A 72,089-nucleotide genomic window follows, 5' to 3' on the forward strand; every position below is an offset into this window, starting at 1 on the left:
CACCTGAGCGTGTTGAGTCAACACCAGAGTTACCCAAATTACGTTTTGTCATTAAATTATATTACTTGTTACTGTACCTAATACTGATAAAATGTTCCTTGCCTTGCGACTAGAAATCTAAAAACCCATTACCCCACTTGTGAAAACGTTTTTCTTTCGTCTCATCCTGCATTTAATAAATCCTCTTTTGAACGGTATATCCTGACCAGTGAAGACGACTATATTGTTCGCAGTATCCGGTGGTACAACCCGCTCCAGGGTTACTACCCCGCTCTGAGAAATTCTCTTCGATTCTATGGCACCCTTACACAGTCAGAAATGCCTTCTAGCTTTATTGTATCAATCCTTGAATTAGGAATCGCTGGTCAGTTCGTAACTTTTCGACACAAGTGAGACAACAACTCGTTTCATCAACATGACGTATTTTCGGGAAACCCTGGCAACGTCAAATTGTGAGAGCTTAGGATGAAGTAGCTTCTGCAGACGAGAGCTTTTATCTCTGGCCTCCGCGAGACACAAAAACAAAACTCATGTCACGAGCAGATTCAATAGAGCTTTGGCACGAGCCTCCTTACCTTAGGAGTAAAAGAGTCCCTTCCCTCTTGTAACAGTCTCCTGTTTTGTGTGTCTGTGTGCGTGTGTGTGTGTGTGTGTGCCTTGTGTGTGTTTTAAATTAGAGAATCATTGTGTGTCCGAGTTCTCGCACTCGAGCCATTGTACGTTTCCACTCAAAAAATTTACGGTCTTCAAGATGTGTCCATCCATGAGTCAATTTTTTTTCAATCTTTAGCCAAAACTCTATATTTTATTTTTGTAAAAAGAAAAGAAAAATAAGAAGTCTCCTTTTAGTTTTGAAGGTGCACAAAACATGTCCGGCACTAAAAAAGCTTATTGAAGAAATATAACGAAAAATCACGGTCACAAGACATGTAGTTCCGCTAGTTGGTAATGCACACTTGTTAGGCACGACTAGAGTCACTAAATAAAGCTACGCTTTCAGAGTACCGAAACTCCCAAACTACGCGTCCGAAGCGCGTCAGGCGCCGCCATCTTGGGTCCACGCACAGATGGAGGAGTGACTCTAGCTGAGCCTAGCCGGGCTGTATAGCCGTCGCCGTCGCCTGCGCCAGCTGGTGCAGCCGCAGTTGTGGCTGCGAATCAAGGTCGTGTTGTTGGAATCTCGACGTAACACGGAAAACGCGCGTGCTGAGCGACGGATTTCATCGTACGCGCGCAGTGAACAGTAAACAGCAGGAGGTAGAGGATCGCTGGACCCAAGATGGTTGCGTTGAAACAACGCGCTGATGATGACAGCGACTGACGTGACTGCCGCTGTCCAATCAGGGTTGGGCACAAATACTCAAAAATGTATTTGGAAATACGAATACTGGGATACATCAAAATAGTAGCTAAAATACTGATACTAAGATACATCTGTAAAAATGTATCGCGATACGTATCGGAAATACATTTTAAAAAGAGGCAGAAAGTATTTGGAAATACAAATACAGGAATACATTTTAGGGAGGGCAGCAATACAAATACAGAAATACTGATAGTGCAATACATTTTCCAAATTTTTTGAGACGCCAACTGAGATGAAGTTTGAAGTGCATGTTTTCGATCCCGAAATTACTTTCCTGTAGGCGTGGCACTTTGCCTTGAAGGTAGTGGTTTCGGACGACAAGGAGTCTTCAATGGACTCCAAAAAACGTTTCATCAAGGGCCGGCCGCGGTTCCTTCCATGACATCCTGTCTGTCTGACGAGGGAATCCCGTCAACATTGATCGCATGATGTCACGGTGAAATGGACTAGTATTCTTTATCTGTAGGTGTGGCTTTGAACATGAAACTTTACCACACTGCTGTATGAAAGAACAATACGTACTTTTGTTGTAGGTTACCTCATCGAAGATCGTGCATGCAGTGTCATTTGGAATTTTTGAGAATAGTGGACCACCTGAAGCATCTTGGAATACATGTCTCACCTTCTGTTACGGTTGAAAAAACGGTACGGTAGCATCCCTGTTCTTGAGGTCCTTACTACCGACCCTCCGCCACCGACGCACGAATAGTCCAAGTTTTGCCTAGCATTATCCAAACAGAGACCTCGTGGATTGCGAGCTGATATTGCCGGCACAGGTGCGAGCTGTCCGAGAAACAGCGGTCTCGAGACGAGTCGCGGGAGTACGTAGTCTGGGATGGCACAGCGAGGCCACTTCTGGCCTCCTTCTGGGTTTCGGATCACCAGAGCAGCGGGTCACGTTCACGTCGGCTGATGACGCACTCTTGAGCCGTGCAATACTACGGGCGCAGCCGCAGATGCATTCGAATGTGTGTTGAACTTCACAGCGTGAGTCTTTCTACTATTTCAAGTCAACCACCGCCAGGCTCGTGCTGCAACGGAATGTGACTCAGCTTTGCCGGCTGGGTGTACTCTGTACGATAAGGCGAGAGAGACGGTTAGTAGCGGGCATTGGATGCCTGCAAACAATGACTCAAGAAATCCCTACCTAAGGACCTGCGGCAGAAGATGATCTGACTCCACTCCTGGCACGCCACCTGGTTCGAGTCACCGACTACGGAACACTTCTCAGAAGAGAGAAGAGGACGCATAGAAAAATAGTATGGAGAATCGGAAGGAACCTTGGTCAGCATAGTAACAATGCCCCAGCACCTCCTTAACTCTGGTGCCCTAAAAAAAAAAAAAAAAAAAAAAAAGAAAATGCGTTCGCACTTCTTTTTTTTTTTTTTTTCGGGGGGGGGGGGGGGGGGAGTATTTCTCAAGAAATGTAACGAAATACATTTCATCCTGGCTGTATCGCGATACAAAGAAACATTCCAAATGTATTTCGATACAGGAATACAGATACTGGTGAAAAAAAAGTATCGCGATACAGAAATACAGATACGAAATGTATTTCTGAAATACTATCGCGATACATTTGTATCGCGATACTGCCCAACCCTGTGTCCAATGATGCCGCAACGAACTAGAATACTGTTGAATAGAACGACTGTACTGTCGGCAAAATGTCAAAGAAAAGGAATGCGGTACTCTGAAAGCGTAGCTTATTTAGTGACTCTAGGCACGACAAACTAGCCAGAATTCTTGCAATTGGTGGTATTATGCACCACCAATTGTGAGAAACACACAGCGCCTAGTCTATGTGTTTTCTTCGTCCTTGTCCTACGTCTTTTACTTATTAATTACATTACTAAACTGCCCAATTTAGAAAGTAATGTCTTAAGGTTACCAATTACTGACAAAAGTACTAAATTGCTGCAGTTACATTACAGTAGCCACATTACTGCCAGCTCCGGACTCAACATCACCTAGGAAAATAGAGACACGCGAACCACTTCCGCTTCCTCCATGGAATGTCGCTACAATAGGATGCCGCCAACTGACCAATTGGACCCGAGCCCGACGCCGAGCGTCCTGCGACGCCGTGATTGGACACGACGTCCAGCCGAACGCTGACGTAGCACTCGTGTATCCAATCTGCGTCTTCGCTCGACCTCGCTGTGAGGACGTCAGATTTCTAGTGCGCCGGCCTTGATTATTCCAGGTGGCGTTGGTTCAATCGAGCCCACGCGACGCTTCGTCGCCTCAGTTCGCGCATTCTGAGGCGATCACTTCGAAAAGACGCGGCGGCGCGTCCCAGAAATTCGGCTGATACTGAATGCGTCGGCTGCGTTTCTTGTAAAATTTCATACGGCTCTTTTGTAGATAGATTGATATACAGCTGTAATTTTTTTTCTCCTGATATCGAAAATGTTTCACTATTTCTGATCAATCAGAATTCTAAAAAAAAAGAAAAACTACCGGCAAGTATTTATTTTTTATTTTTTTGGCTTTTATCCTAAAACACTAAATTCTAGATATATTGCGTCCAATGGACCTTTTCCGAGAAGCGTTCTGCGCACGCGCGAGCGCCCGATGCCAAGTGGCGGAAGTCGGAACGAAAAATTGAGGAAATTCGGAATGAGCCTGTGGATAAGCGAGTAGAACAGGTAATTGCAGCATATATATAATTGGGTTACACAAAGAAAGAAAGTCGACGGAAAGGAAAACACGACGTTTGGGTGGACGCCACGGATTCCGCTCTTTAAAGTCGCGTAGGGCGCGCGCAGCTGCTCAGAAAGCGAAGAAACTGGTAGTGTGGCCCCCATTATCGATTGGTAGCGCAGGTAGGTCACTTCCTCGATTTTTAGTACGTGCAGCCACCGCCTGGTGCCGTCGGTATGTTGAAAAGGTCCATTGGGAAAATAAAACCATGTTTTCCAGCCCTCATAACTAAACTAAGCACCGCAAGACTTCGAAACACCCTGATAATTTGGCTTTAATGGGGGTTAGAGAATGCGAATGTTTAAGATCTTGACGGTTCCTTGATAAAAATATACAGAAAAAAAAATCTTTATGAGGCTATCTCAACCTGACCCTAATATTCATAAAAAAAAAGAATGACGTAAGTGCGAGTAGCATTTGTTTCATTGAAAAAAAAAAAATCAGCAAGATAGAAAACTTCTTTTTTCTTTGCTGACAAGAAATTTTCACTGACATAAGCGCTACATGCACCCACAATGTATTTTTTGTTTAATTAATACTACGCGTATGTGATCGTCAGCTCAAAGATGTCTTTTTTAATTTTTTGATCGAGGTATCCTCATCATCTCACAACTTTTCATTCGGTCACCACCGCTAGCGTCACATTCTCACACTCCCAACTTTCTCCGATGCGTAGTCCGCTTATGCAGACCGAAAGTTTCGTTTGATTTTCTCAGGCGGACCCGGTGGAAGTAAGAAGAGTTTACATCACCTGACCAATGGCGGATACAAGCGGACGGTTTCCAGGACCACCTGCTCCACGTATCGGTTCCTGAGGATGACATCATTGTCGATGGATCCCTGAAACCGAATTCAAATTGAAGATGGACGAAAACGTCTTCACCTCACTTTTCTTTCACGTTTCTAGGGTAAAGAGTTACGCAAATATTTACGTCTGCGTTCATTGCTGAGGCGACCTCACTCCTGAAGCGTTCCTGTACATCCGGGTGCTTCGCCAGAAGAAAAGCCATGCATGCCATCACGGCAGACAAGGTGTCATAACTGCACGCAAAAGACACATCTCATCAATTTTAGAAGAAACCCTTGTGTCATCCCTGTTACGAGACTTTAGCTCGAGGCTTACGAGCTACTTTTGTTATGAATATGGTTCCGTGTTTTGAGTAAATACAGGTTAACCTCTAAACATAACCCTCGAGCCGGGTTATAAAATCAGAGACAAAAAAAAGTGAAAGCCGTTTACAACTTCCTGTAACGCCGAATTGGAGCGCAGCTCTTGAGGAGGAGGAGTGGAGGGTATATTCCTCCTCCTCCCTCGTGATCATGCCTGCTAGTCCTCCTCGCCTCCCGCTCCCACTCCCTCTCCTTTACCACCTCCTCGTCCTTCAAGCTGCTCCCCCCCCTCGCCTCCGGCTCCTCGTCTCTCCTCCCCCCTCCTCCACCTTCGCACTGCTTTCCTCCTTGCCGCTCAAGCCGGACAATGAGGGGAGGAGGAGGAGAAGGAGGGGGAGGAGGGGGAGGAGGAAGAGGGGGAGGAGGAGGAGGGGAGGGGAGAAGGGGGAGGAGGAGGAGGGGAGGAGGAGGGGGAGAAGGAGAGGGAGGAGGAGGAGAGGGAGGGGCGCGGTTACGCCGACGCCGACGCCGACGGCGACGGCGACGCCGACGCCGACGGCGACGGCGACGCCGACGCCAACGGCGACGCCGCTCAGGCTGGAAACGGGCCCCTAAGAGCTGCGCTCTAAAAAAAAAAAAAAGGATTGGAGCTGCTCTTGATTGAGAGAAATACTAGCTTTAATTTAAGGGAAGAAAATCTTGATCTAATGCTTGTTTATGTGTTGGCCTCTAACACAGTCCTGAATGAACTGTCTGCAAGGATGCATTTTCTTCGGAACCACACTCCTGAGCTCGTTTCCCTTCCCTATCGGCACGCAAAAGTTCCCTGGAGGCTGAAAGTACCATGCCCATTTCATATTTGTTTCAACACAAGTTCCGATAAACCACATTTTTTTCTCCGACACTAAGAAATTTATACCAAAAACCAAAAGCACCGATTGTTGAGGAAAACATAAACTCTGACTAAACACTCCCGACTTCGAAGAAAACTATAGTCCAGAAAAAATTCGAATGATAATTATATACCTCTGGATACCATAACTCAGGGGTAGCAAGACTAGGGGAGTTTTAGGGAACCGTCTTCGCACATCCGGTACGGTACAATGGGCCTTCCGGTACGAACTGCGCATGCGCAAGTCTTCTGCGGCAGCACATGCGTAGTTCGTACCGAAGGGCGCATCGTACCGTACCGGATGTGCCTAAACGGTGCCCTCATACTGTTTCCACCCGATATACGCCTTTGCACGGCTTCCCACCCAGGCCAAAAACGTCGAGTCACAGGCTCTGGACATGCGCGGCGTCTAATATTGAGCACGAGAAAGCTACGGAGCATGTTTAGGACGCGTTCCACAAACGAAAAGATGAGTGTGGGCGGTGAGTGAAGAGTGCTCATTGGAATAGTCCGGTGAATACTCAAGCACGTATACTTTGGTCAAGACTCGCGATGTTTCCAACGTCCGTTGCTCACCTCATTGAATCAATTGAGTTGAGGTGTGAAGTCCTACGAGCCTATAATTGAGGTTTTCAATGACAGGGTAGTTTACGGACGGGGAAAATTATATTATGAATTTTATGGATATCATGGACTAAGGTGCGGAACTTTTAATATATATTGCGTTCCAATGGAGTCATTCGAACATCTTTGCGCTTCTACGAAATTATTTTGGGCAGCGGTAATTTGTTGCCCAAAAATTTTCCAGATACTACTAAATTATTTATACTTGTTTTCGACAAAAAACTTGGTATCGATCTTCGTCATGTTTTGCATTCATTCGGCACAATTATGGCTGCAGTGCAGTAGCGCAGATGAGTGCGGCTCTCGGGGCCGGAAAACATGTTGTCTTGTCCGTTATGTTAATTCCACGTGTCTCAGAGTTTAGAGTATGATGTTTTCTTGTTTGTCTAATTATGTACTAAACACACATGCTTAAGAACTCAATTAAAAAAAAATAAGACCATTTTTGTTTCGGAAGAAAGTTTGCAGGCTTATTTTTTAACTTAATTAAGGTGGACCTGCAAGTTCATGTTTTGTTGTTCAGTCCACAAAAGGCTCTCGTTCTCGCTACAGCTTTTGTAACAGTTAGTTACTCACTATATAACTATATACACACATCTCTGCCCCACAGCGTGAGAACTAACAGTGACTTTATTTTTCAACTTGCTGACAGCTGCAGATCGGGGATATACGAAATACCTTTAGTCTCAAACATGCGAAAGCCGCGCCGAGTGTTCCAACGCCCTTGCTAACGGAAACGAAGAAATTTTTTACGCCACGATGTTTCCGTGAGCCACTTCAGTATACATGGCAAAATAGAAGCGTAAATACTATGTCCAAGCAAACGAAAAGAGGTAGAAGGCAAACAACCATACCAATGACTTCGTTGCGAGGTGCCCAAACGAGCATTAAGAACAAAGGCTTGCGAGGTTCGTTGTTTGATCGAACTAGCATCAAATAAAGCCGACCACGTTTTGAGCTGAGCGCTTTATTAAAATATAAAAAAAACGAAAAAAAACAAACAACTTAGGTACTAAATTAATATAGAAGAACAGAAAAGGACAGCCCTTTTATATTGAAATATTTCATAAGTTTCTAAAACTGTCCCGTGATCAAATATTTTAATTGATAAAAGAGGTTTAGTTACACAAAAAGGGCACTATACACTTCTAATTCGTGAAACGCTAGGTAACTGTTTCGTAGTTTCCAGTATGACACCACTCGCAAGAGTGTTTGGGTGGTTCTTTACACGCGGTTCTGCCTTTGACATCATCGGAAGACGCCACTTTGCCGAGGCCAGGAAAAGAAACATACAAAGTGCGACTAAGGAAAACACAGTGAGCATATATAAACCTATGTGCAAAACTCTTCTTTCTGCGGAACGACATTTAAAACTTGTAGTGCTCAAATTGTATACACCAAGGCGCTGCTAACAAACAGGCCAGCAGTTCGCCCACACCTGGTGTGGGCACCACGCGTGAGCAGAAGCCCCTTGGGGTGAAGCGTCTACGCATGCGCCGTAGAAAGCCTGTATTCCCGAGAGTTTCCAACTGCCCGGTGATCAGGGTCACGAGGTTTATTTGCAATACGAGCTGCGAGCAGTTGACGAAAGCGTTGATCGTCTGCAAACGACTCCGCCTTTCCTCCTGCGTTCCACCTTTCCCCGCGAAAATCCAGCGCATTCGCACTTCCGACCGGTCGCCGCAGGAGGTGTCCGTCATTAAATGGGAAATAATCTACATGGTTTGAGAGAGGCTCTCTCTTTAATCTAGGCTCTATGATGCGCCGCCCCGACGGCAGCGCCATTGCAGCAGCGCGGAGTCGGAGCTGAGAGTTGGTCTAAAGTGGGGGTCTCCAAACGTTTTGGCTAGGTGGCCGTATTGGGAATTTTTTCTAAAGCGGCGTTTCGGGCGTGCGCCCGAAACGTCGCTTTCCTTTCCCCTTCTTTTTGCACGTCCTATCTTTCACGCTTTTAGTTTTGTTCCCATTTTTACGTGCCCGCACCCTTGAATAGAAATTTTTATGATGACAATGTACAATAAATAATATGGCGAGAGGACCGGCGTTTTGATGCAGTTCTCTAGACATGTGCTAATAGTGGATTTTGAGTTCGAACCGAATAGTGATTTTGGCTGAATATTTTTGAATCGAATATCGAATAGTTCCTCCAAGCTTTTCATTATTGCACCACGCCTAAACGAAAACCCATCTGAACTCGTAAAGGTTGTTCTTAAGCTTGTCCATATCTAAGCTATGTTCATTTTAATCCAGCTATATTTATGGACTGAGTTTTCAAAGTATATGGCCTACATGTGAATGGCAGTAAACGATGCATTTGACGCAAAATTAAACCTACAAAGAAATCCAGCAATACCTTATAAGATGATGATTTACAAATCTTGCTGCATGCAAATATCCTTTATTAAATTTAGAACTTGAGTAAGAAATACTCATGAGTAATGACTGCAGGTTGTCAGGAGATCTCTGCATAAACAAGTTCTTGCATAATAGCCAGTTTAATTTTAAAATTTGACTGTGCTGTAGATTTCAACGATCGCAAAGTTTCTGTGTTTTCTTACGTACACTGCGCGCACGCGTGCACCATCCTGCTTTGAAAGTGGGCTTTCTTCTTAAGGAATGACTGCAATGTGTTCTCTTCGAAGTGTTTATCGCAGCGGGTTAGCCCATTTGAGCGCGATTCTTGCCGAGCACCGGTGCCCTGCGAAGAAGCAACACCCGCGTGAACGAGCTCCGCAGGTGTTGCCTCTCAGGAGTGTACGGATACATGGTAGGAAGCGCGCTCAACGGGGCTAACCCGCCGCAGTCAACACTTCGAGAAATACGAATATCAGAGTGCACATAGAAGCGAATATCGAATAGCGTATCATTCGAAACTACTATTCGAAAATTCTAATATTCGGACAACACTACAGTTTTCTCTCATTTTTTTTTATATCTTCGTTGCGCTTTTGGTGCATACATTTTTTTTTGCTAGAGCTTATTTTTGCGGTCATTAGAAGGCCACGGCCGTCCGCGGGCCGGCCGGAACGAATCCGCGGGTCGGATCTGGGCTGCGGGCCGGGGATTGGAGACCTCTGGTCTAAAGCATGGAGCAAATGAGCGGTGAAACTGGGCCCCGCCCGGCGTTCGCCGCTCGCCGCTAGGCGCACCACAGGTGGACCGCGTGGCGTTATCTGTATAGACCAGATCCAAGCAATGCCTCGCCCAGCGGAAGCGACGTAAGGACGCCAGCAGCGGTTTTTATGATACTGCAGCGCGACGCCCGTCTTCATCGTGATGTGTCACCTATTCTAGAAGTTTCGTCGCGCTGTCAAGGCGCGGACGTTTAGTGGAAATATTAGTCACTAAACCACTCGGAAGTCGCAGAAATGACGAGCACACATAAAACAGCCTGCTTACCTATCGACTAGCTCGCTGTGGACGTTTGCTTGGACTTCGGAAACACTGAGGGTTCCCCGTCTTTCTCCACCCCGATTAAGTTGAGCATCTGTAAAAAAAGTGGTTTAAAATATATCGGGATTCCCGTTGACTCTATTGCCACACTTTTCATCACTGTTATGCAAACTAGCGTTAAAACTCTGTGAAAACAATAAAGACTTAAGTCCCATACCATAGCCTCCTCTATACTCACAAAGCCCGGCAGTTCGACGACGGAGCCATAGAGTGCCCAGTTGCAGATTTGGAGCGCGAGGATCTGGTAACACAGAGCATCAAATAGTTTCTCGTGGGACCTGGACGTCAGCGCACAGCTTTTGCAGCGGCGAAGACCCGAAACTTAAGAGATTAGTGTTTGGGCGTATCGCCGCAGCGGGGCGCCAGTCACGTGGCTCTCCTCTCATCCGTTGTCTGCCGCTCCACCTTTTCCATTTAGGCGGCCGCTTGTCGTGGCGATCTGCCAGGCTTTGTTAGTATATAGGAGGCTATGCCCGTACACAGACTTGTGTTTGACAGCGATGCGTTCCGCCGAGGAGAGCTGCAGCTGAACCTTGCGAAGAGCGTTCGCCCCAATCTTGTACACAGCTTTGCGTTAACACGCCGTCGACCGCAGTCAAGTGCCTATGAGAACGCGCTATCGTCGCATGCGGCTCACTAATAACTAGCGAAATCGAAGGCAACGCCCGGCGACAACGCCGAGGTTGGTCGAGACGGCCAATATTGGGACGATTCCACTGGCTTCGCGATTTCTGTACAGACTGAACCATCGCAGCCTTCGGAAACATGCTGCTCCGCTTCGATAGGGGAACCGGATGCGGAACGCTGACGGGGGCTTGCAATCACCTGCGCTCTCTTTTGTCTTCTCTGCTTCTGACTGGTCTAGCGCAACGCAACGTTTTGGAAAGTTGAGCCAGGTTCTACTCTTTTGCGTTGCTCCACGGAAAGCTGCGCGAACATGGGGTTCGTACCGCAAGCAGCCGTTTCCTCCCGCAAGGACGTCGTACCGCAAAACGCGTTCAAACGAAAATGTGCGAATGGGCGTTTACCTCGTGTACATGTTTAGAAATTGAAAATTTAAGAAGTGCGGACACTATACGCGCGAGGAGTATATACAAGGATTTACCTTTCGAATATCGTTCGTTATGACGAGACGTGACGAATTTCGCAAATGACAAAGTAGGATTTATGATTGATACGAGTTTCTTTGTTGGCATATGTCAAGGGTGTGCAGTGTATGAGATGGAGTGTTTTTAACGGGCGGAATATAAGCGTTATTTACAAACTATGCACCGGGTCTGAAATATGCTCTAAGTATCGGACTAAGTGAAACTTTTTTTTTTCAACTGAAATATTTACTTCGTGGACTAACACAGGGGGGTGACTACAGTCCAAAAAAATGAGGCATATTTTTTTTTTCTAACGACACCACTTATAGAAGCGTTTCACTTCAAGTTTGACAATATACTCACGATCCGAACGTTCGGTGCCGTTGCTCATTGCAAGCCGTTGGTTGGTAGCGGCAGCTCCAACGTCAGTCTGAGCCGTTATCAACAGCTGCAAAAGGTCATCCTGACCCCCCTAAACTCGCACAAGCGTGTGAAATAAATAAAAAAAAAATTAGTTTAGTTTTGTGAGTTAAAAAAGTCACGAACAGTGTGAAACACTGACGTCTACTGTAGTATGCTGAATCGCGGATCGGGAGACCGACGGTGGCACCACTTGCGCCCGTTGCTTTACGCCAGGCGATACGTGCCAGTCTACGAGAGGAATTAATAAAAATAAACTTTTTAAATGTCGTGTAAAGTGTCTTGTAAAGAAACTTTTATGAGGTTTCGCAGGAATAGTAAGACAAATAACTAGGACAAATGAGAGAAAGCTCACTTTCCACCGTTCAGGGCCAGAAATGTGCGACAAACGCATATATATTTGTCTCCACGTGGCGTATTCACCTTTAGCTTTTACGCTGTGTGCCAATTCCCGCCAAAACGGAACGTGTGCCGGGTGAAAAAAAACAAAACAAAAAAACAACTGCAACTTTGAAGATGCAGATGTATGAGATAATGAGTGTCTTGAGGTTCCCACATACTACTAACTTTATCATTCTCCGTTACCATTTCATGGCGATACCGCGATCCAAGAAACAACATCCGAACTTCGGAAGGACATCGTTCATCCCGTACACTTTTTATTTGGTCTTTGTGTTTTTTTCGCGCTGTATTTTTGACATTGATTGTCAGCTTACACATTTCAGGCACATGTTGTTTTACGCGTTGATTTATATCCACTTTCCGCCTGGTGCAATGCCATTACCAATGAAGAAAGAGGACGAGTTTAGAACGAAAAATAAACGTTTAATCGGGTGAAATTGTGCCTAACATAAAGCGAAATTTGCTGCCACGCATCTTGCGTCGGCGACGGTAGGGTGATTGACGCGGAGTAGGGCGTTATCAATAGTTTTATACACGTGGCACGTCCAGGAATGCACTGAAAAAGAACACTCGACTACAGCCGAGAATGGGCCGGGATTTCTTATAATTATTATAATAAGTATTCGGGCCGAGTGAGATTCGAACCCCCTTCTTCTGTGTGACAGCCGCATGCCTTGCCAACTCCATCACGCATGCGGCAATATCGCCTTAAGATGTTACGAGCTGATGGGACCAATCAGAGAGCGCCATAAGCGCACCGTCATGGTGCTCGTTGCGTTTCTTTCTGTGTGTGTTCTATCATCGCTGAACTAATCATAAACAGGAAAGGCCTAGTGACTTGCGCTTTTGACGCTGATTGATTGCTCGTTGCGTCGGCTGCGTTCATAAGATGAAACGAAATATGAAAGCTATCGCTAATGCAACATTCACACCACGCCCGAATGTACTACAATATTACATTTATTACAATTATATCACACATACAGGGTGTTTATTTAGGCTTTTCACATCGTTTTTAAAATATTTGATAGGGCTACACTAATGCATTATAATCACGCAACATATGACCAGAAGGACATTATATTGTGGACTAATCGTCACGATAAGTTAAGTAATTACCTAAGCTTTGTTGAACAGTTTTAATTAATAAAAATTAACATATTGTTTAAATTAAAAACTTGCTGAGCGTCATCTAAAACCATTAATTCAGTAAACTATACAAAAAATCGCAGGCCATGGGAAACGTGGCGGTGCGCTAAAGTTGCCACTCGCGCAACAGGAGCAAGGCTGGCGGCGCGAAGACGCGGATGATAATTTCGTCCTCCGCGTCCATTATGCGAAATCATCAAATATGCACGAATACCGAATAGCATCGTCTCAAAGTGGAGATGGTTCGGCCGTTTTTACGCACTCGTTCTTTATTTATTTTTTATTTTTTTTTTTTTTAAATTTGGGAGTTAGCACTTTGTTAGGGAACTTTTTGAGGATAACCCAGTTCCAAAATAAAGGCGGAATGTGAACTGTAGACTCCTCAAGCCCGTCGTGGTACTATGGCAAGTACTCCAAAATGAATGCTTTTTCAGGAAATCGGTCTCAAAGTGTGGATGGTTCAGCGGTTTTTACGCAGTCGTTCATCTTTTGAAATTTGGGCAACCGCGTCTCGCCAACGAATTTCTTTTAGCACAACCCAGGTCAAAACTAACGGCGGAATATAAAATGTAGAGTCCTTGAGCACGTCCCGGTATAAATGAGGATGGTTTGGCAATGTTGACGCATTTTTTCATCGTTTGAAATTTGGGCAACCGCGCCTTGTCCAGAAACGTTTTGAGGCCGACCGAAAGCTTGACCGGTTACGAAATACAAACATTTAGGACCTTCGACTATAGGCTGCTGCTATATCAAATCGTCTAGTCATGTTTAAGTACATTTATCTCAAACTAGACATGGTTCGACTATTTCCAGGCATTCCTTCATCATTTCACATTCGGGCACCAGCGTCTCATCCAGGAACTTTTTGACATCGGTAGGGTTCTTAACTGGTGACGAAATAGAAACTTTAGGGCCCTTGACTACAAGTTTCTGTTATGGTAAATCCTCTGCAATGCGTCCCCTTAAAGAAAACTTGTCTTAAAGTGGACATGCTTCGACTTTTTCAGGCATTTGTTCATTATTTCATATTTGGGAACCCGCGCCTTGTCTAGGGACGTTTTGAGATCGACATAATTTTCAAATGGCGACAAAATATAAAATTTAAGACTGCCGAGTACAAGCCGGTGCTATTTTAAACTCTCGGGCTTCCGCCCTCTTCGAGGAATGTGATATCATGTCGGATATTTCAATACGCTCCTCTCCCGAATCTCTCTCTTTTGCTGTTTGTGTGCAGGGCGATTGGGATAATTGATTTAATGTAAACATTTGGTACGCTGTACGTGATTAATTTATTTTTTGACATGTGAATGTCAAGCTCACAAGAACAATCGTACTCTCATAAATTGGGTACTCGCCGCAGTGCGCCAACTTTTTACAATAAAAATCACGTTGTTATAGTCACATATCACTAATCATTAACTTGAATATCTAGAAAACGTAGTTTTAAATTTTAGATTATCGTATTATAAAGTAGCTGTTTTTGTTTTCATATACGTTCATTTTCATGATTGTAAGCGTCTAAACGAGAGCGAATCCACCTTACATGGCAAATTGGTCTCAGAAACTCAAGAAAATAATTTTGAGAAAAAGCAGAAGGTGCCCAGCAGATTATCGACTCTCCTGGTCTACTGCTGTCACATGGCACATTTTGTACCTTGTTGTATTTTTAAATTGTGCTCGTTTGAACTTTGCTGTTTCTCGAAGCTTTGCCTGAGGTGCCTCAGAAATATATTTTTCTACAAATGTAATACACATCCTGGACACTACAGAATTTGCCATAATATTGTGGAGGATTTCTATTTCGTCTATTCAGTCATAACAAGTTCTTTATTCCCAAGAAGAAACTGTTCACATTGATTAACTTCGATACTAGCCGTTGTGGCAATACAACAACAAAAAAAATTATTCGACCGAGGAACCTGCAGTTTAAACGTCATAATTTTGAAATTTCGGCACACGATTGGTGGTATCTGATATAATGGAGTAGTACCATAGCAAATTGTTGAAAGCGTAACGTTTCGGTGTTATGATCATATTTGTACATTAAATACACGGGCTTGTATGGGAGCGCCGCCGTAAGCCGCCAAGAGATGGAGCAAGCATACGATGGCACACATTTCTGGGGATGTTTCCCCATAGGGTTCAAGGCATTTGCTGGTATCAAGCAATGTCCGCCGGTGGTGCCACTCGACAACAACAAAAACAAGCCTCGATCCGCGGTCCAGCCTATACTATAATATACATCAGTGGGGTGAGAACGGCAGGGAGGAGTTTCAGTTGCCCCGCGTCCAGCGCGAGTAAGCTTCGATAACGCTTCTGCGTCTCGCTTGCCTTGAGCGTGCACGCACTGCCAAAGGACCGTGGAAGGCAACCAGCGCCTGCTGGAGGCCGGGCATTCAAAAGACGCGCCCTGCCGTTGTCATCTCTTCGGTGACTATCACGTTCAAACGAAGTGCAACTTCTTAACACCCCAGAACTATCCAGTCATCTAAATCGTTATCTCGTATCTTAAACAATCTTCTCGAAGAACATGCAGAGAAAGAGTACGCTTTTCCATCAGACTATGCACTGGCGAAAGCTACAGTGTTCTCTCATTGATTTTAAATAAATAAATTTGCGTTCCCTAAGGATTGATCATCAATTTTAATGATTGTGAAGATTGGTACAACTCTACGGATATCCTTGTTTTCGAATGTATATTTGGCGAACAAAAATACGAAATTCAGTTTGTTTACAAGATTTTTTGTTTATATATACAGGATGTTTCTTTCTTATAAAATGAAAATAGCAAAAGAAATAAAAAAACATGAAATGATTTTTTTATTATTGTTATCGAAAGCGATAGACGTCGGGTTAGGAGTGTAAAGTGACCATTAGCAAATTATTTACCTAAATTTCACTGAGTGGTTAGGTTAGGTTAGGTTAGGTTTTTCCCCTCGTCAAAATATGTCATAGCGGCTGTTCCAATGTAGAGCACTAAATCCTGGTCTGAGTTATTTTCTGGCTCATATAAGCCTAGAGCTTTCAAGATACTGAACCTAGACGCGGAAACGGGGGCAGAAGTCCCACCCGGAAGTGACGTCGGCCTCCGCAGCGAGCGCCGGCAGCGATCTTTTTTTCTTAAATGCGATAAGATATCTTTCGAAAACTCCCCCTGGATATTTCGCTTTGTAACATAAAGTGAATACGCATGCGCGGGAAAGTGGTACATAGATAAATTGACAAGTGAACAAAACGCCGAAAGTCCTCCAATGGAAATTGAAACTAGGACCTTAAGATTGTGGGCACGACACTCAGCCACTGCGCCGACGGTGAAGGATAGCTTGTGAAGGGGTAGTTATAAAATTTGATTACATTTCGTTGGCCATCCGACCACGCGGAACTTGAAACTGGTGCCAGCGGGTAGCTCTGACATGTGCTCCCACTGCGCGAGGGCTCCTCGGCCAAAGCGCAATCGAACTCAAAGAGCGCGCGCGTGTATCCACAATTCTGCAGAGATTAGACAACAGATGGTCCATCTTTTGAAATTCGTCACAGTACGTAGTACTCAGGGCAATTATCCAAAATACATCGCATTAATTAAATAGAATATGTGGAAAGAAGGGGACGTCTTGGGACTGAGTTGTTACAAGTGACAAGTCTAGTAAAGGTGTTTAACGACAAAAAGAGGGAGCGGAGCCCTGAAAACACAAGACATTGACAGGGACCATGTAGAAAAATACAAATGTATGAATGTATGGCTCTGTAAGTGAAGGACATATCAAGAGGGACACGAAGAAACCATACAATCAAGAAAGGGAAAGTAAATTAGGCTTTTATGAAACTCGAGGCAGGACAATTATACTTGACATGAAGTGGTCAGGATATATGAAACGCAGTGCTGGTGCCCGGACTATCTTTTCGAAATTGGGCAGTTTGCATGAGGTGGAACGTTCATGAAAGATTAGAAATTCGGCAAGGTACCGTGGGCAGATTGACGCTGAGACCGTATGGGAGCGCTCCAAAGGAGGTGGACATGGGGGACATGGGCTGGTCGTTCATTGAGAGCAGAAGGACAATTATTAAGCTACAATTTTAATATAGCTTAAAATAAATGGAGGTACGCGGTAGGAATTGACAGTATAAAAGCAATTATACATAAAAGCTTAAACGCAAAATGAACAAACCGAACCCGAAAGGTGATATGTAGAGGCCTGCCCCGATAGCAATTTGATCATCCGTATCCGAACCGCATCCTCAAGATTCGGAATCGCACACGACCCCCAATTCGCGCATTAATTTTGCACCAATTACATGAAGCCTAAAAAAAAATCTTAACCTAGAAGTTGTTTGTTAATCTTTATACAAATAACTCTTCGATTTAGAATATGGCAGAACTAATTTTATAGCATTCTGTATTATTGAATTTATATTATAAACGATCATCCTCAAAACACTTCGCGTCGCTGAAAAGATGATCACAGTCATGAGATCGTCCTGAGAGCCTGCGACATCCCGCCCCGAAAATGCGTTTGAAAGGAAGAATTTGTTTTCGTTTTGTAATACTAATTTCATGCAGACGCGTGTTTTCTAAACATAAAAATTAACAAAGCACAGGGAAACCAGTAACATTGTTTCATTCTATGTATTTAGGTCAAACGATAAAAAAGCGGGAGGGGAAAGGCGACCACTCACCGCAGCGAAGTACTCCTATATGGGTGGTAAGATGCGAGTACACCACTAGGAAGCTATCACAACATTCAATAATAGCAACACCTTTTGGTTTCAGGTTAGAGCACGAACCCTCACCTGCGCGCTCCGAACCAAAATACTTAGCCGCACCTTGCTATTTTTCGATAAAGAAAAATAACGCGCACACGTCCAGGTTTCACTCATCGAGATCGCTGCTTGGAAGCAGAATATCGTCACAACGTTGGACGGATTCAGACTGGTTCCCCTCTCTTGAATTACAAGACCCGCTAATGAGAAGTTTCTTTCTGCTGGTGCACTTGATTCTGAGATAGTATGCACGAATATCGCTACAAGAGTGAGGTACTGAGACTCGTACCTCGCTTTTGTGGTAGGAGGCTTTTACTGTTTTTTTTGTGGCTTGTATGTTTTGGGTTTTCTTTGCCCAAAGAACGTTTTCCGCTATTTCTTTGCCACAAAAAGAATTCTCTTTCACGGGACGATTGATGCCCCTATTCTTTACTCTTTTTAGGGACAGATTTTCTGGTGAGACAGAGCACTCTAAATCGAGCTTTGGTAGAATAAGGTCTCTCTTGGCGCAAAGAGCAATTTTCTTTGTGATTGTAACCATTTTTTAAGAAAGTAATTTGCTCCCGCAAAACCATTCGATCCTACACTTCATAATATCACTCACTCATTCACTCTACACTGTGCGGTCTCACACGATTATGGGCCCCTCGGCGAAAATTTAAATACTGACCCGCAATAATCTTCATACGATCCGCAATCCGCCAAATCTGATTGGTTTTTATCCGCATCAGCCAGGTGATGGCGGATATCTCCGGATAATCCGCAGGTAATCCGCGGATATGCAGGGCCGTACTGATATGTAAATACCTAGATACGTCTGAGCAGGCTAGTTCGGTTAAAAAGATACGAAAATAAGCAGGAAAAAAAATGTGATAGCGAAGAGTGCTAGAGAAATCGACTAAAGCAATGTACTGGTCACAAAAACGATGACATATGTAACAGGTGTTTGATAATTCGCGTAAAAGCTTTTTACTGTTTCAGGCGAGAACGTGAGTCTTAACGACGATGACACAAATGGCTAAATTTTAAGATAGAGACATATATGTTCCGTGTGCCATCGTGATATCAAGACTCTGGAGCATGCGATTTTGAAGTGCATGGGGCTTCATCCTGCCTTCCTTAGAGGGGTAAACGATTTCGCCGAAGCGCTGGGTTTTGCTGGTTAGGAAGGAGGAACGGAGGAACAGAAGATTACAATCACAAACGTAGCTTAGAAGATTGGTGGGGAAGGTATAAAGAAGCGTGATGATACACAAAATTGATGGGTAGATTATACTCCATGACAACTTTTCTTCGCAATGCAGTGGAAGGCACAGGCCCGCGTCCCCTCTCCCATTTTGAGTGTGCGCGGGCTCTCCTCCTCTCCCCGGAAATGGGGAAAGGAGGAGAGCCTGCGTACACTCAAAATGGGAGAGGGGACGCGGGCCTGTACCTTCCACTGCATTGCCAAGAAAAGTTGTCGCGGAGTATAGTTACCGAAAGGCGTAATTTAAAGTAAAATCAAGGCGAGGTGGCGCAAGCTTCCGTCCGATCCAAAGGGTAAAGTGAATTCCATCCATGCGTTCAAATATCTTACGATGGACGACCGCTTGCTAGAAATGTTCTGGTAGTTTCGACCATGCATCGGAACAAAAGGTCGTCTTCACAACGCCTCGCAAAAGAACAGCATTTGGCTAGGAACAGAGAAGCCAGGTGGACTCCTTCTGGTGCAATATTACATCTATGCACCGAAAAAGGGAACGAGGTTGCTCTCATTTAAATCAGCAAAATATGGCCTTCATAAAAAACAAAAAGATAAAAATTTAAAATACTTCAGGTTTGACATAGCCTGCAGCAAATCACTGCAGGAAAAGCGCCGTTTTTATAGCCTATACATCGAGCCAATGAGGGTCAAGTGGTCGTAAAAAAGGCGCACCCTACTCTGCTGTCTCCTCTGTAGCTCAACTTTCGGCGCTTTCTGTTTCTGTAGTTTTTGGCAATGCGGACACCAAACAAACTAAATAAGGCAAAAAAAAACAAGGAAAAACCGCGCGGAGAAGGATTTAATTGTCTGAATACTAACTGCAATTGCATATTTCGACGACGGGCAGCACATCCTTAAATTGAATGTGGCAACTAACCGTATTATTTGAAATAAGTTAATTAGCGTACTTTAAATTATTACGTCGCTAATTATAAATTTACATTCGTAATCTAATCCAATGTTTATTTGTCTTCGGTGAAGTTTTTTCAATTGTTTTTGTTTTAGAAAATACATTTTACATTTAGGCTCCATTAACATTGATGCGACCGTAGCGCATCGTATCGACATTTGCATATATTGATTTGTACTAGACAGGTAGAGGAGAAAAAAAAATAAGAGGAGAGGGTGCATGTGATTGGTCGCTGTTTCATTCGATACGCTACAATCGCCTGCATGCAATCCAAGCCATATACTAAAACTTGTGCATCACTGGCGTAATGGGCGGCGACGCATAGGAGTTCGGAACCTGGAATAGCGCAGAATTTAAACGCGTCGCAAATGTTGGCAGCGCCGAGAAGCTTACCGTCGAGCTGGACAATCGTTGACTAATCATTTTCGACATTTCATCTTGTATCTTGTCGACTGCATATTTCATGAAGTACCCTCTCAAGAATAGCAGGCCCCTCATCAAAAGAGAAAATTCTGGAAAGCAGTCTGGACGAAGGAACATTTACAGATTTATTAACAACCTTATTTTATCTAGCGTCTGACGCTGAGAACAGTCACGTCAGCTAACGTTTGAGTCATTAAGATGTAAAAGTGTGCTTAAAATACCAGTAAACCTAATTATTTATGTGTTTTTTTTCGATATCTTCAATTATTTGACCCTTGCAGAGACCTAGTCAGCTTTTCCGCTTCAAGACAAACACTTTTTAAACTCTTTAGTCAGTTCCTCAAAGTCTGCACGCACCATATTCAAGGCAATCGTCATACCATGGAAAACTATTCTTATAATTCCTTTCTTTTTCTAACTTTACAAATCACAACATTTTTGTTTCTATGCGTCCGTAAGTATCTTGAAGAGAGTTTTTCTTTGAAGCGCTTCGACGCTAAAGAATTGTTTAGAAAATAGGAAAAAAAAGTTCAGAAGTAAGACCAAGCTATGAGACGTTCAATATTTTAAGGTCAATGTTCTGATAATATGCAATGATTTCACATTTTAGTAGCGAAACAAAGGCCTCAAATCTTTGGATCTTGAAAATAGTGAGAAAAAGGATGAGACAAAACTAAATCCCGAAGGCAAAAAAAAAAAAAAAAAAAAAAAAAACATAAAATAAAAGAGCAATAAATCCTTCCCACTATTCAAAAAAGAAAAAAAATACAAAACGAAATGAAGATGGAAAGAGAAAGAAAAAGAAAGAGAGCATTGCGAGTGTTATAAAAATTTATCTCCAGACTCGATATTTTGAGCCATATCTATAAGAAACTTCTTTTTACACAAACCAAATACAATTTAGTTTGATACTACACTCCTCTCTTTTCCCCCAATGTTAATTTGTGTGTTATGTTTGACATTAATAAGTTCTAATTAATACGTGTTTTTGTTCTACTGTTCTACCAAGACGCACCTATGATGAATCGCTGCCATCCGTTTCCGAGGGAAGCCATAAAGTTTTTTAGTTCTCTTTTTATGATTTCCGGTCCAGCCTCCTCTCGGCCGATGGCGGTGCGACCCTCGCCACCGAAAAGCGAGAGTAACATCACGTCCAACGAGAGTCTCTGAAACGCTGAGTGAACTTCAATGGCCTCATCCTGGGCATGGAGCGACTCGAGGACTTCCATGAACTCGCTGCAGCACTGGTCCATCAAGGTTGCTTGCTGACAAGAAAAACGAGAATATTGAGAGACCATCACCGGTGAAATTGAAATAGTTACAATGAATGAATGAATGAATGAATCAATCAATCAATCAATCAATCAATCAATCAATTAATCATTCTTTCATTCATTCAATCAATCAATCAATTATTCAATCAGTCTTTATTTTCATTGTGCAAACCGGAATCTCTGAAGTGGCCGCGGTAATGCACACAAACATGTATTTACAACTGAATCAACACAAACGCCTAAGTTTTGGTTTCTAAAAGCTCAGATCTGCAGGAAAATATTGATATATAAAAAAACTGCGTTTGGAAAACACGAAAAATTTGCAAAATCGATGGTAAATCATGATACAATTATAAATCGGATCTTGCCGAATTTCGGTAAAAAAAATAATGACCTGGACAAAAAAGTGGACAACACGCCTGTGTGCGTATTGCTTACTTTTTTTTTCATCCTAACTCTCGGGTGTTCAAAATGTTGTAAACGCTATATCAACTTTTTTGGGTGCTAGACTACTCTGTGTTCACATATTTGTCACCCCAACTTGCAAGTTAACAGTCATAAACGCCGTGTTTTTTTGTTTATTTTTTTTTGGTGAAATTTTTTTTTAAACTTTCTGAGGCTTTCAATCATTGGCTTTGTTTTGAAGTTTAAAGGTGCCTCAGCTTTTTTGTGTAATTATCTAACTGTTTTCCTACGGAAAATTTTGCGTACGCTTTAAAACTCTCGCTAGTATATACGCCGCAATTTCGCCTTTAGTCTCTACCTGCCCTTATGATATTGCACACAAGTTCAATTGTGCATGTCATAATGTGGCTGAAACAAACCAACACCATTGTGTTTCTTGTATCTTCCAAAACGACCGTCGTTTTTCTACGGGGCACGCAAGCTCCAGACAGATTTGGTACTTGTCAAAAGATTTGATCGTCGCGCGTGCGACTTGAAAATAGAAGAAACATCACTCAAAGGCGTCTTGAATCTTGCGCCAACCAGTTTATTACAGCTGTAGTCAAGTCGTACGCCAGTAGCCAAATCTGTTAAAAAATGCCGGTGCGAAAGAAGATAGTTTCAAATATAGTCAGGGACTCCTAAACCGGGGGGGGGGGGGGGGGGGGGGGGGGAGGCCAGAGTTCCCCCAAGATTTTTCAGGATGGGGCTGAGCCCCCCACTCCGACTTTGAAGAAACGCAAAGCTGTTTATTTATCTATTTTAATTCCTCCAGTACGCTAGGCGGCGGAAGAGGCCGGATCAACGCCAAATCACCTTTCCCTTTGGCCAACAAGGTGGACTGCCAGAGTGAAGTCAATGAAAAGGTTTGCTGATAACTATGCTAGAGTTCAGGAGATACTAAACGAGCTGCTACTAGGAGAATATTCGATGGCAGACAACAGCAGGGCCATTTTGAAGGGTTATAAGAGGCTTTCGAAAAGGTTTGAAACTCTGCTAGGAATAAACATTTCTATAGCTTTGTTCGGCCCATGCAAAGAACTCTCAAGGGGACTCCAACGTTCAACGTTTCGCGCCGCAGGTATCAAAGAGGTTGCAGAGACTCTCTGCGAGGCAATGTTCCGTCTGCGGTCTAAAGTCGAGTTTGAAGAGTTTTGGGGCTGCACGAGCTCATCTGGAATGCCGCTAGGTTTGAGGGACCCTCGCAGCGCAGAGCCGACAAAACCGCCAAAAAGGTTTGAAATGAGCAACACACCTTCTCCGCCAGTTGTTGATTGCGAGGCAGCGTTACGGAAGGACTACTTTGCGCCTGTAGACTGCATTATGAGTGAAACTCAATGGCGGTGTGAACAGCCTGGTATGAAACAGCTAGTAAAACTAGAGAGCACCTTGAATAACGCAGCCGTGCGAAGACAGTTCACAACAGATGACTTGAAAGAGGCCCTAGGAGTGCGTGCACTTGATTTTGATCTGGCCCGATTCTCTGCGCAGCTTTTAATATTGCCGGCTCTTTTATGCAGCCTTGATTCCCTCACAATTGACACCATATTGAGGACACTACAGGCAAAATCCGAGGAAATTCGTGAACTGCTGAACCAAGTCGTAAAATATACGAAACTTCTTCATTCTGTGCCTGCATCTGTCGCCTCGGGGGAGCGCTCGTTTAGTGCCTTACGCCGAATTAGAACATATCTACGCAGTCTTATGAGTCAGGGGAGGCTAATACACCTCCTTATTTTGCACATTCAAAAAGAAAGAACCGCCGAGCTCAACCTGGACGACATCATCAAGAAATTTTTCTTCAGGACGGCTGAGCGAACGGCGACCTTTGGTCTTCCTTGAGACAATCAACAGATGTGGCCTTGGGGCCTATATATGGATCTGCTTCCTTAATCACGCTTTTGTGCACATTTCCTAAATATATATTAATATGTCACTGTATATAATTAATCCTCGTTGCTTTCTGGTTTATTTCATAGCGTGGATGTCTTTTTGGATGAACATTTAAAGAATAATTAACGGGCTACTCCGCAAACTCAATTTTGCAATGCTGTGTATCCTTGCAGGGATCTTGAAATTGCCTGAAGCTATGAGGGTCGGAAGGTGCACGCGCAAAACGCAGTATTGCGTTCTACGTGTATGCATTTCCGACCCGAAATTGTATTGCGTACGCAAGGGTTCGAGCCACTAAAACTTCCTACTGTTGTTATAAAGTCTAGAAGTTTTTTGCGCGACAAACAGCAATTCGAAACAGCGTGAACAGTTGTTTTAAAGCAGGAAGGAAAAGTGATTGTACATAATGTTGAATAAACCTGAGACTGGGGCAGAAATAAACATATAAGTCGAAGGAACACAAAGGGACAGGACGACGTCTCAAACTCGATTCTGTTCTTTCGACTTAAATGTTCATTTCTTCCCCAGCCACAGATTTTTTCAACATGGTTAACATTCGCCAGCTCGCCTGCACCTTTACTATATTATCTCTGGTTTTACTTGCAAAGTAAGAAACTTCAGGAAAATAATATTTTATTTTTTAATAAACAATAAGTAAAAATAAAACGACAGAAATTCGGCTCCAGCCCTTGTTGTCTATATTAAAATATATAAAAACATTTTGTTCGACTTCTGCCCCCCCTCCCCCCCCCCCCCCCCCCCCCCCACACACACACACACTCAAAATCTACTTCCGGAGTCCCTGTAAAAGTCCAAAATGACGATCTGCCGAGATTCGTAATGGCAGTAGTGACGAGAACGTAAAACAAATATTTCACAACTGTCAATTGGTATAGTTTTTTTGGATGCTTCCGTTCTGGGTTACCAGTTTTTATGTTTGGCAGCCATTTCTGATGTACGGGTTGAGCCTGATGACACTTCCGCTACGATGTTACGCTTTGTTTCACGTACCAGCTTCGTATCGTTCGCCACGTTGATAAATGTGTACACGTACCTGAAACTGGGGTTGTTGTTTTATTTTCTTCCTAAAATATGTGTTCTGAGTTTGAATCAAATATTTTTTTTGCTGCTTTTTAAGTCAATTTTATTGTGTTGTGGGGATTTCGTGAAATTGTGATGTTTTCGTGTTTTCGTGCGACTACTTTCCCATCTGGCAACTTAGTTAAGAATATTCCTGAACATGTCTCCACATCAAGTGCCGATCCCTCTCTACCAAAAGACGAAAGAAGAGCTCCAGAGAATGAAAATAATGGGAATAATATCTCTCGTGAAGAAACCAACTTCCTGTTCTTTCCAAAGCCAAGCGGTGCAGTGAGAATATGTGTAGATTTCACTGATCTCAATCGCAACGTACTCCGAGAGTGGCACCCTACACCGTCGTTTCAGCATATCTTGGGACTCTTTCAGGGTGCAAGCTACTTTTCCAAGCTCGATGCAAACTCCGGCTTTTGGCGGATAGCACTAAGCGGAGGCAGCAAGCTGCTCACAACGTTCATTTCGCCGTTTGGGCGTTTCTTCTTCAACCGCCTACCTTTCGGAATCTCTTCAGCTCCCGAGCACTTCCAGAAACAACTCTCGAGTATTCTAAAAGAAGAAAGTTGTGTCATCTGCCACATAGACGATGTTCTCATTTGGGGATCCACTTTTGAAGACCACAACACCCGAGTCTCCGCTGTCTTGCAAAGACAAAGGCTGGTATGACGCTCAACGAGGACAAATGCTCCTTCGAAATCCAAGAACTTATGTTCCTGGGCAACAGAATCAACGAGCACGGTATCCGTCAGTACGATACAAAGGTTGAAGCTGTCAAGGCCATGTTCCCACCTACATCTAAAGCAGAGCTGCAAAGGTTTCTGGGAATGGCAACGTACTTAGCTAGATTTGTTCACGACTTAGCAACCGATCTGTAACCACTCAGCTCCAGGCTCAGTACAAAGCAGGAGTTCGTTTGGGGACCAGCTCAACAAGATACGTTTGACAAGTGGAAGGCAATTTTGTCGTCACAACCGGTTTTTGGAGTCTACGACCCTCGAAAAGAGACTGTAGTGACGGCGGATGCATCTTCTTACGGAGTCGGCTCCGTTTTGAGACAAAAAACAATTGAAGAGAGCAAATATGAAGTCATCACTTATGCTTTAAGACTGCTGAGCGACACCAAAAAACGGTACGTGCAAATTAAAAAAGAGGGTCTAGCGCTCGTCTGGGCTTGTGAGAAGTTTAGTGATTACCTAGTGGGCAAGTTCATCAACCTAAAGACACACCACAAGCCCCTGGTGCCTCTTTTCTCAAGCAAGGCTCTAGACAACCTCACCCTGAGAATGCAACGGTTTCGCATGCGTATGATGAGGTACTATCGTGGACACTGTTAGCTATAACACGGCAGCGGCGGCCATCCCGTGCCCCCAGCGCCTCATAGCAGGCGCCGTCCGAAACCCCGCGCATGCGCCGTGTGGCGGACTCGCTCTTCCCGCCTGCGAGCACACCCTCGCTTTGTCGTCTGCTAGGCACGGAGCAGACGACGCCACAGCGCTTGCCAATTTTCCCTGAACACGGTTCAGCAAACCACCGCGTAAGTGGTGTCCACGGTTGATTCCCTGACTCCGCTGGCTAAGGATAATCATCGCCACTAATTGTAATATCACGGTAAACTACTTTTATCTTTTTTTTTTTATGGGACAAACTTGCAGTTATACTCCGTTTCACTTTAGGTCTAAGCGCAGCGGATGCTACGACACGATAGGGCCAACCAAAAGCGACAAAAGCTCACTTTTTGCACCTTATTGTGTCGCCCGGTGATGCACTCCGTGACATTGCACCTCCTTTGCCGCTATTTGATTGGCTATGTCGTTTTGTAGCGTGCGCTGCATTCGGACTTTAGGTGAAACGGAGTATAAGTCTATTTCTGTATCACACCTGCTGCGCTCATACTGGTTTGCGAGCGCATATTGTAGAAGATGCATTGCGGAATCCTGTTTCTAAAAAAGCAAAAAAAAAAAAAAAAAAAACGTAGACAGGGTTAATGCCTTAATGACTCTGCAATCTCCCCCAATCAAAATCGCCGGTTTAAAATGAGTTTGAGACCAGTTCGCTAGGGCCAGGGTACCAGACGAGCAGCACTGTGGCATCGCCTGCTCTGCGCCTAGCAGACGACAAAGCGAGGGTGTGCTCGCAAACGGGAAGAGCGAGTCCGCCACACGGCGCATGCGCGGAATTTCGGACGGCGCCTGCTATGAGGCGCTGGGGGTACGGGACGGCCGCCGCTGCGGTGTTATAGCTAACAGTGTCCACAATAGTACGCTTACAGCATCACATAGGTGCCAGGGAAAGAACTTCTCGCCCCAGACATGCTATCAAGGGCACCTTTAAAGCATATCTTTCCTCTAGGCCTAGAGAGAAACGTTGGAGCTTTCGTTCACCACATCAGGTCTACATAGTTTTTGAAAGATACATGTCTTCAGTGGATTATTGAATGCCAAAAGACAGACAGCGTCTGCCAATCCCCGAGCAAGTATTCACAACGATCCTAGCCCAGGCGGCGAGACCTCAACAACGACGTGAAGCCCTACTACCAGTTCCGGCATCAATTCACTGTTAGTTTCTCTACGCTGCAAGGGTAGTGGTGCCAGTCAAGTGCTGACCGGAATTCCTACGACTTCTACGGGATGGTCACATCGGCTTTGTAAAGACTCACGCCAGAGCTACAGGATCAGTATGGCGTCCGGGAGTACAAAAGGACGTGGAAGAGGCAGAAACATGTCACCCCTGCATTGAGAAGTCAACAAACAGGAAAATCCCACTGCTTTCTACGGAACGTCCTGACAGACCATGGCAGAAGGTGGCAATGAATCTCTTTTGCAATGATGGCAACTGGTAGTTAATTGTGACCAATTAGTTTTTCAATATTCAGAAATTGCACGATTACAAAGCCTGATTACGCAAGCGGTTGTTCTCCACTACAAGTCCATTTTTGTTCGTCACGGTATACCAGAGGTCGTTGTTTCTGATGACCGCCCTCAGTCTTCTGACGTAGCGAAGTCCGCATCTGCTACATTTGCTGCGGAGTAGAGTTACATGTATCATATCCAGTCCTCGTTATCCCCAGAGCAATGGGTCAACGGAGGCCGCCATAAAACTTATCAAAACATCGATGTCAGTAACAGGAGACCTGTACAAACATTTCCATCGTATCGTACGACACCTTTAAAAACGAGTACAGCCCTGCGGAACTCCTAAGAGGAAGACGCCTCCGGTCAAACTTACCTACAGCAAGCAAGATGCTGCTTCCAATGACCCCCAACCTAGACCGGCTGACGACCCTCAAGAAACAAAGTCGGGAACAACAACAAAGAACATACAATCGCCGCCACGGTGTTCTTGACCTGACGGACATCATGCATCATACAGATGTCTGGGTTGCGGTCCTCAAAAAAGAGAGGTACTGTACCGCAGTCAGCACATGAGCCGAGGTCCTACATTGTGGATACCGATGCAGGCACCGTTCGGAGGAATTGAAGTCATTGTAGAAACCATTGAGCCGATGTGCCGATGACTACAAAAAGAAAAAAAAAACTACTTTAATCACAGGTAACTGCGTTAATCACACTTTCCCGTTCCAAGCGAAAATCCCCGATAGAAAATGTAGCTCGCGCTCGGGCCCAGTCCCCCAACGTCCTCGTCTTCTTCTTGCTCCGCTGAAGGGTTCCTTCATGCACACCCCAGAGAGCACACAAAGTTCATTTTTAACCACTATTTAGCCAGTACACAAGCTGTATTGGTCGTTTTATAACCGCACCAGCGGGAAGTCTGATATCGCAGACTCGTATTCGTCCGTCTCTTCCGAAAAATAATATTTTCAAAACTCCCATCTTCCAGAGCCGGCGGGGTTGCTACCTTTCGTGTAGAATAACAAGGTCCCCAACTTTGAGATGTAGGTTTAATTTCCTTGTCTTTAACAGTGATAAGAGTTCCATTAGGTATTCCTTTGACCATCGTTGCCAGAACGCTTTCAGGAAGTCTCCTCTGAGTTTCCAGAGCCTTCGGAGCGATTCTGCGTCTCCGTTTTGCAAGTCGGAGCCGGACGGTTTTGGTAACGACGTAAGTCTTTTCCCTGTCGTGAAGTGCGGCGGTGATAATGGCTGAGGTTCTTGCGCTTCACTGTGCGCGTAGGTTTATGGTCGATAACTGATTATTGCTTTCACCTCAGGGAAGAGAGTCGCTAACTCTTCTTCATAATGACTCGTCGTCCGATGGCTTTCTTCGAAGAGTTCTTGACTGACCTGATCAATAGCTCCTAAAATCCGCTCCACCACGGCGCACGTTCTGCAATGAACTTCCATTGTATCCTGCCGTTTGCAAAGTATTTCAGCACTTCGTCATCACGTAGAATATTCCAAAGCTCGCTTAAGTATTTCTTGCTTCTCTTAAATGCCAACGTATTGTCAGAGTAGATCACCCTTGGCACGCCTCTTCTTGACACAAATCGTCGGAACGCACGCAGGAATGTTTGTGCCATCATGTCAGGTCCCGATTCGAAGTCCACTGCCCTGGTAACTGCACACGCAAACAACGTGAGATATGCCCTCCTCTTTGTTTTTCTCGCTATGACCCATACGGGTCCCGCAAAGTCAACACCCACGACCTCAAAGGTTTCCGCTTCTGTTACACGATCTGCGGGCAAGGGCGCCGTCACTTCTGACATTGGTCTGGCGTTCAGCAGTTGACATGCGTTGCATTTCTTGATTTCTTTTTTTATCGTCTGCCGAGCTCTCACGATCCAGTAATTATCGCTCCCGCAATTGCACGAGTGTGTCACGCACTCTCGCGTGCAATAGTCTACGGTGTGCTTCAGTTATCAGCAACTTCGAAAAGCGCTCGTCTTTTGATAGCACAATGGAATGCCTTTCTTCAAAAGATTTATCGGAGAACTGAAGTCTTCCTTCTACTCGAAGTATTCCATCGTTATATATATATAGAAAAAGAGGAATGTATTTTATAGGAGAATCTGGCAGTAGTTTCTTGGCCACTTGAAGATACTTTATCTCCTGTTCGAAGGCTCTACGTTGCATATTCATTATTATATATATTTCGGCTCTGTTCAATTCTTCCGCGGTTAGGGGTCCAGTTGAGCGCTAATTCTTTAAGACTTCATTAAGAAGCGGAGTACCCACGCCATTTGCCGAAGTCGCATGGGGTTGCTAAACCGCTCAATTTCTGGAACCATCGTTTGGTCTGCTGTTGCCGTGGGCAACGCTGCCACCTTTTTCTTCTCAGTTTTTTCTATATTGAATTCTTGCGGTCCAAACTTCTCTGGCCACCGCTCTCGTACTGTTAACCAGCTCGGTCATTTCCACCATATTTCACTGTTGAGCAGCTCCATGACTGTGATTTATCTTGTCACCAGGTCAGCTGGGTTCTCTTTTCTTAGGCAGTATTTCCAAGAGCAAGGATCAGAGTTTAGCTGGATTTCAACGACTTTGGTTCTTACAAACTGTTCTAGTCCTTTGCTTCTCCGAGGATCCAATGAAGAGGTATCTTCGCGTCAATCCACAAGTGTACTTCGTGGATGTTCTCCTGCAGCTTGATCTTAATGTAGACGCTTAGTTTGGTTGCCAATTGACATCCCAAAAGTTCTAGCCTCGCTACAGAAATTTCTTTTAGAGGAGCCACTCGAGACTTGCAAAGCAGTATCCTGGATGTCGTGGTGCCGGAACCATTTGTCATAGTTACGTATGCTACGGCTCCATACGCCTGAGGACTTGCATCGGCAAAAACGTGCAGGTTTGTCTTGATCGTCACTCCCTCTATTTCCTGTCTGTAGAAACGTGGCACCATGACGTTTTATAGCAATGAAAAATCCACACACCATCGGTGCCATTCACTGCGCAGGTCAAGAGACAGTAGGTCATCCCACTCTATCCTCTGTTTCCAGATTTATTAAAATAGGATCTTTGCTCGCACGACAAATGGCGCGATAAATCCTAGGGGGTCGTAGAGACTGGCTGTAATCTGCAGGACAAACCTTTTTGTGTCTGAGTGCTTCTCCACGAAGTTCAGAGCATTATCTGGGGCAAAAGTTAAGAGGTCTGTGGCAGGGCTCCACGTTAGTACCAGAACTTTGAAAACTTCCGCATCCTGCCCCAATGGTTGTTGCTCATGATAATTCGAGTCGACCTTACTCAAAGATCTTTCGAGTTGGACACCCACTTGTGCAGCTTCATTGACGCTTGCTCGAAAATTGCAGTCGATTCTTTAAAGAACTTAGTGGCTTCTTCTTCGCTGGATGCACCGGTAAGAATGTCATCCACGTTAATGGAACCTTGCAGCAGCGCCGCGGTGTCTCTCGTTCTTGATTGTGTTCAGGTGACGTTTTATCGTCGCACACAATAAAAATGGGCTTGATGTAGTTCCAAAAGGAACTCTCGTCATCCTCCAGATGAGAATTGAAGGAAGTGGTCTTTCGATCTGTGGGATAGTTTCATGCCACCGGAAGCGTAACGCATCGTGATCATATTTTTTTATACTTATCTCAAGAAACGCCTTCTCGATGTCGGCCACTAGCGCGTTAAACAACGTCTTCTAGAGCTCAGAAGCGACGCGACGATATTCGAGCTCAGGTTGGTGCCGCTTTCCAAACAGTCGTTCAACGACTTCGAGCTTTTGTTATGGGAAGAAGAGTCCAATACCGCTCGCAATTTAGTGGTGGCGCTCCTTTCACGACAAACTGATTGGTGAGGTATGTATAACTCCCGAGATCTAGCCCGCTCATTTGATGCTTGTTCTGCAATTCCACCTTCGGTGTACGTCCGGATCGCGGCGTCATAGCTCCTCATCAACTTAGGGATCTGAGTTAGTTAACTTACTTGTTACCTGCTGAAGCCCCCTCTGCGCAACTTGTTTGTTATCGTCTAAATTCACTCCGGGTTTCCATGCAAGGACCACCTAATACCGAAGATCAATCGTCGCAACTTTTTTTTTTTTAGGACGCGATCACGGGTTCTGTCTCTGCATAAGGTTCGTTGGTTACCCCAATCGATTCAAGGTTCCAAAACCTTTGCATAATTTCATATGCATCAGTGCTGTTTGTCGTTGCGTTGAGAACTACCATCTGTGAGCTCTGGGCGACAGATGCGCAAAGTTTTGTTGGACCCAACACGATCCAGCCAAACGACGTCTCGAATGCTCGAAGTTTTCCGTCGGGTCTCCTAACTTGGCCCGTGACGAAGTTCCAATACCAATCGCCTCCAATCAGTATGTCCACGCCGTTTGGTCCCTCAGTTTCGCAGAAGTCTGCGGCCGTGCATCCTATTTTTTTTTTAGTTGGTGACGCAGTTCTTCTTTTGGATAGGGCAATTGTTGACACAGATACGGCTTTTCTCGAGTGAGTCCAGACGGAAAACTTCCCCTCTTTGATTTTCAAAATTCACAAGAACTCTGCGGAAGTTTCGTTTTGTTTTGTGGTCGCCAAATGCTCCTACCGTCAGTCTTTCGTTTCCCAAGTGCTTGCATCTGAGCTTTCGTGACAGTTCTGTGACAAAAGACCTCTGGCTTCCGCCGTCGAATAGCACTCTTAGGGGGATGCGCTGTTTTCATCCCAAGCTCCACTTTGTCGCTGCTTGTAGGAGGACGGTATTGTTGACCCCGTCTTTAATCGTAGATCGCAGGGCCACTGGAGCACCAGAAGTCAGTTTTTCCTCTTGTCTGCTTTTGTCGTCTTTTGAGCTCTACAAGAACGTTGGGTCCCACATGACTGATGCGCGTCGACCTTGGCAGTTGGAGCAAGAAATGTCTTCCTGCAATGTTGGCTAGGGGGTTTTTATTCGTGCACCTAAAGCATCTTCACGAGCTCATTAAAATCTTCCTCTTCTCGGGGATACCTATAGGTGCCGTGTCTCGTGGTCTGTTGACTTGCAGAAAACAAAGCTCGACTTGTCACTCTTCTGTAGAAGTGTCGTGGCCGTTCATTTTGTCCATGAATTTGAATTGCGTTTTGTCAAACGAGATGCTGCTCCATTCTCTTTTCCTGCTTTACTTCTTGTGCCTCCTGATTCTGTTCTTTTTGTGACTGTCGTTCTTTTTTTGCTTTCAACTTCAATTCTCAGAAATTGCATAAGTCATGGTAGTTGTCTTAGCTGGGGCTGTTCTCGAGCGTGTTGGTGTCCTTCGCCAGCTGCGTTTACAGCCATATCTTCCGGGCGACACTGTTCTTTCTTCCTAACGACATTTCTGTTGAATGTTAGCACAAGATCTTCTGGGATCAGCCGATGTACAAGGGGGAAAAGGAGAGTCGAATAAGAACCTTCGTTCGCACCTAGAGACTTGAGTCCTCTTATATGCGCTTGGAGGTCATCGTGTAGTTGTCGTAGTCTTCGGACGTCTTGCAATGTCCGAATTGGCTGCCGTTCTGCTAGTTTCATCATGTGGGCATCTACTAGCAGCGCCTCGTCGCCGTAACGGGACTTCATGATCTCCCGCGCATCTTCATAACAGCTGGCCGCGTTGGTGGCAATCCGGCAGTCACTGCAGCAGGCTCTTCCGACAACGCTGTCCTGAGGTAGTGGAACTTCTCGGCTGATGACAGTTTTGGGTTATCGTGGATGACCTGTTCAAATTTTTCCCAGAAGGGCGGCTATTTTGACGGTGTCCGTTGAATTTCAAGAGTCAAAGTTTCGGTAGCTTGACCTAGACTGACAAAATGGGACTACGGTGGTTTGTTGTGATTTCTTGACCGCTTGTACTTGCACTTTCGTGTAGAGTCCGCACCTTGAAGGTCAGTCTTGGCGAGTAGGTGACGATACGATCGCTGTACTCAACGGTTCAAGCATACTCTTGTTCGATATCACCCGCTGCCAACAATGGTTCGAGGGCAGAGTTCGTTTCGGTAAGCTGACCATGGTAGCGCGTTGAGACGAGTAAGTAAGACGTTGAGCTCTTCCTCAACCGGCACTTCGGTTTGGGTAATTGTATCAATTTTCGTCAGCAGTTTTGTTACCTGCGAACGCAGGGCTTTTCGATTCTGTTTCAGCCTATCCATGGCAGCGTCGTTATGGTTTCTTGCGTTCTCGAGCTGGATGGTGTCCTGTCCTCTAGCCTCGTTACATCAACGCTTGCGACACCGTCTCATCTGACACATCGTACAGTCCTGATCCCGGGTTTCGGCACCAAAATGTCAAAACCATTGAGCCGAAGCGCTGATGACTACAAGAAAAAAAAATACTTTAATCACAGCTAACTGTGTTACTCACACTTCCGTGTTCAAAAAGAAAATGCCCGATAGAAAATGTAGCTCGCGCTCGGGCCCAGTCCCCCAACGTCCTTGTCTTCTTCTCGCTCCGCTGAAGGGTTTCTTCAGTCATCTCGTACTATACGCCGATAAAACCCACGTGACTGACTCGCCATCACAAGAAAGCCAAGATACCCTTCATGCCCACAGCAAGAGTGGTTGTTGCTTACTACCAGCACAGCGGTACAGTCCGGGAGATGTTGTATGAAGCATCCTGCCACCTACCGGCTAGCGCTTGAGCGACGACTGGTAGAGAACGACGAGATTAAAGGGTGCGGTTCAACAGGCACTAAGACAGACAATCGTAGTCGTGCCTGGTTCTTTTCTCCGCCAACATAACACATATAGGTGGGCATTTACATTAATTTTGTTTAGCGTGACGGTGTTATCCCGCTGTCCCTTTGCTGAGGTCATTTGCTGACCGATGCCTAGGGCACCGACAGCCCCTCGCGGACACTGCACAAGCAAAGTTGCTTTCTCATATTACAACAGCTGCGAGTCGGTGAGAGGCGGCTGACTTGGTGAAGTTATAAGACTTCTAATCATCTAATGGCGGGCCTACCCGCTGATGTTGCAGCGGCTTCCCATTTTTACCTCTTATCCGTTTTAGCCCCCTTTTCTCCCCACCGGTGGTGACCTTGTGGCCATTCTGGACGGAGTAGAATGACACGGTCTTCTCTTTCCTCACTATGTGTCTCCACATCCGTAGCTGGTCATGCTGGCGATGGCCTTCCGGCAGCTCAGAGCCAAAAACATACCGCTTTTTTTCTTTTCTCAAAGCTCAGTCACGCAGTCAGCTCAGCTGGTCATTTCTGGCACCGAAGAAGGGACTACGGCAGGTACCTTCAGCGAATGTAGAATGTTTGCCGTGATTATGCCAGACACAAACGTAAAATAGATTACTAGCGCAATTTCCGCAAAATGTCTGATTTGGACTTCGAATTGCTAAAGCAGCTACTTCCAACGGAAGAAGCGGCATCTGTCAACAAGGACGACAGCATTTGCAACTTGCAAGAACTGCTTTGCAATGTTCAAGAGTGACCTGCAAGACTTCGTCAAGGAGCAGAGGAGACTTTCACTGAGCGACGCAGCAGTTGAGGAGGAGCAAGCCATGATCAAAGACGCGAAGGAAGTTATCAGTGCAGCAAACGTAAGTGTGACATCGTTGAAACTTTCGTTCGCGCTGAAGGAAGATCTTCGAGATAAATATGTGTAAAGAAAGCTAACACAAGCAACAAAAGACTTCTCGAAGAAGACTTACCGCCGTCTTAGTGAGGTTTATGACACATTAGAGAGCCCCGAACTGCAGAATTCTTGTTCGTTCTGCTCTCAGTGGGCATCGAACATACGGTGCGCTTACGTGAATAGCTCGTCCTTTACAAAAAAGTGGCGAACTCTTACTCTGTTACCCTCCGGTTTGACGAAGAAAAAAGTTATGTCTCTAATTCCCGAAGTCACAACATAACTTCTGGACAGATCAAGAAAGTTGAAAGCTGAAAAGGGTGTGGGAGTGATCGTCGACGTCTATCAAGGCCATCATTTAAAACAAAAATGACGTGGCCCTCGCACTGAGCTACTGTACGTCCGATGACAAGGTCTGTACAAAGGCAAGTCACAATACTAAAGACGTTGTTACGCTGTACTCAAACGGACAAAAAAACCTCGTTGCAAAATGTTTTTCAACAATGTCTGTCCTTGAGATGTACAACAAAAAGTGAAAGCCGTTTACAACTTCTGTAACGCCGAATTGGAGCGCAGCTCTTGAGGAGGAGGAGGGAAGGGTACTGAGGGGAGGGTAGACCCCTCCTCCTCCTCCTCCTTCTCCTCCTCCCCACATTCTTTAATATGCTCCGGGGGGATCACCTGACCTCGGGGGGAGGGGGTCACGAGACTTTGGGGGGGGGGGGGAAGTGTCGCGTGACTTCGGGGGGGGGGTTGAGGGGGGTCACGTGACCTCGGGGAGGGGGGTCACGGGACCTCGGGAAGGATGTCACGTGACCTTGGGGTGACCTTGGGAGGGGGGTCACGGGACCTTAGGAGGGGTCATGTGACCTTGGGGGCCACGTGACCTTGGGGGTCACGTGACCTTGGGTGACCTTGGTTACGCCGACGGCGACGGCGACGCCGCTCGAGCCGGAAACGGGCGCCTAAGAGCTGCGCTCTAAAAGATGAAGACATGTCATTCAGAAATTAAGCTTGGGTTCACAAAGTCTTACGCCTGGGACCAAAATGGGTCATGAAACGTCCCGTGCACGAAGAGGGTGTTTGGATTTATTGTTCGAACTTCGTCCTTTATTTGACGGTGTTATCAAACGCAGGCGGAAAAGAATTGAGTCTAGACGACGTCAAGAAACTCTGCCTGTGCGAAACCCCGTCGGAGGATTGTCTTCTGCTAAACTGTAAATCGTCTCCGAAAAAAGATGGTTTAACTCTAGAATCAATATCAATCAACCCCCCCTCCGAATCAAAATCCTGGCTACGTGTCTGGCTGGCAATATGGGAATGTGGTGAGTTCATTAAAAACATCTGAAAGATAATGCATTTCTTAATGAAATAAGAAAATGGGCAGCGAAGTACATTCCACACTGGATTATGCGACAAGCCCAGAGACTTGCAATATGCTTCGAAAAACGCCACATCAAGCAGCGTACTGCCGTGTTGAATTTTGACTTCGCAGAAAACTGGAGTGTTGATCTTTTGCGAGCCGTACAAGGTTTACAATAAAAAAATAAAATGGTTTCTATCTTCACCTGGGCGTTGCTATAGCACAGCAGAAAACCTACAGCTTCGGATTCATCAGTGACGACATCGTACATAATACAGCACACGCACTGTTCGCTCGGAGTGCAATTGAAGAGTGGATTAAAAAATATTCCCGTGTTTCTAGAACTAATCTACGAATCTGACGGAGCAGCAAGCCATTTGAAGTATAGGCTTCAGCTGCACGAGATGGCAAAAAGAAATGAAGAGACCAAGTGGATTTTTCCTGCTACAGGACACAGCAAAAGTGCATGTGATGACGTGGGTGCCGTGCTCAAACATCATGGCAGGCCTGCACAACTTCAGATCATCGGAACAGGAAACAATCGGATGTGCGGACAACTCCCCTCTCCGAACGGAAATAAATAAATACTTGTTTTGACTTTTGACTTTTTTCCGGTGGTTGCCGCAAAAGGTCCTGAAATCGTACTTCTAAAAAATTATGCAACTTGTCGGGAAGACTACCGTAACTTAAAAAAAAAGAACTGCAACGCTGTAAGGCCCATGAAAAGCATTCAGACATGCCATCTGTGGGCCAAGGTTGAGAACGAAGACTGGTCTGTCAATTTGGTGATTGAAAAATACGGCAGAACCGTGAAAGTGAAGTTTTGTCCAAGTTACCAAACTGATCCCAAAGAGCGTTTTTCAGGTTTTGCATTTTTCGTGTTAGTGCCCATACTTCCATTTCTCCTGCACAAGTTTTGATTTGAAAGAAAGATTAAGATTAGAAAAGAACTAGTCGCTTGTCAATAGCCTCAGTGCGTGGGGAGAAGCGGCCATGTTACATAACTTTTACGTCTCCTCGTTCTGTAGGTCGACGTGATCCACCTGTCAGTGGTTCGACAGGATTTGTTTATTGTTTGTTACGCTAGCAGTCTTTACTAAACCTTGTAAATGTTACCTATATATTTGTCAATGCAGCTGTGCCAAGTTTCAGATTTTGTTTTTGCTGAGAAATTGCGTTTTACGTTGTTTTTAAGTATTCAAAGTTGAATTGCGGCAATAAACCTTTCTATCTTATATTAATCGCACCTCTCATGTATCAATTCTGCTTAAATATATGTGACATTTCAGTCTATAATTGCACTAAGTCAGATCTCAACAAATAATAAATAACCATGCAAAAAAACCGGTAACTATCCGGATTGTCATTGTATAGCAAAACAAATAATATCATGTTTTTAAACGCAAGGTGTCGAATAAAAAAATACCCATTATAATTCTATCGAAGTTTCAAGAATATTTTTAAAGATTTTAATAAAAAAATTAAAATTTAGTTTTTTAGAAAATTTATTTTAAATATCGTACTTTTAACGATTCCTCTTTTTTTTTAGGAGTTTATTTCAATGGATTACACCTAATTGACAATACCGATTATATTTTTTTTCGAAATATATAATGTTTTAAGCTTTCGTTTGATGCGCTGTTTACGCCAAAACGTTGAACGAACCGAAAGTTAAAATCACTCAAGTTCGGCAAATGTTTGTCAAAGGGTTTGACACTTTGTATTTTCAGAAATATATAAAAATATATTTTTAATTGTTTTGAAGAAATTTTACCGAAAGTATAAACAAGGTGAGGAAAGGTTTGATTACTGTGAAGCCAATATATGAGCGAGCGGGACTCTGAAATGTGCGACCTCTGACGATTGCCAGAATTTCAAAATCCGCCCTTTCGATTAATTGGAAATTAATAACTAGAGAATAATTTTTTACAGCGGAGCTGTTAAGGGCTAGGTTCCACAGGATCGTGTCCGTGTACGTCGATACAAACCTACCTGGACAGCTACTGCCATCCATAAGCGACGGCGGCAAGCACACAACCAGTATGGTTTCCACCGTCGCTCGTAGATGGCGGCAACATTTCCAGCTATAATAGAAGCATGTATAGTTTGGCACGTTGGTGGGAATTCATCGTAGGAAACAGCGCGAAAAACAGACGACGACAAAGAAGAAGCACACAGTGTATCGAGGAGAGCTCCGCTGGTCTTCCTTCTTCACGAGAGTAAAAAAGGTTGACCGATTTTTCAAAACCGTTTCCGATTTTCTTTTAATGAAGAGTTTTTTTACAACATATATTTTTTCCATATTCTTTTGAAGATCCAACCTTCTTTCTTGCACAATTCGAGATGAAATCGTCCTACGGATATTATTGGAAGATGAAGGTAAATCGAGAATGAGACACACCTTTTTCAGTCTGCTTGGGGTGAATTGGCGCGTTATGACTTTTCGCATGTTTTTCCAGTGGTCTCCTGAAGCGTGCTGCAGATTCATCTTGGTGATTTTATGCGTCCGAAGTATGATAGACGTCATCTAGAAAAGAAAGGAGAGCACTCACCAGTGCAGAGTTACCCTGAACACGCTATCGGTGACTTTTGTTTTCGTACAACCAAAGGGTTGTCAAGAAAACCATCATTGTGGTGCAAAACGCTCATGTATTTTTCCAGGGGGGTGGCGAACCGTGAGGCTAGATTCTAAGTTGTAGGCGTTGACTGCTATAACGGACGAACAGGAAGGATATGCGCTGACTGCGCCGCTTGCTGCACAAATTATTTAGAATGGAACAAGCTGCTACGCCACTTTTCGTAATAAATACCTGTCCGACGCGCGCAGGCATTGTAATCGTGATAGTGATAAAATACTCAAACAGCAGGCAAGCTTGTGACAATTTATCTTTGAAAAACCTCAAGAGCAAGGGGAGGGGGGGGGGGGCAAAGGGGGACACCACACACAGAGTCACAACTCTGTGTGGTGTCCCTTTTTTGATTTTCCTTAGACTCGAGGTTTTTCAAATATCCTAATCATACTTTTTTTCTTTTAGAAATTATGATTCTTACCCAGGATCATACGCCAATATTTATTATTTGTTTTTCCGCGAGACGGTATTGTTTACCTGGAGATTCATTAAACCAGCGACACTATTTCAGCGGAATTCGTTAGATGTATTTGCAATGTTTATTATACATATAAAAAACTAAGGTTAAACATTCTGCTTCTACATCTCACGAGTTTAAGGTCAAATATTCTTAAATACAAAAATCAGAAGCCATGCATTTAGATGTATAAAGCCTAGAGGAAATTAAGATGACCCTACCGTGATGGTCAGGCACGCTGATTGATTACCAGCTACCAACACAACTGTCCATTATTGTATTCGTCGATACATAATAAATGGAATAGAATTATGAGGAGAACCGGCTTGGCTTACCCCTCTGTCGTGAAAGTTGGAGAAATCGTTTACTTGTATGGCTTGAATCAGGTCCAAGTTTTTGATCATCAACATTGGCGAGGCTCCATTGTAGAACCTTAGATGAATTTCCTCATTATTAGACACTTCACGTTAAGTTGATACATACCCTTCCAGTAAAAGGTATTGTGGTCTCATGAGATGTTACTCGGTATGCTGTAGTGTGGTTTTTACCCTAATTAGTATTTTGTTCCGATTGCTTCTGTTTGGGTGAGTTATATTGATTCTAATAATAAACGATATGCGCCTTAGATTGCATTGTATTGTATTGTATTCTGCAGCGCAATCTCTTTGAAACGAGAGTCGAAGTTGAACACGCCAGAAAAGTTTAAAAAAAGAAGAAAAAAAAAGATGGTGTTGCATATGCGAAATATGCAGCGCCATCTAGTAGCGCGCCGAAAACTACGTCCGCCATCTTGGTAGCGGCGTGAGCACGAAACCAGTTACCCTACAGGCTTGGAACCATTGGAAACAAGCGCCCATGCTTCGTAGGAGGGATACGGTATGAACGCATTGCTGCGTTCTGCTTTCTAAGCAGCGAGGAGCATTCGATTCCGGCGAGAATATGGCGTACACACGTGAGTAAGGTTCACTTTTATTTTTATATGTTACTTTAGGCGCAGCTTTTGACAATACCAATCGGCGACAAGGTGAAGAAACATGCGGAAGTTCCCGCACGGCGCGAACCTATTTACAGTTATTGAAGTGGGCCCTAACCTTTTAATAATTATAATAAACATTTTTATTTCCATCGATTGTGATGGTGGGACCCGTGGAAAAAAGCTGCAAAATGCAGCTTGACTGGCCCTCGGGCCCCTACAATGGTCAGCAGCAACGGAACGAAAAAAAGAAATCACACAAAAAGCAACAATTGAAAGATACATAACTACGCACTTGCCTGTTTTCTGAAGCAAATAGACAAACACAAAAAGCAGCAATTAAAATTGACAAAACTATGCGATTTTGCCCATTAATGGAGTAAAATAAAACAGAAAATAGAAATCAGGTACAAATCACTAGCAAAAATACAAATGCAATTCTTTAGATGTTTTAGAGTTAAAATATACATCATTAATATAAAAAGTATTTAAGAAGTGTGGTAAGGCAATTTTAAGCATTTGGAGACCATAGTTTGTTCGCTGAGTGACCATCTTCCACTTCTCCGCGCCGCGAGTGGTGTATTCAGGTGAATTTTCCTGTAAACCTGCAAGATTTTCTAAAAATCATGAGCCCCTTATTTTTTCCTTCCTGAAACTAGCACAATCGTATCACTTGTAAATAGTAATTATCTTTTTTTTTGTAACAAAAACAGTTTTTCCATATTGGTTAGTGTCGATGAACCCCATACTAGGTGGCAGTATGTTAAGTGAGAGTAAAATAGAGAGTTGTAAACTAAGAATTTAACATTCGTGGGCAACAAAGAACGGTTGGGATTTAGGATCCCAATTACTCGGCATAACTTTGGAATAAGATAATTTATATGACAATCCCAGGACATGATCTCATTAAAAAATACGCCAAGAGTTTTGAAGGAATTAACTATTTCAATTGGACAAGAGTTTAAATTCAGTGATCTAGATAAAACCACAGACCACACCATATCTATTAAGTCATCACCTGTTTCGGAAGAACAAAATGTGCTAGTATCATCCCCTTAGTAAACAAATTTTGCTTCCTTGTTAACGTTAACAATGTCGTTTACGTATAAGTTAAAAAGCAAGGGTCCTAAAATACTTCCTTGCGGAACACCTGAGGTGATGGGTTTTATCGTGGATGAGTAACTGTTCACTCATACGAATTGTTTACAATATTTTAAGTAGGACTGTAAAAGTCCTACTTGCAATATCGTTTGCAAGTATATCGTATATACTTGCAAAAGTAAAAAAAGGCCTGTCTACGTATACAATACATTTTAAGTTTTTTTTTAATAAGACATCATGACTTAGGCATCCAAATGCTTTCGGGAAATTTAAAAATGACCCTATCACTATTTTTTTGTTTTCACAATTTTTTCAATATGAATTATTTTTGGGGAAGTAACGCTGCTTCAGTAGAACAATCCTTCCGGAAACCAAATTGAGAAGAGGTAACAAGATTATACTTGTTCGAACAGTGTAGTAAACGATGATAGATTAATTTCTGTACAGCTTTAGAAAAAAACAGGCAAGATAAAAATTGGCCTAAAATTGCCTAGCTCATTTTTGTCGCCTTTTTTCATATAAAACAGACACCTTTGCTACCTGCATTTGTCTAGGAAATAACCAGTTTCAAAAGAAAAATTAAATATATACATTAACACGGGATCAATTTTATCGATGACATATTTAATTAGACCCGAATGTGTATTTCATTAACATCACAACTTGCACTATTTTTTTGGCTGCATTATCACATTACTGACGTCTGTGCTGGTAATTGGCTCTAAAATAGAATTCGATTTCCTTCTTATGAATATATTTGCAGGAGTCGGAACCATTGACAGTACTACCTAGACATACAAAATGATCATTAAACACATTTGCTAAGTCTTGACCGGTTAGGTAAACAACTTTCTACGTAACGTTTCAATGGTGTTTGACACAGGAGCATGCACCCTTAACCAAAGAACCTAGATGCTTCCACATAACGTCGGTGCGACCACTTGATGCAGAAAAAAGGGAAGAGTAGTCACGTTTTTTTTGCATTCTTTAGTTCTTTATTTAGGTTGTTTCGATAAGTCTTGAAAATTTGAAGAGCGTCTGGATCGCGGTTTTAGGAAATCGATTATATAGAGCATCTTTTGTGCGAATCCTTTTGAACACGGCGCAAGTTTTCACGGCTTTCAAATCTTTTTGGATTGTCTTATGGATTTATACAGAAAGTGATGTCTATACAATTGAAGAACCAGTTCTAGAAATGTGTTATAAGCATCGTCGGCAGTACTTTGTTCAAACACGGCGTCCCAATTTATAGCTGCTATGTCCCGTCTGAAGGCGTCGAGGCTGTTGATTTCTACATTTTGAATAAATATTAATTGGTTCTTTATTGTCTTCATACGTAGGTTATACTGCACCTGTAAAAATATTTCTAGTTTGTCACTTAGGTCACAGCTAATTACTCCACTTTTTACTCTATCTAGGTGATAATTTGTTACAAATGAGTCTAAAACAGTTGAGTGCAAATTAATTCTGGTGGGATTAGTGATTGTATTAATACACCCGTGCACGCCAACAGGGCTCTCCATTTCTTTTTTCGTGGCACTGTCAGAAAACATATTTATATTGAAGTCACCCCCACATTGAAGTCACCACAATTTACCAGATTTGTTTCTATAAATATGTATTTATTTTTCGATGCACGCTGTATTGTCGGCCCGTTTTTTTCTTTATGCGAAAGCAGTTATGTATGTGAACGCCTGTGTCCTGTGTATAAATCATTGGACTCCGAGAGTAAACACGGATTCTGTTCAGTACGAGCGGACGGTCTGCTTCTGCCGGGGCCTGCGTGGCCTGGGAACGTAGGTCATGTCGCAGAACACAACAGAGTGGTTAGCAGTGAACAACGAAAGCTGAAACACCACAGAGCCCTTAATTTTAAGGTCATATATTAAAAAAAAAATTAAAGTTAGGACAGCCAGAAAACAATTATTACTGCGTATTTAAGATATGAAGCAAATGACCATATAATAAATAGTTTATTTACTAATGCCAAAATGCGAAATGGTGCTAATAGGTACTTTAGGTGGGCTGATAATTAAATACATTTTCTTCTCGGTCTAGATCAGATTGTGGGAGCATTTCCCGAGTACAAAATCAAACAGGCCAAGACAATAAATTTCGCTCTGCACAATCCTTATTCGAGACGCACCTGTCCTGGCCTCAATATTTCTATATTTTTGAAGGTACCACAGTTAGTTCTGGACGATGAGACGTTTAAAGTACGCATTACTCACTGTCTGTTTTAAAGAACAAGCAAAAACAATAGTCATACGCAAGCAGCACGCTCCCCAGGAAAGTTTGACTATGTTTTTTTCCCTACCTCTGGACACACTATAACTAGGGTGTAAAGTTTCCAGTACTTATTTATTAAAAAATAATTGTAGACCACCCGATTATCAACAAAAATATTTCCCTCGATATATACATCTAATTTAGGAAAAACATTACATGCGCACACACGGGACCTTGTGGCTTATATAACGTATACCTGCCGAGAACGCATGGATTTTTCTAGAGGAATGCTGGAGGCAGGTAGAGTGTCTAAATTTCGATGAACACTTACCCTACCACGTCGCCATACTTCCTGATCCATTCATCGAACAACGTCACCGCTCCCTACAAGAGAAAGGTTACGAAACTACTCATCATGTTATCCTATTTGTTTTACATTTTATAAACCGTTTCACCAAAACTTGGTGCAGTGTGAGGTTTGCGGCCCCCGTGACCCAATAAGAGCCTCGGAGCGAGGCGCATGACCACTTCACGGTCAACACAAACGAAACGCTCTCGTAACGTGGTGTCACGTGCCTCGCTCCGACGTTCTTATTGGGTCGCGGGGGCCGTAGCCTTCACAGTTCGCCAAGTTAACGTGAAACGGAGTATAGCGACGGAGTTTTAGCGAGTCTTTTTTGGAGCACACGGTTGCAAAATCATGAACGGCGCAGCTGGTCCGTTCCGTGAAACCGTACGTGAAATTTATCGCATTTTAGCGAATCGTAAAGCTGGCTCAACAGTGTAAACTATGATGGTGATTACATTTGACCGGCAGCGCCACCTTCTAATAAACATGCGAAACATTCTTCGGCGTGCAAATCCGTGGCTTGTGTTTCCGGCGTACGACGGATGTAAACAAGACGGTCGACGTAAAATTTCCCTATTGGAAAAACCAACATGAAAATCAAACTGGCCGAGCTGGTAACTAAGCTGGTCAATCTGGTCAGTCTTGTAGTCAAACTAGTTTAACTGGCAATGAAGCTGGTTCTAGCTGGGCAAGCTAGAACTTAAGCTGGTTAGTCTGGTTTAAAAAAAACCAGCATGGTCTAACTAGAATCTGATTTTAGATTCAATCTGGTGTAGCTGGGAGCCACTCTGGTCCTAACAGGTCCAACTGGTTTTCCGTGGAGCCAATGGGGTCAAGCTGGGAGATAAGCTGGTCATGCTGGGAAACAAGCTGGTAAATCTGGTCGAAGTAATAATCGTGGTGATCAAGCTGGTCAGGCTGGGAGCGCGCGTGCACGCCAAGGTCGGCTAGAGATAGCAGAACTGGCATTGCTGGGAGTGCGCGCGCCAAGGTCGGCTTAGGCTGGAACGAGGCCACGTCCTCACGTTTTTGGTAGGCGACCGGGCGCATCAGGCGCGCTGCAAGCTACTTTTGTGTGCGAGAAAAGATAGAGGGAGAGAGTGGTAGGAACGGAGAATTTGAGACGTGTTTGGCTATCTTGGGCAGATTTTCGAAGGGACGGCTGTGAGCGCGTTGTTTGAAGACCACTTGAACGACGATACAAGCGAAGCGGGTTTTGAGGAGACTGCAAGCGGCAGTTCGTTCAGTGCGGGAGGATGTCGGACGTCCCGACAGAGGCGTCGCTTCGTGCCTTCGAACATATGTGTGCTCGTGAATGACGGTGGTGCCGAGGAGTATCGCCAATGCCATCCAAGCCACACGGATTTCCTCGCCTCTGCCGACCACGCAAGGTGCCGCTTCGCCTCCATCACTGGCGCACCGACGTTCGCTTCTCTCCTCCGTGTAGTATTTTATTTTGCTATTGCCTGTTTTTGGCGTGTGTTTAGTATTTTTCGTGTTGAAAGATAAGCAATCTGGTTTTATTAACATTGTCGGCTTCGCACCGAGAACCACTGTTTGTGCGTCGGTTAGTACTGTGTCAGCGCCGAGGATATGTAGCATCTGAGTTCATATGAGGCGGCCGCAAATACGAAAATAATAAATTGCATGCCGAGTTGGCTTTTCTGAAGGGCTTGGCTTGTTTATCCTGTGTAATAATTTAAACAGGTTAAACTGGTTGGGAAGTCCACCAGCATGACTAGTTTAACCAGCATGACCAGCATGCCAAACTGGGCATGCTGGGGCAATAACCCAGCTTGAAGCTGGGACCAGATCAATCATCATGACCAGCATGCCAAACTGGGTATGCTGGGGCAATAACCCAGCTTGAAGCTGGGACGAGATCAACGAGCATGACCAGTACAACCAGATCAACAAGCATGACCAGTATGACCAGATCAATCAGCATGACCAGCATGCGAAGCTGGGCATGCTGGGGAAATGACCCAGCTTGAAGCAGGGACCAGCTTAAGCTGTTTTTTTCAATGGGGTTACCGATCGGTAAATGTTACGTCCGAATCTTGGGGTTATCAGCGGAAACTGACGTGTGTAAGCGCGTGTCTTAGACGGGATAAAGCTCTTCCTTGGAGTTTGCCGACTGAGTTTATCGAGTAACGTTGGTTATAGTCAGCGTCACTCGATCAACTCAGTTGGCAAACTCCCATGGAGAGCGTGGTTCCTTCTTGTACCCCTCAGCCGGTCTAACGCTGCTCGAAGCGCCAACGTTCTTGCTCGCTGCGGCGCGTCTTGCAACAGAAGTTCAAAACAGGTCCGCAGTTGGCAAGAACGATGACGCTCCAAATAGCATTTCTCAATCTTGGGGTTATCAGCGGAAACTGACGTATGTCAGTGCGTGTCTTAGCAGGGATCACGCTCTCCGTGGGAGTTTTCCAACTGAGTTGATCGAGTAACGTCGGTTATAGCACGTTACTCGATCAACTCATTTGGCAAACTTCAATGGAGTACGTGATCCCTTCTCGTACCCCTCAGCCGGGCTAGCGCTGTTCGAAGCGCCAACCCTCTTGCTCGCTGCGGCGCGTCTTGCAACAGAAGTTCAAAACACGGCCGCAGCGGGCAACAAGGATGACGCTTCAAACAGCATTTTCGAATCTTGGGGTTATCAGCAAAACCTGACATGTGTCAACGCGTGTCTAAGAAGGGATCACGCTCTCCGTGGGAGTTTACCGACTAAGTTTATTGAGTAAAGTTGGTTATAGTCAGCGTTACTCGATCAACTCAGTTGGCGAACTCCCATGGAGAGCGTGATTCCTTCTTGTACCCCTCAGCCGGGCTAACGCTGCCCGAAGCGTCAACATTCTTGCTCGCTGCGGCGCGTCTTGCAACAGAAGTTCAAAACACGTCCGCAGTTGGCAAGAACGATGACGCTTTAAACAGCATTTCCGAATCTTGGGGTTATAAGCGGAAACTGACGTGTGTAAGCGCGTGTCTTAGAAGGGATAAAGCTCTTCCTTGGAGTTTGCCGACTGAGTTTATCGAGTAACGTTGGTTATAGTCAGCGTCACTCGATCAACTCAGTTGGCAAACTCCCATGGAGAGCGTGGTTCCTTCTTGTACCCCTCAGCCGGTCTAACGCCGCTCGAAGCGCCAACGTTCTTGCTCGCTGCGGCGCGTCTTGCAACAGAAGTTCAAAACAGGTCCGCAGTTGGCAAGAACGATGACGCTCCAAACAGCATTTCTCAATCTTGGGGTTATCAGCGGAAACTGACGTATGTCAGTGCGTGTCTTAGCAGGGATCACGCTCTCCGTGGGAGTTTTCCAACTGAGTTGATCGAGTAACGTCTGTCATAGTACGTTACTCGATCAACTCATTTGGCAAACTTCAATGGAGAGCGTGATCCCTTCTCGTATCCCTCAGCCGGGCTAGCGCTGTTCGAAGCGCCAACCCTCTTGCTCGCTGCGGCGCGTCTTGCAACAGAAGTTCAAAACACGGCCGCAGCGGGCAACAAGGATGACACTTCAAACAGCATTTCCGAATCTTGGGGTTATCAGCAAAACCTGACATGTGTCAACGCGTGTCTAAGAAGGGATCACGCTCTCCGTGGGAGTTTGCCGACTGAGTTTATTGAGTAACGTTGGTTATAGTCAGCGTTATTCGATCAACTCAGTTGGCAAACTCCCATGGAGAGCGTGATTCCTTCTTGTACCCCTCAGCCAGGCTAACGCTGCTCGAAGCGTCAAGGTTCTTGCTCGCTGCGGTGCGTCTTGCAACAGAAGTTCAAAACACGGCCGCAGCGGGCAACAAGGATGACGCTTCAAACAGCATTTCCGAATCTTGATGTTATCAGCAAAACCTGACATGTGTCAACGCGTGTCTAAGAAGGGATCACGCTCTCCGTGGGAGTTTGCCGACTGAGTTTATTGAGTAACGTTGGTTATAGTCAGCGTTACTCGATCAACTCAGTTGGCGAACTCCCATGGAGAGCGTGATTCCTTCTTGTACCCCTCAGCCGGGCTAACGCTGCCCGAAGCGTCAACATTCTTGCTCGCTGCGGCGCGTCTTGCAACAGAAGTTCAAAACACGTCCGCAGTTGGCAAGAACGATGACGCTTCAAACAGCATTTCCGAATCTTGGGGTTATCAGCGGAAACTGACGTGTGTAAGCGCTTGTCTTAGAAGGGATAAAGCTCTTCCTTGGAGTTTGCCGACTGAGTTTATCGAGTAACGTTGGTTATAGTCAGCGTCACTCGATCAACTCAGTTGGCAAACTCCCATGGAGAGCGTGGTTCCTTCTTGTACCCCTCAGCCGGTCTAACACTGCTCGAAGCGCCAACGTTCTTGCTCGCTGCGGCGCGTCTTGCAACAGAAGTTCAAAACAGGTCCGCAGTTGGCAAGAACGATGACGCTCCAAACAGCATTTCTCAATCTTGGGGTTATCAGCGGAAACTGACGTATGTCAGTGCGTGTCTTAGCAGGGATCACGCTCTCCGTGGGAGTTTTCCAACTGAGTTGATCGAGTAACGTCTGTCATAGTACGTTACTCGATCAACTCATTTGGCAAACTTCAATGGAGAGCGTGATCCCTTCTCGTATCCCTCAGCCGGGCTAGCGCTGTTCGAAGCGCCAACCCTCTTGCTCGCTGCGGCGCGTCTTGCAACAGAAGTTCAAAACACGGCCGCAGCGGGCAACAAGGATGACGCTTCAAACAGCATTTCCGAATCTTGGGGTTATCAGCAAAACCTGACATCTGTCAACGCGTGTCTAAGAAGGGATCACGCTCTCCGTGGGAGTTTGCCGACTGAGTTTATTGAGTAACGTTGGTTATAGTCAGCGTTACTCGATCAACTCAGTTGGCGAACTCCCATGGAGAGCGTGATTCCTTCTTGTACCCCTCAGCCGGGCTAACGCTGCCCGAAGCGTAAACATTCTTGCTCGCTGCGGCGCGTCTTGCAACAGAAGTTCAAAACACGGCCGCAGCGGGCAAAAAGGATGACGCTTCAAACAGCATTTCAGAATCTTGGGGTTATCAGCGGAAACTGACGTGTGTCAGCGCGTGTCTTAGAAGGGATCACGTCTCCGTGGGAGTTTGCCGACTGAGTTTATTGAGTAACGTTGGTTATAGTCAGCGTTACTCGATCAACTCAGTCGGCAAACTCCCATGGAGAGCGTGATTCCTTCTTGTACCCCTCAGCCGGGCTAACGCTGCTCGAAGCGTCAAGGTTCTTGCTCGCTGCGGCGCGTCTTGCAACAGAAGTTCAAAACACGGCCGCAGCGGGCAACAAGGATGACGCTTCAAACAGCATTTCAGAATCTTGGGGTTATCAGCGGAAACTGACGTGTGTCAGCGCGTGTCTTAGAAGGGATCACGTCTCCGTGGGAGTTTTCCAACTGAGTTGATCGAGTAACGTCGGTTATAGTACGTTACTCGATCAACTCATTTGGCAAACTTCAATGGAGAGCGTGATCCCTTTTCGTACCCCTCAGCTGGGCTAGCGCTGTTCGAAGCGCCAACCCTCTTGCTCGCTGCGGCGCGTCTTGCAACAGAAGTTCAAAACACGGCCGCAGCGGGCAACAAGGATGACGCTTCAAACAGCATTTCAGAATCTTGGGGTTATCAGCAAGAACTGACGTGTGTCAGCGCGTGTCTTAGAAGGGATCACGCTCTCCGTTAGAGTTTGCCGACTGAGTTTATTGAGTAACGTTGGTTATAGTCAGCGTTACTCGATCAACTGAGTTGGCAAACTCCCATGGAGAGCGTGATTCCTTCTTGTACCCCTCAGCCGGGCTAACGCTGCTCGAAGCGTCAAGGTTCTTGCTCGCTGCGGCGCGTCTTGCAACAGAAGTTCAAAACACGGCCGCAGCGGGCAACGAGGATGACGCTTCAAACAGCATTTCAGAATCTTGGGGTTATCAGCGGAAACTGACGTGTGTCAGCGCGTGTCTTAGAAGGGATCACGCTCTCCGTGGGAGTTTTCTAACTGAGTTGATCGAGTAACGTCGGTTATAGTACGTTACTCGATCAACTCATTTGGCAAACTTCAATGGAGAGCGTGATCCCTTTTCGTACCCCTCAGCTGGGCTAGCGCTGTTCGAAGCGCCAACCCTCTTGCTCGCTGCGGCGCGTCTTGCAACAGAAGTTCAAAACACGGTCGCAGCGGGCAAGAAGGGTGACGCTTCAAACAGCATTTCAGAATCTTGGGGTTATCAGCGGAAACTGACGTGTGTCAGCGCGTGTCTTAGAAGGGATCACGCTTTCCGTGGGAGTTTTCCAACAGAGTTGATCGAGTAACGTCGGTTATAGTACGTTACTCGATCAACTCATTTGGCAAACTTCAATGGAGAGCGTGATCCCTTTTCGTACCCCTCAGCTGGGCTAGCGCTGTTCGAAGCGCCAACCCTCTTGCTCGCTGCGGCGCGTCTTGCAACAGAAGTTCAAAACACGGCCGCAGCGGGCAACAAGGATGACGCTTCAAACAGCATTTCAGAATCTTGGGGTTATCAGCGGAAACTTACGTGTGTCAGCGCGTGTCTTAGAAGGGATCACGCTCTCCGTGGGAGTTTTCCAACTGAGTTGATCGAGTAACGTCGGTTATAGTACGTCACTCGATCAACTCATTTGGCAAACTTCAATGGAGAGCGTGATCCCTTTTCGTACCCCTCAGCTGGGCTAGCGCTGTTCGAAGCGCCAACCCTCTTGCTCGCTGCGGCGCGTCTTGCAACAGAAGTTCAAAACACGGCCGCAGCGGGCAACAAGGATGACGCTTCAAACAGCATTTCAGAATCTAGGGGTTATCAGCGGAAACTGACGTGTGTCAGCGCGTGTCTTAGAAGGGATCACGCTCTCCGTGGGAGTTTTCCAAGTGAGTTGATCGAGCAACGTCGGTTATAGTACGTTACTCGATCAACTCATTTGGCAAACTTCAATGGAGAGCGTGATCCCTTTTCGTACCCCTCAGCTGGGCTAGCGCTGTTCGAAGCGCCAACCCCCTTGCTCGCTGCGGCGTGTCTTGCAACAGAAGTTCAAAACACGGCCGCAGCGGGCAAGAAGGATGACGCTTCAAACAGCATTTCAAAATCTTGGGGTTATCAGCAAGAACTGACATGTGTCAGCGCGTGGCTTAGAAGGGATCACGCTCTCCGTGGGAGTTTGCCGACTGAGTTTATTGAGTAACGTTGGTTATAGTCAGCGTTACTCGATCAACTCAGTTGGAAAACTCCCATGAAGAGCGTGATTCCTTTTTGTACCCCTCAGCCGGGCTAACGCTGTTGGAAGCGTCAACATTCTTGCTCGCTGCGGCACGTCTTGCAACAGAAGTTCAAAACACGTCCGCAGTTGGCAAGAACGATGACGCTTCAAACAGCATTTCCAAATCCTGGGTTTATCAGCGGAAACTGACGTGTGTCAGCGCGTGTCTTAGAAGGGATCACGCTCTCCGTGGTAGTTTTCCAACTGAGTTGATCGAGTAACGTCGGTTAAAAAATACGTTACTCGATCAACTCATTTGGCAAACTTCAATGGAGTACGTGATCCCTTCTCGTACCCCTCAGCCGGGCTAGCGCTGTTCGAAGCGCCAACCCTCTTGCTCGCTGCGGCGCGTCTTGCAACAGAAGTTCAAAACACGGCCGCAGCGGGCAACAAGGATGACGCTTCAAACAGCATTTCCAAATCTTGGGGTTATCAGCAAAACCTGACATGTGTCAACGCGTGTCTAAGAAGGGATCACGCTCTCCGTTAGAGTTTGCCGACTGAGTTTATTGAGTAACGTTGGTTATAGTCAGCGTTACTCGATCAACTCAGTTGGCAAACTCCCATGGAGAGCGTGATTCCTTCTTGTACCCCTCAGGCAGGCTAACGCTGCTCGAAGCGTCAAGGTTCTTGCTCGCTGCGGTGCGTCTTGCAACAGAAGTTCAAAACACGGCCGCAGCGGGCAACAAGGATGACGCTTCAAACAGCATTTCCGAATCTTGATGTTATCAGCAAAACCTGACATGTGTCAACGCGTGTCTAAGAAGGGATCACGCTCTCCGTGGGAGTTTGCCGACTGAGTTTATTGAGTAACGTTGGTTATAGTCAGCGTTACTCGATCAACTCAGTTGGCGAACTCCCATGGAGAGCGTGATTCCTTCTTGTACCCCTCAGCCGGGCTAACGCTGCCCGAAGCGTCAACATTCTTGCTCGCTGCGGCGCGTCTTGCAACAGAAGTTCAAAACACGTCCGCAGTTGGCAAGAACGATGACGCTTCAAACAGCATTTCCGAATCTTGGGGTTATCAGCGGAAACTGACGTGTGTAAGCGCGTGTCTTAGAAGGGATAAAGCTCTTCCTTGGAGTTTGCCGACTGAGTTTATCGAGTAACGTTGGTTATAGTCAGCGTCACTCGATCAACTCAGTTGGCAAACTCCCATGGAGAGCGTGGTTCCTTCTTGTACCCCTCAGCCGGTCTAACGCTGCTCGAAGCGCCAACGTTCTTGCTCGCTGCGGCGCGTCTTGCAACAGAAGTTCAAAACAGGTCCGCAGTTGGCAAGAACGATGACGCTCCAAACAGCATTTCTCAATCTGGGGTTATCAGCGGAAACTGACGTATGTCAGTGCGTGTCTTAGCAGGGATCACGCTCTCCGTGGGAGTTTTCCAACTGAGTTGATCGAGTAACGTCTGTCATAGTACGTTACTCGATCAACTCATTTGGCAAACTTCAATGGAGAGCGTGATCCCTTCTCGTATCCTTCAGCCGGGCTAGCGCTGTTCGAAGCGCCAACCCTCTTGCTCGCTGCGGCGCGTCTTGCAACAGAAGTTCAAAACACGGCCGCAGCGGGCAACAAGGATGACGCTTCAAACAGCATTTCCGAATCTTGGGGTTATCAGCAAAACCTGACATGTGTCAACGCGTGTTTAAGAAGGGATCACGCTCTCCGTGGGAGTTTGCCGACTGAGTTTATTGAGTAACGTTGGTTATAGTCAGCGTTACTCGATCAACTCAGTTGGCGAACTCCCATGGAGAGCGTGATTCCTTCTTGTACCCCTCAGCCGGGCTAACGCTGCCCGAAGCGTAAACATTCTTGCTCGCTGCGGCGCGTCTTGCAACAGAAGTTCAAAACACGTCCGCAGTTGGCAAGAACGATGACGCTTCAAACAGCATTTCCGAATCTTGGGGTTATCAGCGGAAACTGACGTGTGGTCGCGCGTGTCTTAGCAGGGATCACGCTCTCCATGGGAGTTTTCCAACTGAGTTGATCGAGTAACGTCGGTCATAGTACGTTACTCGATCAACTCATTTGGCAAACTTCAATGGAGAGCGTGATCCCTTCTCGTATCCCTCAGCCGGGCTAGCGCTGTTAGAAGCGCCAACCCTCTTGCTCGCTGCGGCGCGTCTTGCAACAGAAGTTCAAAACACGGCCGCAGCGGGCAACAAGGATGACGCTTCAAACAGCATTTCCGAATCTTGGGGTTATCAGCAAAACCTGACATGTGTCAACGCGTGTCTAAGAAGGGATCACGCTCTCCGTTAGAGTATGCCGACTGAGTTTATTGAGTAACGTTGGTTATAGTCAGCGTTACTCGATCAACTCAGTCGGCAAACTCCCATGGAGAGCGTGATTCCTTCTTGTACCCCTCAGCCGGGCTAACGCTGCTCGAAGCGTCAAGGTTCTTGCTCGCTGCGGCGCGTCTTGCAACAGAAGTTCAAAACACGGCCGCAGCGGGCAACAAGGATGACGCTTCAAACAGCATTTCAGAATCTTGGGGTTATCAGCGGAAACTTACGTGTGTCAGCGCGTGTCTTAGAAGGGATCACGCTCTCCGTGGGAGTTTTCCAAGTGAGTTGATCGAGCAACGTCGGTTATAGTACGTTACTCGATCAACTCATTTGGCAAACTTCAATGGAGAGCGTGATCCCTTTTCGTACCCCTCAGCTGGGCTAGCGCTGTTCGAAGCGCCAACCCCCTTGCTCGCTGCGGCGTGTCTTGCAACAGAAGTTCAAAACACGGCCGCAGCGGGCAAGAAGGATGACGCTTCAAACAGCATTTCAAAATCTTGGGGTTATCAGCAAGAACTGACATGTGTCAGCGCGTGGCTTAGAAGGGATCACGCTCTCCGTGGGAGTTTGCCGACTGAGTTTATTGAGTAACGTTGGTTATAGTCAGCGTTACTCGATCAACTCAGTTGGTAAACTCCCATGAAGAGCGTGATTCCTTTTTGTACCCCTCAGCCGGGCTAACGCTGTTGGAAGCGTCAACATTCTTGCTCGCTGCGGCACGTCTTGCAACAGAAGTTCAAAACACGTCCGCAGTTGGTAAGAACGATGACGCTTCAAACAGCATTTCCAAATCCTGGGGTTATCAGCGGAAACTGACGTGTGTCAGCGCGTGTCTTAGAAGGGATCACGCTCTCCGTGGTAGTTTTCCAACTGAGTTGATCGAGTAACGTCGGTTAAAAAATACGTTACTCGATCAACTCATTTGGCAAACTTCAATGGAGTACGTGATCCCTTCTCGTACCCCTCAGCCGGGCTAGCGCTGTTCGAAGCGCCAACCCTCTTGCTCGAAGCGGCGCGTCTTGCAACAGAAGTTCAAAACACGGCCGCAGCGGGCAACAAGGATGACGCTTCAAACAGCATTTCCAAATCTTGGGGTTATCAGCAAAACCTGACATGTGTCAACGCGTGTCTAAGAAGGGATCACGCTCTCCGTTAGAGTTTGCCGACTGAGTTTATTGAGTAACGTTGGTTATAGTCAGCGTTACTCGATCAACTCAGTTGGCAAACTCCCATGGAGAGCGTGATTCCTTCTTGTACCCCTCAGCCAGGCTAACGCTGCTCGAAGCGTCAAGGTTCTTGCTCGCTGCGGTGCGTCTTGCAACAGAAGTTCAAAACACGGCCGCAGCGGGCAACAAGGATGACGCTTCAAACAGCATTTCCGAATCTTGATGTTATCAGCAAAACCTGACATGTGTCAACGCGTGTCTAAGAAGGGATCACGCTCTCCGTGGGAGTTTGCCGACTGAGTTTATTGAGTAACGTTGGTTATAGTCAGCGTTACTCGATCAACTCAGTTGGCGAACTCCCATGGAGAGCGTGATTCCTTCTTGCACCCCTCAGCCGGGCTAACGCTGCCCGAAGCGTCAACATTCTTGCTCGCTGCGGCGCGTCTTGCAACAGAAGTTCAAAACACGTCCGCAGTTGGCAAGAACGATGACGCTTCAAACAGCATTTCCGAATCTTGGGGTTATCAGCGGAAACTGACGTGTGTAAGCGCGTGTCTTAGAAGGGATAAAGCTCTTCCTTGGAGTTTGCCGACTGAGTTTATCGAGTAACGTTGGTTATAGTCAGCGTCACTCGATCAACTCAGTTGGCAAACTCCCATGGAGAGCGTGGTTCCTTCTTGTACCCCTCAGCCGGTCTAACGCTGCTCGAAGCGCCAACGTTCTTGCTCGCTGCGGCGCGTCTTGCAACAGAAGTTCAAAACAGGTCCGCAGTTGGCAAGAACGATGACGCTCCAAACAGCATTTCTCAATCTGGGGTTATCAGCGGAAACTGACGTATGTCAGTGCGTGTCTTAGCAGGGATCACGCTCTCCGTGGGAGTTTTCCAACTGAGTTGATCGAGTAACGTCTGTCATAGTACGTTACTCGATCAACTCATTTGGCAAACTTCAATGGAGAGCGTGATCCCTTCTCGTATCCTTCAGCCGGGCTAGCGCTGTTCGAAGCGCCAACCCTCTTGCTCGCTGCGGCGCGTCTTGCAACAGAAGTTCAAAACACGGCCGCAGCGGGCAACAAGGATGACGCTTCAAACAGCATTTCCGAATCTTGGGGTTATCAGCAAAACCTGACATGTGTCAACGCGTGTCTAAGAAGGGATCACGCTCTCCGTGGGAGTTTGCCGACTGAGTTTATTGAGTAACGTTGGTTATAGTCAGCGTTACTCGATCAACTCAGTTGGCGAACTCCCATGGAGAGCGTGATTCCTTCTTGTACCCCTCAGCCGGGCTAACGCTGCCCGAAGCGTAAACATTCTTGCTCGCTGCGGCGCGTCTTGCAACAGAAGTTCAAAACACGTCCGCAGTTGGCAAGAACGATGACGCTTCAAACAGCATTTCCGAATCTTGGGGTTATCAGCGGAAACTGACGTGTGGTCGCGCGTGTCTTAGCAGGGATCACGCTCTCCATGGGAGTTTTCCAACTGAGTTGATCGAGTAACGTCGGTCATAGTACGTTACTCGATCAACTCATTTGGCAAACTTCAATGGAGAGCGTGATCCCTTCTCGTATCCCTCAGCCGGGCTAGCGCTGTTAGAAGCGCCAACCCTCTTGCTCGCTGCGGCGCGTCTTGCAACAGAAGTTCAAAACACGGCCGCAGCGGGCAACAAGGATGTCGCTTCAAACAGCATTTCCGAATCTTGGGGTTATCAGCAAAACCTGACATGTGTCAACGCGTGTCTAAGAAGGGATCACGCTCTCCGTTAGAGTATGCCGACTGAGTTTATTGAGTAACGTTGGTTATAGTCAGCGTTACTCGATCAACTCAGTCGGCAAACTCCCATGGAGAGCGTGATTCCTTCTTGTACCCCTCAGCCGGGCTAGCGCTGTTAGAAGCGCCAACCCTCTTGCTCGCTGCGGCGCGTCTTGCAACAGAAGTTCAAAACACGGCCGCAGCGGGCAACAAGGATGACGCTTCAAACAGCATTTCCGAATCTTGGGGTTATCAGCAAAACCTGACATGTGTCAACGCGTGTCTAAGAAGGGATCACGCTCTCCGTTAGAGTATGCCGACTGAGTTTATTGAGTAACGTTGGTTATAGTCAGCGTTACTCGATCAACTCAGTCGGCAAACTCCCATGGAGAGCGTGATTCCTTCTTGTACCCCTCAGCCGGGCTAACGCTGCTCGAAGCGTCAAGGTTCTTGCTCGCTGCGGCGCGTCTTGCAACAGAAGTTCAAAACACGGCCGCAGCGGGCAACAAGGATGACGCTTCAAACAGCATTTCAGAATCTTGGGGTTATCAGCGGAAACTGACGTGTGTCAGCGCGTGTCTTAGAAGGGATCACGTCTCCGTGGGAGTTTTCCAACTGAGTTGATCGAGTAACGTCGGTTATAGTACGTTACTCGATCAACTCATTTGGCAAACTTCAATGGAGAGCGTGATCCCTTTTCGTACCCCTCAGCTGGGCTAGCGCTGTTCGAAGCGCCAACCCTCTTGCTCGCTGCGGCGCGTCTTGCAACAGAAGTTCAAAACACGGCCGCAGCGGGCAACAAGGATGACGCTTCAAACAGCATTTCAGAATCTTGGGGTTATCAGCAAGAACTGACGTGTGTCAGCGCGTGTCTTAAAAGGGACCACGCTCTCCGTGGGAGTTTGCCGACTGAGTTTATTGAGTAACGTTGGTTATAGTCAGCGTTACTCGATCAACTCAGTTGGCAAACTCCCATGAAGAGCGTGATTCCTTCTTGGACCCCTCAGCCGGGCTAACGCTGTTCGAAGCGTCAACCCTCTTGCTCGCTGCGGCGCGTCTTGCAACAGAAGTTCAAAACACGGCCGCAGCGGGCAACAAGGATGACGCTTCAAACAGCATTTCAGAATCTTGGGGTTATCAGCAAGAACTGACGTGTGTCAGCGCGTGTCTTAGAAGGGACCACGCTCTCCGTGGGAGTTTGCCGACTGAGTTTATTGAGTAACGTTGGTTATAGTCAGCGTTACTCGATCAACTCAGTTGGCAAACTCCCATGAAGAGCGTGATTCCTTCTTGGACCCCTCAGCCGGGCTAACGCTGTTCGAAGCGGCAACATTCTTGCTCGCTGCGACACGTCTTGCAACAGAAGTTCAAAACACGGCCGCAGCGGGCAACAAGGATGACGCTTCAAACAGCATTTCAGAATCTTGGGGTTATCAGCGGAAACTGACGTGTGTCAGCGCGTGTCTTAGAAGGAATCACGCTCTCCGTGGGAGTTTTCCAACTGAGTTGATCGAGTAACGTCGGTTATAGTACGTTACTCGATCAACTCATTTGGCAAACTTCAATGGAGAGCGTGATCCCTTTTCGTACCCCGCAGCTGGGCTAGCGCTGTTCGAAGCGCCAACCCTCTTGCTCGCTGCGGCGCGTCTTGCAACAGAAGTTCAAAACACGGCCGCAGCGGGCAACAAGGATGACGCTTCAAACAGCATTTCAGAATCTTGGGGTTATCAGCGGAAACTTACGTGTGTCAGCGCGTGTCTTAGAAGGAATCACGCTCTCCGTGGGAGTTTTCCAACTGAGTTGATCGAGTAACGTCGGTTATAGTACGTTACTCGATCAACTCATTTGGCAAACTTCAATGGAGAGCGTGATCCCTTTTCGTACCCCTCAGCTGGGCTAGCGCTGTTCGAAGCGCCAACCCTCTTGCTCGCTGCGGCGCGTCTTGCAACAGAAGTTCAAAACACGGCCGCAGCGGGCAACAAGGATGACGCTTCAAACAGCATTTCAGAATCTAGGGGTTATCAGCGGAAACTGACGTGTGTCAGCGCGTGTCTTAGAAGAGATCACGCTCTCCGTGGGAGTTTTCCAACTGAGTTGATCGAGCAACGTCGGTTATAGTACGTTACTCGATCAACTCATTTGGCAAACTTCAATGGAGAGCGTGATCCCTTTTCGTACCCCTCAGCTGGGCTAGCGCTGTTCGAAGCGCCAACCCCCTTGCTCGCTGCGGCGTGTCTTGCAACAGAAGTTCAAAACACGGCCGCAGCGGGCAAGAAGGATGACGCTTCAAACAGCATTTCAAAATCTTGGGGTTATCAGCAAGAACTGACATGTGTCAGCGCGTGTCTTAGAAGGGATCACGCTCTCCGTGGGAGTTTGCCGACTGAGTTTATTGAGTAACGTTGGTTATAGTCAGCGTTACTCGATCAACTCAGTTGGTAAGCTCCCATGAAGAGCGTGATTCCTTTTTGTACCCCTCAGCCGGGCTAACGCTGTTGGAAGCGTCAACATTCTTGCTCGCTGCGGCACGTCTTGCAACAGAAGTTCAAAACACGTCCGCAGTTGGCAAGAACGATGACGCTTCAAACAGCATTTCCAAATCCTGGGGTTATCAGCGGAAACTGACGTGTGTCAGCGCGTGTCTTAGAAGGGATCACGCTCTCCGTGGGAGTTTTCCAACTGAGTTGATCGAGTAACGTCGGTTAAAAAATACGTTACTCGATCAACTCATTTGGCAAACTTCAATGGAGTACGTGATCCCTTCTCGTACCCCTCAGCCGGGCTAGCGCTGTTCGAAGCGCCAACCCTCTTGCTCGCTGCGGCGCGTCTTGCAACAGAAGTTCAAAACACGGCCGCAGCGGGCAACAAGGATGACGCTTCAAACAGCATTTCCAAATCTTGGGGTTATCAGCAAAACCTGACATGTGTCAACGCGTGTCTAAGAAGGGATCACGCTCTCCGTTAGAGTTTGCCGACTGAGTTTATTGAGTAACGTTGGTTATAGTCAGCGTTACTCGATCAACTCAGTCGGCAAACTCCCATTGAGAGCGTGATTCCTTCTTGTACCCCTCAGCCGGGCTAACGCTGCTCGAAGCGTCAAGGTTCTTGCTCGCTGCGGCGCGTCTTGCAACAGAAGTTCAAAACACGGCCGCAGCGGGCAACAAGGATGACGCTTCAAACAGCATTTCAGAATCTTGGGGTTATCAGCGGAAACTGACGTGTGTCAGCGCGTGTCTTAGAAGAGATCACGTCTCCGTGGGAGTTTTCCAACTGAGTTGATCGAGTAACGTCGGTTATAGTACGTTACTCGATCAACTCATTTGGCAAACTTCAATGGAGAGCGTGATCCCTTTTCGTACCCCTCAGCTGGGCTAGCGCTGTTCGAAGCGCCAACCCTCTTGCTCGCTGCGGCGCGTCTTGCAACAGAAGTTCAAAACACGGCCGCAGCGGGCAACAAGGATGACGCTTCAAACAGCATTTCAGAATCTTGGGGTTATCAGCAAGAACTGACGTGTGTCAGCGCGTGTCTTAGAAGGGACCACGCTCTCCGTGGGAGTTTGCCGACTGAGTTTATTGAGTAACGTTGGTTATAGTCAGCGTTACTCGATCAACTCAGTTGGCAAACTCCCATGAAGAGCGTGATTCCTTCTTGGACCCCTCAGCCGGGCTAACGCTGTTCGAAGCGTCAACATTCTTGCTCGCTGCGACACGTCTTGCAACAGAAGTTCAAAACACGGCCGCAGCGGGCAACAAGGATGACGCTTCAAACAGCATTTCAGAATCTTGGGGTTATCAGCAAGAACTGACGTGTGTCAGCGCGTGTCTTAGAAGGGATCACGCTCTCCGTTAGAGTTTGCCGACTGAGTTTATTGAGTAACGTTGGTTATAGTCAGCGTTACTCGATCAACGCAGTTGGCAAACTCCCATGGAGAGCGTGATTCCTTCTTGTACCCCTCAGCCGGGCTAACGCTGCTCGAAGCGTCAAGGTTCTTGCTCGCTGCGGCGCGTCTTGCAACAGAAGTTCAAAACACGGCCGCAGCGGGCAACAAGGATGACGCTTCAAACAGCATTTAGAATCTTGGGGTTATCAGCGGAAACTGACGTGTGTCAGCGCGTGTCTTAGAAGGGATCACGCTCTCCGTGGGAGTTTTCTAACTGAGTTGATCGAGTAACGTCGGTTATAGTACGTTACTCGATCAACTCATTTGGCAAACTTCAATGGAGAGCGTGATCCCTTTTCGTACCCCTCAGCTGGGCTAGCGCTGTTCGAAGCGCCAACCCTCTTGCTCGCTGCGGCGCGTCTTGCAACAGAAGTTCAAAACACGGCCGCAGCGGGCAAGAAGGATGACGCTTCAAACAGCATCTCAGAATCTTGGGGTTATCAGCGGAAACTGACGTGTGTCAGCGCGTGTCTTAGAAGGGATCACGCTCTCCGTGGGAGTTTTCCAACTGAGTTGATCGAGTAACGTCGGTTATAGTACGTTACTCGATCAACTCATTTGGCAAACTTCAATGGAGAGCGTGATCCCTTTTCGTACCCCTCAGCTGGGCTAGCGCTGTTCGAAGCGCCAACCCTCTTGCTCGCTGCGGCGCGTCTTGCAACAGAAGTTCAAAACACGGCCGCAGCGGGCAACAAGGATGACGCTTCAAACAGCATTTCAGAATCTTGGGGTTATCAGCGGAAGCTTACGTGTGTCAGCGCGTGTCTTAGAAGGGATCACGCTCTCCGTGGGAGTTTTCCAACTGAGTTGATCGAGTAACGTCGGTTATAGTACGTTACTCGATCGACTCATTTGGCAAACTTCAATGGAGAGCGTGATCCCTTTTCGTACCCCTCAGCTGGGCTAGCGCTGTTCGAAGCGCCAACCCTCTTGCTCGCTGCGGCGCGTCTTGCAACAGAAGTTCAAAACACGGCCGCAGCGGGCAACAAGGATGACGCTTCAAACAGCATTTCAGAATCTAGGGGTTATCAGCGGAAACTGACGTGTGTCAGCGCGTGTCTTAGAAGGGATCACGCTCTCCGTGGGAGTTTTCCAACCGAGTTGATCGAGCAACGTCGGTTATAGTACGTTACTCGATCAACTCATTTGGCAAACTTCAATGGAGAGCGTGATCCCTTTTCGTACCCCTCAGCTGGGCTAGCGCTGTTCGAAGCGCCAACCCCCTTGCTCGCTGCGGCGTGTCTTGCAACAGAAGTTCAAAACACGGCCGCAGCGGGCAAGAAGGATGACGCTTCAAACAGCATTTCAAAATCTTGGGGTTATCAGCAAGAACTGACATGTGTCAGCGCGTGTCTTAGAAGGGATCACGCTCTCCGTGGGAGTTTGCCGACTGAGTTTATTGAGTAACGTTGGTTATAGACAGCGTTACTCGATCAACTCAGTTGGTAAACTCCCATGAAGAGTGTGATTCCTTTTTGTACCCCTCAGCCGGGCTAACGCTGTTGGAAGCGTCAACATTCTTGCTCGCTGCGGCACGTCTTGCAACAGAAGTTCAAAACACGTCCGCAGTTGGCAAGAACGATGACGCTTCAAACAGCATTTCCAAATCCTGGGGTTATCAGCGGAAACTGACGTGTGTCAGCGCGTGTCTTAGAAGGGATCACGCTCTCCGTGGGAGTTTTCCAACTGAGTTGATCGAGTAACGTCGGTTAAAAAATACGTTACTCGATCAACTCATTTGGCAAACTTCAATGGAGTACGTGATCCCTTCTCGTACCCCTCAGCCGGGCTAGCGCTGTTCGAAGCGCCAGCCCTCTTGCTCGCTGCGGCGCGTCTTGCAACAGAAGTTCAAAACACGGCCGCAGCGGGCAACAAGGATGACGCTTCAAACAGCATTTCCAAATCTTGGGGTTATCAGCAAAACCTGACATGTGTCAACGCGTGTCTAAGAAGGGATCACGCTCTCCGTTAGAGTTTGCCGACTGAGTTTATTGAGTAACGTTGGTTATAGTCAGCGTTACTCGATCAACTCAGTTGGCAAACTCCCATGGAGAGCGTGATTCCTTCTTGTACCCCTCAGCCGGGCTAACGCTGCTCGAAGCGTCAAGGTTCTTGCTCGCTGCGGCGCGTCTTGCAACAGAAGTTCAAAACACGGCCGCAGCGGGCAACAAGGATGACGCTTCAAACAGCATTTCAGAATCTTGGGGTTATCAGCGGAAACTGACGTGTGTCAGAGCGTGTCTTAGAAGGGATCACGCTCTCCGTGGGAGGTTTCCAACTGAGTTGATCGAGTAACGTCGGTTATAGTACGTTACTCGATCAACTCATTTGGCAAACTTCAATGGAGAGCGTGATCCCTGTTCGTACCCCTCAGCTGGGCTAGCGCTGTTCGAAGTGCCAACCCCCTTGCTCGCTGCGGCGTGTCTTGCAACAGAAGTTCAAAACACGGCCGGAGCGGGCAAGAAGGATGACGCTTCAAACAGCATTTCAGAATCTTGGGGTTATCAGCAAGAACTGACGTGTGTCAGCGCGTGCCTTAGAAGGGATCACGCTCTCCGTGGGAGTTTGCCGACTGAGTTTATTGAATAACGTTGGTTATAGTCAGCGTTACTCGATCAACTCAGTTGGTAAACTCCCATGAAGAGCGTGATTCTTTCTTGTACCCCTCAGCCGGGTTAACGCTGCTCGAAGCGCCAATGTTCTTGCTCGCTGCGGCACGTCTTGCAACAGAAGTTCAAAACACGTCCGCAGTTGGCAAGAACGATGACGCTTCAAACAGCATTGCCAAATCCTGGGGTTATCAGAGGAAACTGACGTGTGTCAGCGCGTGTCTTAAAAGGGTTCACGCTCTCCGTCTCTGAACATAGGCCACTTTGCAGAATAATTGTGTTTTATTTGAAGACATTCTACATCTGACGACCAACCTTTATTGAATTCTTGAGTTGGTGACCCAAAACTTTGTTGTGATAAAGGAATACGTGGGTAAGTCTCTAAGAAACCGTGTACCTGTACAGAAGGACGGGCTCTTGTCAGGCGACCCTAGTCACTTTTTCCCTTTCCTAGAAGTCCTTTGTCTGAATAAAGCATATTCAATGCAATCTTCAAAATATCGACAAAAAGATTTTGTTTTTTAACAGAAAAGATGAATAACGTTATAAGTTGTTATGTTGATAAAAACAGATATCTCAAATTGACTAATAATTCAAATTTGAATTGATCGAGCCATGTAAGCATCATTTCCTTGGCGGCCGATCAGAAAGCTGGGTTTGGAAAGACATAAAGCGAAGCATGCCACAAGTCTCAAATTATTAGCATACAATTCTCTTACTAGACCGAAACTATTTTATTGTATTGTTTGGTACCCGTATACAAAAAACAAATTTAAAAAATTTTGCAAACTAGAAAATGGAGAGAGACGTGCAGTAAGCTTTATTTGTGGTATATATAAAAAAAGAGACTCTTGTACCCCAGCATAGAAAGTGAACTAAATATGGACTTTGTTTGTATTCTTTGTATAACCGAAAGTTACTTCTTGACACAAAAACGTATTTGCAAACATTGCTCACGCGATGCAGTAAATGCCATCATTCAGCATTAAAAAAAACTTCTTTCCAAGCATTAATTTGTTTCACGTTTCACTCGCACAATCATGGACTGGAATCACCCGTCCCTGTGATAATAATTCATCTACAAATATCGCCTCATTACTAAATAACATACTTTAAGCTTCTTCACAGTGATTCCTTTTCAGCCGTGTCATACATGTGTTTTGCCCACAGCGGTGCTTATCGTAGAAGATTCTCGCGTATTATAAACCTTTCCAGCGCTTATCAACCAGGTGAAAAATGTTGAGTGATTCGCCTGTGGACGCATGCGCGGCGTCTCGTGTTTCGTGGAAGAGTGCCACTGAGCACATTTAGAACGCATTCCACAGCCCAGCAGACAAAGATGGCAGTGCAAAGAAAGCGACTATTGAATATGTCTATATTCACATCACTAAAAAGTGTTTTTTAATTATTTTATTTACTCATTTCTGTTCTGTTGTTTCTTTCTTGTTTAATTTGCCTCTGGACGGCGCGCTTTTGCTTGTTTACCTTTTCCCATATCTTGCCCATTGTCAATATTTTTCCCGAGTTGGTGCGCATTTTATTCATTTTTATTATTTTTAGAGTGGGAGAGCGCATTTCTAGAGATTTGTGTGAGTTTCTAACAATTAGTTTTGTATTGTGTTTTTTTAGGAAATGTTTGCTTGTTCTCTGAGCTTGTACGCTATTTACTCTGTTTCTCATTCTGCCCTTCCTGCCTGGATAATTTATTTGGTCTTCACATTGTAAGAAATAATAAAAAAGTGGTAGAACACTTGATCAATGTAAAGGTTATGTCTCTATGGAACTCTACTTAACTATAGTATTGACCGAAAGAAATGCCAAAAGACGTCTACTGAAAAAAAAAACAATAACAGTAATGAAGCATAGAAACATGGTGAATAAGCCTTACCTATTTATGGACGCGAATTGGAAGAAGTGTCTTGGTTTAACATTTTTGTTGTGTTTTTGATATACCATAATTTTAGAACCTAAAGGTGTACGAAGGTGTTGTATTTCCTAGGCTGTAAGATGAAGGGTATTTCCTGTTGTTTCTTTTATCAAGTCTACCCAGAGGTTAGTAGGCTGCTTCTTTGTCCCGTCCTGGGTAATAGAATTGAATCAACGTTACAATAAAATCAACGTTCAATAGGTCAAGGTCCCAATCTCGAACCGTTCTATCTGGAATCTCCCAAGGCGCGGTACTTGGTCCGACCCTCTTTTCAATTTTTATCAACGATATCATCCAGGTTATAGACTTCGCCACCACCATATATGCTGATGATCTCACCCTCCTTCAACCGATTCTATCTCAGGAAGACTATATTCAAATGCGACAAGACCTTGATCACATCCAAGCCTGGACCATCAGAAACAAATTACCCCTAAGTGCATCGAAATCGCCTACAATTCAGTTCATAACAAAAAGGAAATCACAGATTTCACCGGTTATTTTAACTATTAATGGAACTACATTGGAACGAAAGAGAGAAAAACCCTGCTGGGTGTCACCCTTGACAGCAAATTGAGCTTCACTGCACACGTACTTTCCGTCGCCTCACGCGCACGGCGGATGCTGGGATTCGTGCAAACTTTCAGTAAGGGTCTGGGGCCTGCTGTAGTGGCGCAGCCGTACACTACACTGGTCCTGCCCTTATTAGGCTATTCCTCGCCTGTCTGGTCGCCACAGGGAGCCTCAGCTCAGGCGACACTAGAGAAAACCCAGCAGCGAGCACCTTACGGCATCTATGGCAGAACCTCTCCAAGTCCTCGCTTTTTGCCGCGTGGCATCTGTTGGAAAATGACTAGTGGAGGGCAATCCTGTCTCGCGCCTGTGACATTTTTCTGTGAACGAGTTTGTGCCTGGGACTGAGGACGAAGAAGAAGTGCTGGTGGCTGGAGGAGATACATTTTGGTTTTGGAACGACGAGGAAGCAGGGCAATTGTCAGGATGGATTTTACCGCGGTAATGTAAATATTAAACCAAGTCCTTTTTATAAGTCAGTTCGTGGCGACTCATTACGCAAAAGATGGTGCCGAAACCCGGGACTTCAATCTAGGAACGACCCTAAGAAACCGTGAACGGTCGGTCGACCCGGACTGACTTTCGAGCGAACGACCAAGTGAGAAATTCTTTCAACTGCCGGTTATTACCTGCCCTGGAACGATATGGAGAAAATAAGAAGGAAGAGGAAGCCGAGACGAGCGCAAAACACCCGCATAATCCGAGAGGCGACGTACCACTATTCTTCGGTCTACTGATGTGGAACAAATCGAAGCGACTATGCGGAAACTGGACGTCAGCAACGAAGAACACAAGAAGCTCAACACTGACTTAGAACCATTTATTGCGGATGGAGATCTTGAGGCAGAGTACCTGTCAGTGATAGAGTACGAAGAACAGACAACTTCCGTTTTGAGTCTGCTTCGGAGTCGAGCGACGTAACTTCGCTCAAATGAACCGCTGCGCCCAGCAGCATCAGCAATTGGCTTCCACAACGAAGAAAGAGGCGAAAGGAGACGCACCGGTGTAACGCTTCCTAGGTTGCAGCTGCAGCCATTCAAGGGCGATCTTTCGAAGTGGCAGCCATTTTGGCAACAGTTCAAACGAGCCGTACACGACAACGATGATCTGTCGAATGGCGAGAAGTTCCAGTACTTGAAGACGTTGGTAAACGGACCTGCGAGGGCTTCCATCGCCGGTCTCCCAGTAACGAACGCCCACTACAACGATGCGATCGAAAGTTTGACAAGACAATTTGGAGACGCACGACTAATCCAAAAGGAGCATCCTTCGAAGCTTCACGATCTTAAAGCTGCTATCTCCTCAACCGACACAAAGGGGCTGAGAAGGCTTTTTGGTCAAGTGCAAGCCCACGTACGAGGTCTTCGAGGACTTGGAGTCGCATCTAGCGCGTATTCAACCATGCTGACAGATGTTGTCATCAGTGCACTCCCGCCTGACATCGTGGTCGACTATTACCGACGTGCTGGTCACTCCGAAAGGAGGGCGGTCTTCCAGGATGGAGGATACATGACCTCGACGCTATTTCTACAAACGTCACTGGAAAAACGGTCTTCCTCATCCGGTACTGCGAGCACTGCGGCGCCGGCCGCGAGACCAACAGAACGAGCTGAAGATATTCCAACAGCCCGACCTCTTTCGGAAGACGAACTGGAAACCCTGCTGGAATACCTACTCATCGAGACCGAGAGCAGAGAACGATCGGGAGTCTTCGATGATCACCCGCAGAAGAGGAATAGCCGAGAGCAACAACAGAAACGAGCTTTCTTACCATCCTCTTCGGTTCTGCATGCCAAGGCTCAAGACACAAAGAAGTGCTTCTTTTGCGGAGCCACGAACCACGATACAGAGGTCTGTTCCAGTGACATCTTTTTGAAGGAGAAGAAAGCGAAGCTTGCTGGGGAAATGCGATGTTTCCGGTGCACATTAAGAGGACACAGATCAAAGGATTGTCACAGGAAGTTGTCCTGCACTACCTGCACAGGACGACACGCAACATCAATCTGTGATCCCACTTGGAAACCTTCATCGGGTAGCAGCGAAAACCAAACCATCACTACTAGCGTTCAGAGCACCGGCAACAACAATGATGCAGGCTTGCTGGATGCAGAAATTCTTCTGCAAACCATTCGGGCCTGGGTAGTCGGAGATGGGCGCAGTGTATGCATACGTGCTATCTTTGATGGCGGAAGCCAGCGAACGTTTATTCGCGAAGACATTTCACGTAAGCTAAATCTGAAGGTGTTAGGTGAGATTATACCTGCGTTTGAACACCTTTGGAAGATGGACTTCGATACAACAACAACGAAGGTTGGTTGAAGTGAAGATGGGCAGTCAGTACAGTCATGAGAATTATGTTATCGAAGCGGTCGAAATACCATTCATATGCAAAGAGGTTGTCCAAGTACCTGTGGATCACGAGCTTGTCCAGAGCATCGAACAAGAAGGAGCCTGCATAGCAGATAAGCTTCTTCTCCTTGGTATGCCTACGGAACAAGGAATAAGCCTCCTTATTGGCTCAGACCAACTGTGGAAGGTTACGACCGACCAGATGCGGTGATGTGAGGGCAACTCCAATCTAGTGGCCTTCAACACCAAATTTGGTTGGACTTTTCAGGGACCAGCATCGCTGCATAGCTCTCTTACTGGATCTATACTAAGACGATGGTCTGCGCGCTACAAGTTGGGACAATTTAAAACGTTGAGGAAAATACCTTGAGCCGCTTTTGGACCCTGGAAAGCATAGGAGTAATAGATAACCTGTATGACACGGGTGAAGAACAAAACGCATTGTGGAATGAGTTTGAACGAACTATCGTAAAAGTAAACGGATGATATGAGGTCAGCTTGCCTTGGAAATCGAGAGCAGGCGAGCTTAACGATAACAGAGCTGTAGCGCTGAAGCGACTCGAAGCTTTGCAGAAGCGACTCTCACGAGACGAGTCTCGCTTGAGAGATTATGAGGATGCCATGTGCGGCTATTTCAAAGCTGGACATGCGGAGAAAGTCCCACCAGAGTCCTCGGACAATTCACGTATCTATTACATGCCTCACCAGGCAGTGATTCAGATGGATTTTAAAACCACAAAACTAAGAGGGGTGTTAGATGCATCATCACATTCGCAAGGAGTTGCCTCAATGAATGATCATCTAGAAAAGGGACCAAAGATGAACGCCGATTCGGGCGAGATTCTTATACGTTTTCGAACATACCCTATCGCTATCACAGCCGATACAGAAATACATAAAAGACTTTTTTTGCAAGTAAGCGTACAGCCTGATGATCGTGACGCACTGCGGTTTTTATGCTTTGACACCGCTAAAGTACCGGCTGAGGAGCACCAAGTTGAAGAATGGCGGATGACCCGCGTGCCGTTTGGAACCTCGGCGAGTCCATTCCTCCTTTCGGCTACTCTCAAACATCACCTGCAAAGCGTGAATGGAGAAATGAAGGAAGCCGCAAGTCTTCTTCAAAAGTCTTTCTATGTTGATGACTTGCTTGTCGGAGCTCAGACAGTAGAGGACGTTAGGCACCTTTAAACCCAAGCCAATCAAATCGTGAAAGAAACCGGCATGACACGTCGAAAATGGGCTACAAACTCCAGCGAAATCCAGAAAGTGATCGACGAAGGTAGCCTGGCAACAGACTTATCAGAACCCAGAGGGGTCCTTGGTTTGAAATGAAGACGGGATAATGACACTTTATTGATTCCGGTAAAAATATTCTGAACTTTATCGACAGTAACGACAGAGCGAAGCGGGGAATGCTACGCGCTGCAGCAAGAGTTTTCCACCCACTCGGGCTCGTAGTACCCTTTGTCATAAGAGTGAAGATTTTGTTCCAGCGGCTATGGGAACGCGGACTCGATTGGGACAGTAAACTTCCTGAAGACCTCCCAGGAGACTGGCAAAAATGGTGAAAGGAACTTCCACAGATAGAAGACACAATGACGAACCGGTGCATCATGAGCACACGGAAACAGCAGCCAAATACTGTACAACTTCATGTCTTCTGTGACGCTAGCCTTCTCGCCTATGGAACCTGTGCGTACCTGAGGGTTGACTATATGAATGGAAACGTAGACCTCAGCCTGGTGTTTGCCAAAACACGAGTAGCTCCTATAAAACGGTTGACAATTCCTCGTCTCGAGCTTATGGCGGCCGTGATCGGTAATCGAATTGGCAAATTCCTCAGAAGGATACTGGAGTTTCAGGAGGCATTCTTCTGGACCGGCAGCACAATCGCTCTCCATTGGATCAAGGGCTCGGCCTCCAAGTGAAAACCTTTCGTTGCTAATAGGGTGATCGAAATTCAATCAGGAGGGAAACCAACAAGTTGGAACCACTGCCCTGGACTAGAGAACCCTGCTGATTTAATAACACGAGGAATGTCGGTAGAGGACCTAAAGACGAAACAACTATGGTGGAAGGGCCCTAGTTGGCTCTCAGAAGACCGAACAACTTGGCCAAGTACGAATACAAACGAAAAGATGTCGACCGAAGTAGCAGAAGAAGAACGAAGGTGTAAACCTCACGTGCTACATATACTAACCGAGGAAACGACACCGCTCTTGGAGTTAGAGCGATACAGCAAACTAGAACGTGTTCTTCGAGTTACAGCGCGGATCATGAGGTTCTGTAAGAACTGCAGAACACCACCAAGTAAAACGGGGGGTCCTCTGGACACAGATGAACTTGAGAAAGCAGAACTATTTTGGAATAAACGAACCCAAGAGGAATCTTACACCAATGAGATCAACGAACTAGTGGAAGACAGAGGTTTGAACGTGCGATCCAGCATTATTGCTCTCAGTCCTTACCTCGATGCCAACCGGCAACTCCGACTCGGAGGACGACTCCAAAACAGACACGAACCAGTAGAAGTCAAGCACCCACTACTGTTACCCTCTGGGCATCGCTTCACAGAACTTCTGATAGACAACATGCATCGAATTACATTCCATAAAGGAATACAAGACACCGTAACACAGTTAAGAGAACGTTATTGGGTTCCTAGAGCTCGGCAGACCGTCAAAAGAGTTATTAACCGCTGCAATGTCTGTGCTCGGTCAAGAGTCCAAAAGGCATCAGCATCAACGGCTCCGCTTCCAGCAGAGCGCGTAAATGAAGCAGGACCGTTTGAAATAGTAGGAGTGGACTTTGCCGGACCCATCTTGATCAAGTCTGGACACGGCATGAAAAAGGCGTACATCGCACTATTCACCTGCGCAGTTACGCGCGCCGTACATCTAGGGTTGGTCGCATGCCTGGCTACTCCAGCCTTCCTCATGACTTTCCAGAGGTTCAGGAATACCTCGGGTGGTGTACAGTGGCAACGCCTTAACTTTCAAGAAAACCTCCAAGGAAATGTGCGGCTTCTGGAACGTGCTCAATGACAAGAAAGTGCACGAACACTACTCCGAGCAAAGGATACAGTGGAAATATATCGTAGAGCAAGCCGCCTGGTGGGGCGGTTTATGGGAACGCCTAGTGCGCACCGTGAAAACAAGTCTTCGAAAGGTTCTAGGAAGGAACAGCTACGAATTTGAATAACTTACCACCATTCTCCACGGAATTGAGGCGGTCGTTAATTCAAGACCTCTCTCATTCCTACATGCGTCTCCTGACGAACCAGAAGCGTTAACTCCGGCACATTTCCTCACAGGAAAACGGCTGACAGCTCTTCCAACTTCAGCTATGGAGGACCTTCCGCCATCTACTAGGAGTGAAGTCACTCGGCGCTGGAGGCATCGTCAGTGGCTATTAAACCACTTTTGGCAGAGGTGGCGTAACGACTACTTGCTTCAAATCCGGTCAG

The 72,089-nt window shown here is 46.1% G+C and overlaps 2 protein-coding genes across 2 annotated transcripts; one reads left to right on the top strand and one right to left on the bottom strand.

Annotated features, from left to right (window-relative positions):
• Nucleotides 1-21,545: 21,545 nt before the first annotated feature.
• Nucleotides 21,546-40,536, bottom strand: LOC8034524 (cytochrome P450 6B1). The gene is made up of 3 exons (XM_042292872.1): nucleotides 40,462-40,536; nucleotides 39,441-39,566; nucleotides 21,546-21,809 (listed from the first exon to the last, which is right to left on the bottom strand). Exons 1-3 carry the CDS (start codon nucleotides 40,534-40,536, stop codon nucleotides 21,546-21,548), a joined length of 465 nt encoding a protein of 154 aa, XP_042148806.1.
• Nucleotides 23,622-24,104, top strand: LOC115329276. Its single transcript, XM_040213246.1, has one exon. It carries the CDS (start codon nucleotides 23,622-23,624, stop codon nucleotides 24,102-24,104), a length of 483 nt encoding a protein of 160 aa, XP_040069180.1.
• Nucleotides 40,537-72,089: the final 31,553 nt, after the last annotated feature.

Source organism: Ixodes scapularis, unplaced genomic scaffold (genome assembly GCF_016920785.2).
Source record: "Ixodes scapularis isolate PalLabHiFi unplaced genomic scaffold, ASM1692078v2 PGA_scaffold3__209_contigs__length_174095766, whole genome shotgun sequence".
NCBI lineage: Eukaryota > Metazoa > Arthropoda > Arachnida > Ixodida > Ixodidae > Ixodes > Ixodes scapularis.

Bases quoted from the DNA above. Each gene is read 5' to 3' on its own strand.
- LOC115329276 (XM_040213246.1), top strand. From the start codon at position 23,622: ATGAAACAGCTAGTAAAACTAGAGAGCACCTTGAATAACGCAGCCGTG.
- LOC8034524 (XM_042292872.1), bottom strand. From the start codon at position 40,536: ATGTTGATGATCAAAAACTTGGACCTGATTCAAGCCATACAAGTAAAC. The intron at 39,567-40,461 runs GTAAGCCAAGCC...TTTCTTTTCTAG, and splicing joins CCAACTTTCACGACAGAGGG to ATGACGTCTATCATACTTCG. The intron at 21,810-39,440 runs GTGTGTCTCATT...TTTTCTTGTCAG, and splicing joins CCCCAAGCAGACTGAAAAAG to CAAGCAACCTTGATGGACCA.